Here is a 63139-nt window from a genome sequence, read left to right as displayed (position 1 = left end):
TCAGGCCTCTGCCTCTGCCTCGTGGTACAGCACGGCCACCCACAACAAGCCTGTCATACAGCTCCCCCACACCACACCCAACACCATCCTCGCCTCCATCCGCCGCCTCAGACTCGGGTTTGCCTGCTACGAGGAGGTGGCAAACAAGGATACCCGACCCTGCCCCCACTGCTGGCAAGCCACCCGGAAACCTCTGCTGCACAACATCCTGGAGTGCCCCCTCACCACCCCGCTGCACCCACCCGACCCACAGCTCCACCCTGACGACGACACGGCTCCCCAGACAGCAGCAGAGCGAATGAGCCTCACCCAAGACTCCACCAAGGAGACTCTTTGGACTCCACCCTGGCAGAGGTGGTGGCAAAATTCCCACCTCCTCGATAAGCTGTAAACTGAAGACATCCTCTGACGGGCCCGCCGGCCCGTGCCTTCCCCTGGGAGGACAAATCAACAACAACAACATCTCTCTCTCTCTTCAATGTAGCCAAGATCAATAATGTTTGATTATAATAATAATAATAATAATAATAATAATAATAATAATAATAATAATAATGATAAATTATCATTATTATTATTATTATTATTATTATTATTATTATTATTATTATTATTATTATTATTATTATTATTATTATTATTATTATTATTATTATTATTATTATTATTATTATTATTATTATTATTATTATTATTATTATAATTATCTCCTTGTTGAAATTTCCACGTGGTTTCTTTGCTGTGTTTACAGCTTTCCCACGGTCGAGGTCTTGCTATTACCAGTACGTTGCAGTTGATGTGTTTTGTCTTAATATGTTGGACAGTTTGAATAATGTTTCACTGTTCCCGTCATGATTTTCCTATATTAGTAATCTTTCATTTTCGCTTAAACGCCGGAGAATTCCTCCTCTTACTCCCCTCCTCCCCTTCCCCTTCACTCTCCCATATCCTCCCTACCATTCCTCCCTGGCTAGTGCTACTGCAGCTGTTGCACCACCCTTCATTCCCTCCTTCCTTCCTTCCTTCCCACACCCCACTTCCTCCTCTCTCACATGACGCTGATCTCCTCCTCCCCATTCCCTGCCCCCTCCCTCCTTCCTTGGAAAGTTGGATTCCCTTCGCTCCCCCTCCTCCCCTTCCCGTCCTCTACTCCCCTGTCCCCCCCTTTCTCCTTCCTTACCTCCCACTGTCCCTCCCCCAGTCCTCCATTATTTTTTTTTTTTTTGTATCTCACAAGTTGTTAGTTAGTCAATGGATAGCCAGGATTGGCACTAAAGTATTTTTTTTATACTGACTATAGTGACTACCGCTACCGCAGTACCGCACACCGCGTACCGCACTGGGAAAGAAAAAAGTGGGACCGCACTACCGCAACCGCACTACTCCAGAAAAAGTACCGCACTACCGCAATCGCACTAATAATGTTTCAGTGCCGCGCTCACCTCTGGTTACTGAGTGCCTATACTGAGACAATGGCTGATCGTAAGGCTAATAATAATCTCCTGTCATCTTACGGCACATCACAATGGCTGGTGAACAAATTATGGTAAAGTATATATGGGCGTAATGGTGGGTTGACGGCACCTGTTGATGTAGACAAACTGTCTCTTATATACTTTCCCACAGCTCGCTGGCTGCTGGCTCCCTGCTGGCTGTTAAGGAAAGGTGTGCAGGTCTGACACAAGCGTGCTCAGTTTCAGTGAACGACCCGTATGGCTGTGAAAAAGAAATACAAAAGAGAGCGTGTGCTAGCGTTTGAAAAGCGCGGCGAAAACAGGGGTCCAAATCTTGGGTTGTCGGGACTCTCTATAAAGGGACTCTACATCAAGGGATCGAAGTTTTCATATAAAGATAGATAGATAGATAAATAGATGGATATAGGTAGATAGATAGAGATAAATGTATATATATGTATATATATATATATATATATATATATATATATATATATATATATATATATATATATATATATATATATATATATATGTAGATATAGATAGATAGGCAAATATATAGATGGATAGATAGATAGATAGACATTGCAGATATGGAGATAGATTGATTTAGATGTCGATATAGACAGATAAATAGATGGATAGATAGATAGAGATAAAGGTGCTCCCGTGGTCCCGTGGTATATAGGTCTCCGCCTTGCGCTTCGGCGGGGTGCTAGAGCGTAGGTTCGAGACCTGTCCGGTACCATGGGGGTGGAAAAGTGGCTCTTTCCGACACCCTCAGCCCCGTTGTTGGGCCGCCTTGAAAAAGAATTGGGCATCTCTACCAGCCGTCTGGGGGGTTGAGCGGCATGCACCGCCTTCCTCCCTTGGGGTATATCCCCAGCGAAATACCCCCCCAAAAAAAGATAGAGATAAATATATAGATAGAGAGATAAACAGGTGGAGATAGACAGATAGGTAGGTAGATACCGATACATTGATAGATAGATCTAGATAGATAAGATACATAGATAGAGAGAGAGAGAGAGAGAGAGAGAGTTCTTTGACAGGGGGCCGTTACAAAAGCTAGTAATCTCAAACTCATGACCACTGTGCCCAAGACCAAGAGCAAAACAAGGCAGCAGCTGTCAGAGTGTCAGACAGTCTGCTCCTGCTGGACGGTGGGCGGCCGGGCTCCCGGGGACGGAAAAACGCTTGAGGGGCAGCAGTATACAGCACCGTGGCGGCCCATCTCTGCGTTGGGACACTCTTCATCCTGGTAAGAATGGCCCCAGGGATTTACGAGTAACTACCGTTTACCGTTGATGAGGTTTCCGCAGGCCCCGCTCCATTGTTAGTGCAGCGCTGTGCGAGGGCCGTCAACACTTATGATGTTAGCCTCGATAATAATCCTTGATACACTTTTTCAAAACGTCGTAGTGAGTGAGTGAGTCTTGATTGCTTTCATGAATAGCCTACTGATGGCCTTTTATTAAACTTGGCATCATCATCATGGTCACTTGGCTGTGCTTGGGTTCGTACTAAACACTATCTTTCCTTGGTGTTATTCTAGTGTTTGCCCATACTCACCCCTCGCAACCAGGGGGGGCAGAGACCCCCCTGGTTAGCAGGGGGGTCGAGGGGGGCAAAGCCCTCTTGTTGGAGGTTAGGTTATGTAAAGTTCGGTTAGAGTAGTTTAAATGGTAAATTTTCAGATTAGGACCCAACTCATACTGGTGGCCAAGACTATTTTTGGTTAAGATTCGTATTAGGTCCGTGCCAGTATCTCATTACCTACCTTATGAAACATCAGTATCTCTTCATATATCTTTTCTACAAACCTTCAACAGTCATGGAAACGCTTTGAAAATCCAATTCAAGGACTTTTTTTTTACTCTTGAAAATATGGGATAATGTTTACGAAAGCGCGTCGCCTCCTCTGCTGGCCGCGGCGACGCTGCAGCGGGTGTTGCGAGAAATACCTCCTCGCTGAAATGAGTCACATAACTATTCATTGCCTTTGCTTCTCTCCAGTACCTTTTGGTATTTTGTGTGGTTCAACTTGTATCTGCACCCTGAAGGGAGACTTTGGTAGCTTATCATAATAATAATGATTCTCTCTCTCTCTCTCTCTCTCTCTCTCTCTCTCTCTCTCTCTCTCTCTCTCTCTCTCTCTCTCTCTCAGGAGTTATTTTCTACTATTTATTCCACTCTTGTAATTTTTTTTTCATCTCTGGTGATCAAGCCATCTCCACCACTCCACAACCATTTCTCTCCCTAAAAACATGTAACCAACCCCTCTCAGTAATTGGTGCCTGACCTGTATGTTGCATTTTCTCCATTTACTGGTTAATATACCTCTAACAATGACATGCATGATTGTGTAACACGGTTGGTTGACGTCGAGTCAAATATAGACTATTATTTGCGTATGGGTAAGTTTTTCTCCTTCCTGCCCCAATACTTCCTTCTGTTTACTCGTAGTGAGTTTTGATCAAATCTGAGACGCTCTACATAGAAGGCTGTACATGCTTCTACATTAAAAGTAAGACCATGGTCAATATATAATGAGCATTATATGGAGGAAGTGTGAGGGATCAAGGCGGGTTCAAAGTATTGCCACAATAGGATCTTGCCAATAACTATTTTCAAAATAAAAATTTTGATAATAACAGTAAGTTGAAATAAATACCACATTTCTGCAATGATATTTAAATTCTCTCAAATAATTGAGCTTTTGCTGAAAAGCATTTGGGTGCATCTTCAAAGCATTTGTTTACCACCATCTTGAAAATATCATCAGACTTGCATCTCAGTCTTGTGTATAAAGGTGATTTTGATGCCACTGTGAGTCTGTGATTGGGTATTTCGAAATGCTTGACTATCTGTAAATTATATTGTGTGTAGTACTATGCAGCAGTGGCCAGCTTGTACATAACTCATTCACTAGTTGATGCACCAAGCCTAGCATGCCGGCACATCTCCCAAGCCCTCCCCACACTCCCACTGTCTGTTCCTAAGTGGTACACAGCATGCTTCTCTCACTTAGTTACACTGGTGATATGATGGAGGAATTCATATTTATTTCATCTATACCTTCATATGTAGAGGAAATTTTCTCCACATCTATTATATATTTTAGCCTTTTTATTTTCTTATTTCCATTGTCAGAACAGAGAATCTTGATTGTGCACTTGAGAACCAAGCCAACCACTGAATCAGCCTGCCTCCCCACCTACCAAGGGACTCAACAGCTCTGCTGCTGTGTTTACAGCTCAAGAGGTTTTTTTTATATTTTTTTTACGTCACGGCCTATTGCACCGGTAGGCTTCTTCCCAGTGGGGCCTGATGGTTGGCCCAAGGTTTCTTCCCGAAGGGGCCTGATGGTCGGCCCAGCCCATTCTGGCGCAGGCGAGTGTTTATAGTGGTGCCATCTTGCATTGGCTCATGCTGCCCTCCCGGAGCTCATCTTTAATCCTAGAATCTAGAGTCCGGGTTGATAGGTGGTCTTCTGGACAGCATGTGGGTAGTTTTAAGCCACTCGGCGGCGGCTGAAAAATCCCAGCTTGGTGGCACCGGGCGGGGATTGAACTCGCGTCCTCCTGAACGCAGCGCCGTCACTCTGTCGACTCAGCCACCGCCTCCCCATCATTGTTGAGTGTAGTACGATATGCTGTCCTCTCAGCACATGCACACTATGCCATCATCAGTTATTCTACTACACCACCACCCCAAGACTTTCTTTCGATTTTTCCCATTTGAACTTTTCCCATGAATACTTTTTTAGATGAAATAATATGAATTGACATGAGTAATATAAAATTCACCTTTAAGGAGTTGGTGATGTCTTTTATGTTATGATTGATCCAAGGTTAGTGCTTGGAGACCACTGTGACAATTCATCATACTGAAGGCAGCATCCCCACTCTGGTCAGTCACACCTGACTCACACACTTCTGTCAACACATCATCAAAATTTTCAGAACCAGCCCTTACAACTGTTGGTTTAGAGGCAAAAATATTGTAAAACAGCACACGCACCACTTTAAACCACAGAGCACAAGAATATTGAGCTGTGTGTGTTGGCCACGACCAAAGATAAAAGACAACAAGGATAGTTCCCTGAGCCTTACTTTACCCACAATGAGTCATGTGTCATCTGTGGCTTCTGATCCGAATGTAGGCATGGTGTTGAGCAGTTTCCTGATAGTTCACTACACTAACCTGCATAATTATGACCCTTCCACAGTTTACACATCGTGCTCTGTACTTTTTTGGTACTACCAAACGCTGAGCTTATATATGGGTTGGGAGTCACAGATGAAAGTTGATGCATTTGTAGTGCAGCGACGGCCTGATGAACGAGCCTCCTATAACCCACTTAGCCAGTGGGGTACCTCTTTGGCCGACTCGGTAAGGAGTGGCTCTCCCGTCACGCTGGTCGCGGGTTCAATCCCAGGCAGTCGGGGAATACCCTCTCCTTGTGATTAATTTCTCGTGTGTTTCAATACACGCAGAGGACATGTGGGACCAAGAGAGTAATAGAAAAAGAGAATAGAAAATCTCTTCATTAAACATTGTGTTATTGTTTATCTTCAGTTGTGTTCAGGTCACTCACTAGTATAAAGCTTTTTAAGCTGTGTTGTTAAATGTGTTGTGTGGGCTGCTGTGTGATAGATTCACCTCTAATAAGTAATTTAAGAGTTGTCTGGAGGTGGGTGAGTCAGGCGAGAAGGGCCAGTGAGGGGATGGGCAAGTGGTACTCCACAGTAGCTGCCATGCCCAAGCCTTGGAACAGCCATCATATCAAACCATTTGAAATTTTATTATTTCAACTAAAAACAGGTATTAACCCCTCCACTGCAATTGGCATGGATTTTGTCTTCACTGGTAGCCTGGTAATATATACTCCCAGGTCTTCCTCCGTGGTGGATAGTGGAGTGTTTCCCATGTGGTATTGGTATGCTGGATTTCCCCTCCCAAGGTGTGTGACTTTACATTTCTCTTCATTGAACTGTAGCAGCCACTTGTTGCTCGACTCCTGTAGCTTGGTGATGTCTTCTTGTAGGAAGTCCACATCCAAGGGTTAATAGGAGGGTTACAAAAGGGAAAAATGGGTGAAAGTCCTGGGATGGTAATACCAATTAGTGCTTTATGCATTCATTTCAGTGCCAAGCAAATATTGGTTTTGTGACTTTTTATAATTGCTGTGAAACTGATGACAATAACCATTTGTCTCGGCAGTAAGGTGGCAGCAGTGAGGAGCCTCATATCCCACGGTTAGTGAGGGAGCAAGCAGCTTCACTTCCCACCTACTGCCAGCAAGTGGAGATGGTGGAAGTGTGTGCACAGGTGCTGGGAGGACCAGTGCATCTTGCTGGGGACACCGTGCAGGTCTGCGTCACTGTCACGGCTCCCTCACTCAACCCAGCCCTCCGTGCCCAGTCCAGGTGATTTTCCATCCTTTTCCCATCTCTCTTTAGGCTGTCATTGCTCTGAGACTACAGTGGGCTGGGCCCAAAGCTGCTGCTAAAGTGGTGTTGCAGTAGTCTCACATCATGCCGGGGGTACATTGGCACTGGCACTGTGTGTAGCTCTGAGCATGTGCCTGGTGCTTGCTGAGGCCGGTACTTTTCTGAAAGTCATTGTCTCTGCACTGTTATCTAAATCTGCAATCTGGGATAAATTTAATAAAATGCAAGCTATTGTAAACTACAATCCTGATTAGAAATTAATGGAAAGCTGTCAGAATGCCACATTTCTCAGAAGTATTAGGCTCTGGTCACTCTTACTTATCAATTGAGTGGATCATTCCACAAAACACTCATTGATTGAATGGACTATTCCACTAAATCTCAATTTAGTTTAGAGTAAAAATTAAAAAAAAAGCTGTCTGCTAATTTCTCCAAACTGAATTCCATCAATCAAGAGTTTGTACTAATGATGTTGTAATCTGTGCATCAAATGTTTCAGTGATGTGTGTGAGGTGGTGGCATGGGGAAGTGCTCAGATCCACTGTCAGTGCTCAGTCAATGAGGCACGTGTGAGGCTACCAGCATCCAGTCCCCGCCAGGCTGAGGAGCGAGCAATGGCCAACGCAGGTCAGATAAATAACGGACATGGTAATCGGGACATCCAGTTTACCACTCCTTATCTTCCCAAGAGGGGTACCCATTTTTTGACATGTCCCAGTGGGAAGAGTAACAGCTTGGTGAGCTGTGCACTAACTGCCTAGTCTGGGATCAAACCCAGGGCTGTGGGTTTGTAATTAAGAGTGCTAGGATAGCCCCAAACATTTTGTTATAGCTTGTTATACTATTTATTATGAAGCACACTGAATAATGATAAAAAAACATATATATTAATTATAGATAGCCTTGAAACTATAAATGGGAATATATTCTACAAATTGACATCTTATACATCAAAGGATAAGGTAATTTTTTTAAGATGTTTTTCTCTGGACCCATGACATTTCTGGCTACACATATTCCTGAATCTTAAATTTCCCTTCACCCACCAGACACTTCTTTTGCCCCGTGCCGGGGTGAGCGAGGCCGCGTTGTGTTATCCACCAAGCCCAAGATTCTATTCTGCGACCTTCAGCTTCTCCCAGGCGAGAGCAGATCATGTAAGTTGACACACTTTACAAGGATAATTAGGTCATAAAGTCAAGAAAATATTTTTTTAGAGAAGGTAGATTGTTTGTTGTGTCTTGGCTTGATGCCTTGGCCCCTTGTGCAAGTGCATTTCCCAAGGAAGACACCCCCTCTAGGGCAGGTTTGAGTTCAGCCTCCAGAATCCACTGTAATACCTCTTGAAGGTGCCGTAAGTGAATGGCCCAGGTCAGCGTATAGACGATCACATTGTCTAAGTAAACATGTCTGGTATGTCAGGCCCTTCAGGACAGCATCCATCAGGTGGAAAAAGGGCACTGGTCTGTTGCACACTCTGACAGGAAGAATCTCGAATTCCCATAGCCGGCCTTCTCCTGTACAGAAGGCAGTCTTCTCCATGTCCTTGTCACACATAGGAACCTGCCAGTATATGCTTTGCAGGTCTAGCATAAAAAAACACCGGAAGCAGCGAAGGGCTTCCAGAGTCTCATCAATGGGTGGAAGTGGCTGGGCACATACTACTTGAATGTGAAGGTGTTCAGGCGTCGGTTATCTCAGTTGTGTGGCAGCCTAGGAGTCATGCTGACCTATAAAACCCCACACAAACTTCAAAATTATGGCAGAAAAAGGCAGACTGAAAAAAAAATCTGTCTAAATTTGTACCTTTGGCATATACTGCGCAGGGGTAACTTTTTGACATTTTTTAAGTGAAAAAGATGTGCGTTATAAGTCACAAAATACAGTAGTTGTGTAGCACTGTTTGGTGATTAATTACTCCTGGACAATAATTAGCAGTCACTACCAAAATTAGAGTTCTGAAAAATGGATGAATTTCTCTATTTATCAATCTGTTCACTCAGAGTTCATGCTGTAAAGGACAGTCAGACATTATACATATCAGACAATTTTTACAGAGGAAAAATTAAGGCAATTATATTCTTTAAGTAAAAACTGTCAATTGGTTTTGAGTGAAGTGTTCATATTAGGAAAGAGGAAAATTCTGCTGTCAGAGCAGGAGAGAGGTAGAAAATATAGTGAAAATGTAAAAAAAATTTCAGGTCTGATAACCAGAATGATGGATGGCCCATCTGTTTTTGTTACTCTTACTGTCCATCGCATTTGGAGAAAAGCCCAGCGTAAAGACCTTAATAATTTAACTTGTTGGTCTAAAATCAGATTAGCCCAGTAGCAGCGACGGGCCAAATTTGTGGCTTTACTGTGTAGCAGCGACGAGCCAAATTTGTGCCATGATAGAAAACCCCCAAAATAGATGATACATAATCTGATCACAAATGATTTGATATATATTATGAAATGCTTTGTGTGAGGTGATTTTTTCTCATTTTTCTCGCTTGGAGGGACCATTAAGAAACATGATCCCCACTGCTACTGGGTTAAAAAGAAACCAGCATGAAAAATGTTAAATGAGTCCAACTTCTTATAGTATACATTTGTTAGTTCCTTTGCTGGTGGGCCATTGTAATGTGATGAATCTGTGATGTAAATCTCCTCTACAGTTGTGTACAAGGAGACACTGCCATGTGATGCCCCACCCACCTACCGGGGACAGCTACTCAAGTATGCCTACAAGATCACTATCGGCACTCAGCGTCTCGGCAGCCCCACCAAGCTGCTGCGGATCCCCATCATGGTCATTGTGCTGCAAGGTAATTTCAAGGCTTAGGCCATTGTAAAATTGTCTCTAATTTCCATTTTAAAAACCACTTCCTGTCACCGCACTCAATCCTTTGCCTACCACTCTCTCTCTTCAACACTTGTCCTCTGTGAAATGCATACTCCATATGAGGGTGGACAAGGCCCTTATATATGGAAAGCATCTGTGTGGGGGAGAAGAACTAGCAGAGACAATACAGGACGCCCAACCTTGAGGAAGCTGATTTAGTAAGAGAAATGTGAAGTTTTCAGTTGAGATTTTGAGCTAAGGATAGACCGAGGATATTTAGTGTTGAAGAAGGTGACAGTTGAGTGTTGTCGAAGAATAGGGGATAGGTGTTTGGAAGATTGTGTCGAGTTGATAGGTGGAGAAATTGGGTTTTTGAGGCATTGAAGGACACAAGGTTCCTTTTACCCCAATTGGAAATGATAGCAAGGTCTGAGGTTAAGTGTTCTGCAGCCTCCAGTCTGGAGTCTTGTAATTCCTGTTGAGAGGGTCTTCTGTTGAAAGAAGTTGAATAATGCAGAGTGGAGTCATCAGCATATGAGTGGATAGGACAGTTTGTTATGGAAAGATCATTGATGAATAACAGGAAGAGAGTGGGTGATAGGACAGAGCCCTGTGGAACACCACTGTTAATAGGTTTAGGGGAAGAACAGTGACGGTCTGCCACAGCAGAGATAGAACGGCCGGAAAGGAAACTGGAGATAAAGGAACAGAGAGAAGGATAGAATCCAAAAGAGGGCAGTTTAGAAAGCAAAGAGTTGTGCCAGACTCTATCAAAGGCTTTCGATATGTCTAGCACAACTGAGAAAGCTTCACCGAAATGGCTAAGAGAGGATGGCCAAGAGTCAGTTAAGAGAGCAAGAAGATCGCCAGTAGAACGCCCCTTGCAGAACTGGTAGCGTACTGGGCCCACATTCACCGTGTGATGGACGACGCGGGTTCAAATCCCCACGCTACCACTCGGATTTTTCAGTCACCGCCGAGCGGCTTAAAACTACCCACATGCTGTCCTGAAGACCACCCATCAACCCGGACTCTAGAGGAAGCCGTCCAAGCTAATCAAGAATGAGTTCCGGGGGGGCAGCATGAGCCAATGCAAGATGGCGCCACTATAAACACTCGCCTGCGCCAGAACGGGCTGGGCCGACCATCAGGCCCCACCTGGAAGAAGCGTTGGGCCGACCATCAGGCCCCACCAGGAAGATGCCTACCGGCGCAACAGGCAACGACGTAAAAAAAAAATAATAATAATAAAATAAAATACTGGCGATCAGATAGAAGGCCAGAAGTGGAAAGGTGCTTTTGAATCTTCCGGTTAAGGATTGATTCAAAAGCTTTAGATAGACAGGAAAGTAAAGCTATAGGGCGGTAGTTTGAGGGATTGGAACGGTCACCCTTCTTAGGCACAGGCTGTATGAAGGCGTACTTCCAGCAGGAAGGAAAGGTAGATGTTGACAGGAAATATTCACGCATGAAGAGTATGTCCTTTACAGTCAGCAATATAATACCCTTAATCTTCCCAGGGCTTAGTGAAGCATGTGTGTACAGTGAAAGTGGAGAACTGGCACCCTCCAACCCCTTCCTACACACTCCACAGCGTGACACCCCAAGACACACTGCACTGCAGATCATACAGGTTTGTGAGCATCCTTGTGTTTCCCTTAGGCTGTTGAAGTGTACTACTATAGTCTGTGTCATTCCATCTGTCCACCAACAAAGTGGGAGTTTTGATGGATGTGGCACCTGTGCATTTCTAGTTCGTAAATTCATGAAACTCAACTGTTGTGACAGACATTCAAGCTTATTTTTCAATAATATATTTGAATGTTTATGTATACAAAAAACAACTCAGTCATTTGCATCGATAATAATCTAACATACAAGCACACGAAAAGACAAGCTTGTATCAAATAACATAGTCACGTCATGCTTGAACGATCTATGGTTTTGCAAATTCACTGATTGATAGCTCATTTCAGGTATATTAAAAGACACCACTGGCTCTGCAAGTGCATATAAAGGATATCTTAATAACTTAATGCATGTAAATAATGATTAATAATCGAAATAACATGAAATAGTAAATGATAACTTTTGGATGCAATGATAGGCTTTTTTTTTTTTTTTTTTTTTTTTTTTTTTTTTTTTCAACAAAGGAGACAGCTCAAGGGCACATTTATTTAGAATATTAGGCTACCCGTGCTATTTACATGCAACACATCAAAATTCCTTATGTATAGACGCTTGCAGAGTTGGGTGTCACTTTAAGTAGCTACCTGAATGAGATGAAATATGGGTATCTGAAAGGCCATGATTCATTTGAGTATGATCAGACTATACTATTTGATATAAAAGTTGTTCTTTCGTGTGCTTATGTGGTAGATTATCAATGCAAATCGGCATGTTTGCGATCCATATAAGAGGGCTTGAGGTTTTTTTGTATACACAAACATTCAAATATATCAATGAAAATGGTGCTCTTTGTGACTGTAGTTGCTGAAGTAAGGGTCGATTGAAGATCTGTAGAGCATATAGGTAATCTTCTGCCACTCATTGTTGATGATTAAAAATTGTCAGTGTCTTTCATAGGGATTCAAACCTGGGTCCTCAGGATCACCACGTCTGCACGCGGACCACTTGGCCACCGCCAACCCCCTCCCCTCCCTTATTGATAAAGAAGGAAAAGTTATTAGGGTAGAGGATCATAAACAGTCCATCCAAAACAGTTCTATCTACTCCTATGTCAATGACCCTACTCTGCATTATTCAAATTTTTTTATATGGAAGCATACGCATACGCGGTGCGCGTCTAGGAGGACACAGGTTCACGTCCCGCATGCCGCCACAAGTTGTGATTTTTTAGGCACTGCTGAGTGGCCTAAGACAGTCCACATGCTGTCCTGAAGACCACTTATCAACCTGGACTCTAGATTCTGTCTCTAAAGAAATGATCAAAGATGAGCTCTGGGGGGCAGCATGAGCCAAGCATGATGGCACTACTATACACACCTGCCTGTGCCATAACAGGCCGGGGCCAGTCATTAGGCCCCACCAAGAAAGCCTACCAGCACCGTAGGCAGAAACCTTAAAAAGAAAAAAAGGGGGATGGACTTCCCAACAGGAAGGGTAATTACACTCAAGGCAGAATGCTACAAAACACTTAACCTCTGACCTTACCATAATTTCTGAAAGGAGCAGAAAGAACTTGTCATTCAGTGTGTCGAAACCTCAGTTTCTTCACCTGTCAACTCGACACAATCTTCCAAATACCTAGCCCCTATTTACGATAACACTCAACTGTCCCCTTCTTCCACAATAAACATTCTTGGCCTATCCATTACTCTAAAAATTAACTGAAAACATTATGTTTTATCTCTTGCTAAAGCAGCTTCCTTTAGGTTAGGTATTTTGCATCATCTCCACCAGTTTTTTTCCTCCTTCCAGATGCTATCCATATACAAGGGCCTTATCTGCCCTCAAATGAAATATGCATCTCATGTTTCAGGGAGCTCCACACACACAGCCCTTTTGGACAGAGTAGTCAAAAGCTCTTTGTCTCATTAACCCCCCTCCTTTTACTGGCAGTCTTTTACCTCTCAAGTTCTGCTGCAGTGTTAGCTCTCTTTCTATCTTCTAGCAATTTTTTCATACTGATTGCTCTTCTGAAATTGCTAACTGCATGCCTCCACCCTTCCTGTGGCCCCACTGCACAGTTTTTAACCCTAGCTCATCCCTGTACTATCCAAATTTCTTATGCAAGAGTTAACTCTGGAACACTCTCCTGCCTATGACTTGAACTCTTTCAACAAGGGAGTATCAAGACACCTCTCTTTTAGCTACTCCAGCTATCTTTTCTTTTAACCCTTTAGATGCGTCTTAAGATTTTGGGCAGGTTTATGAAAATTGTCAATTTTCTACAAAAAAAATACCGACCCACAACATTTCACATCTTTTCATCATGCCATTATCTTTTAATTTGCCCATATGACTTTCATATTTTCATAAATATGTACCTTGTATAGATCTTGCACAATTTATATGGTAAAATGCTGAATTCATTACTTGTAAAAAATTAAGCATAGAGACGTTTCATTCATATTTTTATTGTTTAGCTTGACACTTATGCTCATTATGCATCACTGAACTTGTAGTGTTGTTTGTACTTGGGCAGGATGTGATATTTTTCATAATATCACCCAAGGTGTCCTGTCTACACATTGGTATTGCAGCGCTTGCCTCCACTTACACTTACCTCTGCCTTCCTTTGAACATTTAACATATGCCAAGTTTAATACAAGAAAATGGCCTCATAAGACTGAAACAAATAATCATTGGAAACAAACAAGGATTAATGCAAAAAAAAAAAAAAATTTAAGCCAAATAAATCCATTTAACCTGTCCGCTGCGATTGGCACAGATTTTGCCTTCACTGGTAGCCTGGTAACTCATACTCCCAGGTCTTCCTCTGCCTCTGTGGTGGATAGTGGAGTGTTTCCCATATAGTATTGGTGTGCTGGATATCCCTTCCCAAGGTGCAGGACTTTACATTTTCTTCATTTAATTGTAGCAGCCACTTTTTGTTCCATTCCTGTAGCTTGGTGAGGTCTGCTTATAGGAAATCCGCAGTCAATGGGTTAAATAAAAATCTGATTTGAATCAAATTAAAAAAAAAAATTATAGAAAAAAATCATGATTTTGTTCCAACCCTGCTTTCTAGAATGCCAAGTCAATAACCTAATTAGCACTTGTTCTCTGAATTCCTTTCACCCAGTGTCTGTGGGGTTTTGTGTATTGTAACAAAAACAACCATTCACTAATGCTACTTCAATACAAAAATCCCAGTCTTGGCTGGGACCTCAGATCTGATCTGGTTTATTACTGTACAGCACAACAGTAGTTAGCAATGTCTCTCTTCTGAGGCTTACTTGTAAATTCCTGACCTGTAAATGACCAGAGTATAACAGTTTAAAAACAGTTGTAAAATCACCATACATGTACAGAACAAGTTCATCACAGACCTTTCTCAGTAAAATTTCACGTAAGCTTAATGACAGCTTATTACTTCTTTTCCTGCCTGTACATATTACCTTGTGACATAATACTGAAGATGTAAGAATGGCATAAGATGCAATGATGATTAAAGAAAAGACTAAATATTTAACAAAATTAGGACAACTTCCTTGTTCTTGCTTGCTGTAGTTTGCCTTGCTTCCCATAGTTGGCAGTGAGCACTCAGTGGTACAGACTCCAAGATCAAACAAGTATCCCTGAATTATGCAGCTAAGGGAAATTTGTTTTTATGGCTGTCAAATATACCTGCATGTCACACCAGAGGACAATGTTTTTCAGTGCAGGCATACCCACATGTTGCAGCTAAAGGGTTAATGAGTGCAGCACTTGGCAGGTTTTTTTGTATTTTTCCCCTTAAGCTACTTGTGTGGAAATTACTCCAATTATTATAAATTTGTGCATATTTATTGATGTAAGTCTGGTGATGGGTAAATTAGTTATGGGAGTTAACGGTAAATACTTATCATATAAATTCATGAGCTCAGTCTCTTGCCTGTGGCGTGGCAGTCTTCTGAGCCACCGATAGGAGGAGCTGCCACATTTTTGTTTAGACCATCAGCAGACAGCATGGAGACCAGACCACTTCAGTCAGTCTCCTCCAACTTGAATTTTACTTCAGTTTCTCATTTGTGAGAATTATATCTTAAATTAAGGCAGAATCACAAAGTCACCCAGCTGTTCACACTACCTATTACCCTCTTTTAAAAAAGATTACCTCAACAAATACTCCTTCAGATCTGTAAGTTACAGCTAAGTACCTATAATTTTGACCAGATTTTAGGCTTAGTGGTGATGTAGGATCTAGGGAGATCAGAATGTAAATTCATGCCTATGATTTATTTAATTTGAATTATGTGGTTCAGGTATGCATCCTTTTATTCATTTCCCCACTTTTTAAGATCCAAACACACAACTTTAACAACATCCTTTACTGCACAGAAAACAAGATGTTCCCAAGTCAAACCATATGAATGATGACTTGAAAAGTTGCCTAAACATTTTTATTTATTTATCAATGTCTGCAAAACTGTTAAATGGAAGAATACATTCTGCTTTTTTTAGATTAAACTGGCTCAACCTAACTTGTTCTTGAGTTATTAAATATAAATACATCTCATGAGAGGTGCTCAAGTCTTACAATTCCTGAAAATCATGCATCTCTTATCTGTTTGAAACTAAGCCAAACATGTTCTGCCTAACCAAATTCTTACAGTAGGAAGTACGTATCAAACTTTTAAAATTAATTATTACCATGATTTCTGCCACAAGGCCAAATATTTCTCCAGAACTTCATTTTTGTTGATCTAGTATGAAAAACAAAGCAGTTGATGTCAGTTAAAAGAATCCAATACACAGCATATTTTACTCATGTTGGTTGATAAAACCACTGAGAATGCATTCCAGTAAGTGATAACTGCTCCTTTTGCTCAGCTATTAACTTGTAGGCAGATATCTGTGTTGCTTTATTCTTTCATGCAATTTGTTACTGCCCTCAGAATGCATCAACTCGTAAAAGCCTCAGCCAGTACAACATTACCAACACAAGGGGAAAAGTGGTGAGGTTCTGCATTTACAAATCAAGCTTCAGACTAGGCGAGGACATTGTAGCCACCTTTGACTTCAGTGAAGCAGAGATTCCTTGTGTCCAGGTATGTTGAGGCACCAGCAATAGTCCACATTAAAGTTTACATATTATTATTATTATTATTTTTTTTTTCAGCACAGCAACTCGAGGGCAACAATAAAAAAAAAAAAAAAAAAAAAAAAAAAAGCCCACTATAGTCTGGCTCGGCTAAACGTGCGGTTGTGGGTGGGTTCAGCGTAGGGGGTCCCCTTGTACAGCCTTACCGCGTGTCTCCCAGCCCGCGATGTAGAAATGTTCTAATATAAGTAAAACCCTGGCAAATATGATCAACAAATATGCATATACATTTAATCTTAGTATTATAACGTATGAAAGAACAGTTAACCTATTATGGACAAGATATTTATAAGCATATAAAGAAACAAGAAACATGACATACATATTTTACAGTGTTGCTAAAAAAATGCTATACTTATTATTGAGTTTCCCTTTCGTTATGGGATGTGTAAGTAGTTTCACAATTATATTTAGATTGTATCATGAAGGAATGTACGTTAAAATAAGCTGACGTAAGTAAGAAAAAAATACATTCAAATCCTCGTGGCTGTAGCGCCACAGAGAGAGAGAGAGAGAGAGAGAGAGAGAATGTGGGGTTAAAAATGTGGGAATGCTGTACTCCCGCTTGTTCCTCACAGGCCACAGACACAACCGCACATTTAGGTGAGCCAGACTATAACTGTTGCTCCCATATAGCGAAAAGTATAGAGTGGCCAAAAGAGAAGTCAATTTCGGATGGAGAGGTGTCTTGATACACTCTTCATAGACAGGAGGAAATATAGACGAAGGAAGGCTGTTCCGGAGCTTACCAGTGAAGGGATGAAAGAATGGAGATGATGGTTAACTCTTGCATAAAGGTTTTTGACAGTATAGGGATGAGCTTGAGTAGAAAGTCGTGTGCAGCGGGGCAGCGGGAGGGGGGGAGGCATGCAGTTAGCAAGTTCAAAAGAGCAGTCAGCATGAAAATATCGATAGAAGATAGAAAGAGATGCAATATGGCAGTGGAATGTAAGAGGTAGAAGGCTGTCAGTAAGAGGAGGGGAGCTGATGAGATAAAAAGCCTTAGACTCCACTCTGTCCAAGAGAGCTGTGAGAGTGGAGCCCCCCCACCCATGAGATGCATACTCCATACAAGGGCGGACAAGGCCCTTTTATATGGAAAGCATCTGTGCAGGGGAGAAGAACTGGCGGAGACGATACAGAACGCCCAACCTCGAGGAAGCTGATTTAGTGAGAAAGGAGATGTGAAGTTTCCAGTTAAGATTTCGAGCTAAGGATAGACCGAGGTTATTTAGTGTTGAAGAAGGTGACAGCTGAGTGTTGTCGAAGAATAGGGCAGTGGTGGGCACCGCTAATCGAAAAGTTAGCTTCGCTAAGTGGTAATCCACTAACTAAAAAGTTAGCTTTGCTTACACTAAACCGATAAAGAAATTAGTGGAAGCTAATGCTAACTGCTAACTTTTTTTATATGGATTTAGCTTATTTTTAGTATTTTGGCTCTAAAACATTTAAAAACAGACCTAGTGACCTGAAATTTCAATATGTTGTAGCTTAGGCATAGAGCTTTCCAGAAAAGTATAGCATGCCAAAATCAGATGATGATAAAGGTGAACACAAAAAAATTAAATTAAAAACGTCATCACTCAGGTCACCTTCCATGACGTCGATAGTGATAAACAAGGCGACAATAATGAACGCGACTACATGGTGACAATGTCACAGCTGAACTGAACAAAGTTCAGCCTCCAATTTATCCTAAATCCATATATTTTCCCCAAAATTTCCCACAAATTTACGCCTTTGATTGAAGTGTCTACCTTAAAAACCAATGAAGTTATGATAATTTAAACATTGCAAAACTTTAAACGCGATTTCCCGCTTTTTAAAAAATGGTGCTTTGTATGTTTTTGCTCGCAGGGCCTCAATTCCAGAGTGTGCCTATATGTCCCTTTATCTTTCCAGTATTCAGTTACCCTGCAGAGTGAAGAGGTCATTGCAGAGTCTTGTCGACAGCGTACATCACAGAAGCCTATGTTGGTGCCTTACAGCAAGGCCCATGAAGTGTGCCTAAATCTTTCCCACACACACCTCCTCCTTCCTATCCCTTTGCACATCACTCCAACCTTTACAACTGATATGGGTGAGTTATAAATTGTAGAAGGTTGAGTTGATATTAAAATTCCATTTCACATAATTTTCAAATGTGAAAAGTTTATACAACACTTAAGATTGGACCCTGTATCTTCTTAGAAGTTATGATTATATACAGAGTGACAGGGGTTGATAAGTATGTGCTGTATTGCATAGGGTAATTCCTCTAAGTAACATTTTACTGAAAGATATTAAATTTAAACTAACCATGCTATGGCAGATAATTACCAAGTGGTTATTCCATGCATTAAGTTTAAGTCCAATAGACAGCTGATTGTTTTCGATTTGTCTAATGGATTAGGATCATCAGCCTACTGTCCCTTCTGTCATTTCATTCCTTTAGTTCTGATTATGTAGTAAGGTAAAATTGTAGGCATACCCTAAGTTGCACTTGGCCTCCATTTCCATCTCATTGGCCCTTGAACTTGTGGAGAGTTAGAACCCCCAACGACAGGGCAAGCATGACAGCTGGGTTACTGCTGTTTACCTTCTCCAGGTTTCCCCAGATATCCATTTATGGACCACCCAAAAAGGGAGGTTGAGCAGCTGGACATTGACTGCCTGGGCTGGGATCGAACCTAGGGCCGTGGATTCGTAGTTAGGCTTCATAACCACTAGCCCATGAAATAATATAAACCTAAAAAAAGTGTGCCACTAATAATCTCCCTGTACTAACTTTGATTCAGGTACCATTTTATAAGGAACACATTTAAGATATCAGTAGATTAAGGCCTATAGGGCCCTCATTTTCTTGAAGGGTGCTGGTGGCCAGCTTAGGCAGATTTTTATAGTGACACATTTTTCCAGCTCATGCTCCATTTATCTTAGTTGTAAAGTTAGGGTAACAGTTTTCTGCGTGGTAAATTTCATAAGTATTGTTAAAATAATAGATGGGTAATTTGATTCAGATTTAATGTTCAGAAAAAGTGACACCTAAACTCCATTTGTCACATCAAGGAAAATGTGAAATACAACTGAGATCACTCCTTAACCCACAGTGAGTCTTCAGTGGCATCTGCACTTTGAGTTTGTGACCAGTGTGACAGAAGTTCACGGACCTTCACCTTGTGCTAGCAAGGAGGATCAGGTGGAATGGCGTGCACCAAGCACTTTAGATATTGAGACCATGGTGTGGGACTTGCCTATCACCATCCTGCCTACCACACCAAGCCAGGTGGCTCAGGCCATCTGTATGCCAGACCAGCACACCCTGCCACTGTGAACCCATGGGGCCATAAGCCAAGGATATGGTGAGTAGCCAGGGTTCAGGTTGGAAGTAGAAAGTTGGAAGAGAAATACAAGATGATAGGCATTCATTTTATTGATCATTTTACTTAACATTAAATCATTAACAATAAGTTTTATGTACATCATCCTGGGTAGAGACAACACCTTTAGGCTGGACCTCCTCTCTGAAATTCAAAGACATTTTATTTAATGGATGACACATGGCAAATGAAATACCTATAAAGGTATTTTATTAACCCCTTCAACACGAGGACGTGTATACAGCGTCCTTGCGCACTCCGTAGCATATACAGGGATGCGTATACAGCGTCCTGGCTCACTTTAACCAGCACGAGTTATTTCACCCAAGATATTGTACAATTGTTTTTAGGATATAGGTCGGATATGATACGGTGTCTTATTTGGCTTTCAATGTAATTATTGTGTAATAACGTAAGTGTGTCTTGCGCGCATTTGTACTCGACAGTAACAATCAATTCTAACTGAAAATAACAAATAATGAGAAAGAAATGATACATTTGTATGTATGTGGAGTTCCTCTTCCCTCGAGTTGCCAAGTGCTTGGCTATATAGTGCATTGTCTCACCGCCCCCTCAGCTCAAGGACGTGGGAGCTCCGGTCTCCCCCTCCCTGCCTCCACCTTATATTCATTTCGCTATCTCTGTTCCCATTTTTTCTTCCTTATACCTTTTCCCTTCAAAGTGTGTGTGAGAGAGAGAGCGAGCTCTGGGACTCTGCGTGAGGCTCAGGCGGACGGACATCCACGCCGCTGTCTGTTCTTTCTTCCTTCCTTATACCTCCTCCCTGTGTGTGAGAGAGAGGGGGAGGCGCCTCTTTAAGTTTCAGCTTGCTGTTCCTCGACCCTTCCCTCCATTTCTCACCATCTAATCTGTGTGTGTGTGTGTGTGTGTGTGTGTGTGTGTGTGATCTGTACTGACTTTCCTCACTTCCTCTCCTGCTTCTTACCACTGAAGATGGTGGTAGTGTCCACCCAAACTGTTTGGTAAATATGCATTTTTTGTCTGCAAATGTGGGTTTTATTCACATCAAGAAGAGCACTAGCAAATTGCCATAGCTGGGCACGATAACAGAAAACCTTATTCCTGATAGCCGATAACTGATAATGGAAAACCTTATCGGCGATAACCGATATTCGTTAACTGGAGACACAGATATAGGCGATAACTGATACTCGATATAAATCCACAATTCTGATACTAGCTAGCGATAAGTCCAATAGGCGAAAGCGATACTATATTGATATTTCAAATAAAAAAGATTCAAACTTTCATTATCTGTATTTTAGAAAACCTACAAAACCTGAAAACCACACGTTGACACATACATATGGATGGTAATATTAGAAACACCTGAACTGGTGTTGTGTTATTAGGCGTCCCCACCGTCAAATGTTTACAAACACTGGTTTCTCATGAACTGCGCATGTTCAGACCAGTAAGCGTAGCCCTGTACAGTCTCACAAAGCTTTTTAACACATTAAGAGTTGCTGGAAGGCTGAATCAGACATACAGTACCACCATCCTCGCTGTTTCAAGAACGACACTCTGTACATATAAATACAACTCGTACGGAGTGTCGTTCTAGAAACAGCGGGGCAGGTGGTAGTGGTACTGCATGTCTGATTCAGCCTTCCAGCAACACTTAATTACGGTTAAAAAGCTTTGTGAGACTGTACAGGTCTACGCTTGCTGGTCTGAGCATGCGCAGTTCACGAGAGACCAGTGTTTGTAAACAAAAGCGCCAGCTTCTAACAGTGGGGACGCCAAATAACACAACACCGGTTCAGGCATTTTTAGTATTATCATCCATAGGTACGTGTCAATGTGTGATTTTCAGGTTTTATAAGTTTTCTAAAATACAGATAATGAAAGTTTGAATTCAACTATGTTTTTTTTTTTTTTTAATATATACAATATAGTACCGCTTTCGCCTATCGGACTTATCGCTAGCTAGTATCTGAATTGTGGATTTATATCGGTTATCGCCTATATTTGTGTCTCCAGGTAACGAATATCGGTTAACACCGATAAGGTTTTCCATTATCAGTTATCAGTTATCGGGAATAAGGTTTTCTGTTATCGTGCCCAGCTATGGCAATTTCCCACTTGCTAGTGCTCTTCTTGATGTGAATAAAACCCACATTTGCAGACAAAAAATGCATATTTACCAAACAGTTTGGGTGGACACTACCACCATCTTCAGTGGTAAGAAGCAGGAGAGGAAGTGAGGAAAGTCAGTACAGATCACACACACACACACAAATTAGATGGTGAGAAATGGAGGGAAGGGTCAAGGAACAGCAAGCTGAAACTTGAAGAGGCGCCTTCCTCCCTCCCTCTCTCTCTCTCTCACACACACACACACACACACAGCCACTGCATACTCTAACCTTGGTCTAATCGATGTTATTATTTTCTTCATCGTGTCCCCATCTAAGTAGTGAAATGTCACACTAATATTTTGCAGCAAACTGTATGTTTCTCCAAATATCTTATTTATGTGCTTCTCAGTCGTCAGTATACTGTATTTCCCACCATATAAGATGCACCTATAATTTGGCAAGATATATTTAGAAAAAATATAAAAACTCCACATTTTCACCGAACTTGATGTGTATGTAGTATTACATTCAGCCACCTTATTTACAATATTATGAATATGATACTGTATGTTGCTCTGTGTTCAAAGTGTTCCACTGTTGGTTGAAGAATTACAGTGCTCTTGCCCCGAGAAACTGTGACTTTGAAATGGCAAACAAAAGGGTTGGTGGGTAGATTCACTCACTGCGCAGTATGCAGGCGGTAACTTTCACCGAGCTACTGAGGGAACTAATCACACGGGGATGCTACATTCGATGGGCAAGCAATTGGTCTTAATCTTGACTCTCAGGGACCGTTTACCTACTTTCAAGCAGAAATAGATGTTGATTAATTTTTTCAATCATATGTTTTAATATAGTTATTTTTACAATGAGAAACAAATGCATTTACAATACACACTTTAGTCATTCACGGATAAACGTTCTTTCAAACATGTATCACAGAAAACGTCACCTGACCGGGCCGCTGCACAGCAGAAATACCTCCAGACTAATCTGCCCAAGTCCACCCAACGATTGCCGAACAGTCATGTCAAGCAGCACCCTGCTCCATCGATTTTGTTCCCGTGTAATAGCCGTTTTAACCATCACCACCAAGGTACCCTGGTGACTGGTGCGCCGCGGGGGTGTTGTGTTTCATGTTGACGCCGCGCCTCGGCTCCCGTGTGTGGCACCTCTTCTTGTGACCTGAATGGTCATGTTGTCCTCCTCTCTTCTGACTATTCACACTTTCCTTTTCTATTGCATCACACTATTCATTATTTAAACCAATCAAAATTTGTACCTTCGGCGTATACCGTGCAGGGGTAACTTTTTGGCACTTTGAGTGAAAAAAAGTGCGCGTTACACACCGCAAAATACAGTATATTTCATTCTGGGGACATCTGGGATCTACCAGTAACAATAACCTCTAGGCCTACCAAAACCTAACTATCGGCATATAAGACGCAGGGTGATTTTTAATTTTTTTTTTATGTGCGTCTTATATGGCGGGAAATACGGTATCTTGTATTATAATTCCTAAGTCTTTTTCTTCATTCACTGTGTTATATATATTTATAGTGTGTATAGTAATAAGTACGTTTGTAGTACCTCCGTGGAGCAATGGTCAACATATGACTCCTCGGGCCCAGGTTCGAATCCAGGCCCAGGCAGCCAGCATGCAGCTCACCCAGCTGTCCATCCTCCCTTTCAGACTGATAAATAAATGGGTACCTGGGGAAGGTGAACTGTGGCAATCACAGATTTCACACTGGCTTGTGTCCTGAGGTAATTGGTTCATACCTACCACAGGCTCAAGGACCAAAGGTACGGAAATGAGCACAGCAGCCAAACAAAGTTATAGTGTATGCACCCACCTTTACCTTGCCTTTACAGTATAATTGATCAATGATGCTAATTATGATATTTCATGTTGCTTTCTGGTAATGGAAATTTTTTATTAGGAATAGTTTGTGTAAAATCGCTCTCTGTTTTTTGGCACATCTAGAGGCTTTTTGGGGAAGTGCACCAAACATTCGCAGAGATTCACTATTCGTCGGGATCCATAACCCCTAACCACCCCAAAATAACAGAGGACAGAGCATGTTCGTTCTATAGTCCTTTTTTTTTTTTTTTTTTTTTTTTTTTTTTTTTTTTTTATCGAGGCAAAAATACACTTGCCTGCAGAGGTACTCTTCCACAGAAAATTTCCTGGTACTATACTATACTGGAAAAAGGGCATCTCTTCTGGCGAGTGCATTTTCACCTCAATAAAAAAATATAATAAAAAAAAAAAAAGGGATTAAAGCACAAACATACATCTGTTCCCCATTATTCGCGGGAGCTAGGGGCCACAGCACCCGTGAACATTGAATTTCCATGAATGATTGGCGTTCTCTCCACAAGCCTGGGGAAAAAAAAAGTCCGTTTGCTTAGAGGCCTAGAGGCTTTTTTGGGGGGCATGCCAAACATTCATGGAAATTTTCTATTTGCAGGGGTCTGTGTCCCTTAACCCTGCAAATAAAATACGGGGAACAGATGTATATTTGTTCTATTGTCCACTTTTTTTATCGAAGTGGTAATGCACTTTCCAGAGGAAGTGCCCTTTTTCCAGGATCTATACTATAGTAGCAGGAAACTTTCCATGGAGAAATGGTACCTCTGCAGGTGTGAATTTTTGCTTTGACTAAAAAATGAACGTACATCTGTACCCAGTTATTTGGGAGGAGTGTAGGGGACATAGGTCCCTGCGAATAGTGAATTTCCACAAATGTTTTTAGTCCACTCCCCAAAAAAAGCCTCTAGACACGCCAAAAAACACCAAGAGCGATTTTACACAAACTATTCCTAATAAAAAAATTCCATTACCTGAAAGCAGCATAAAATATCATAATCTGAGAACAATTTTACAAAAACTATACCTAATAAAAACATTTGCCTGTCCCATTATGGGCTGGGGTTGACCAGCATCAAGAAGCATCAATAAGTAGTGCAACATTTGGTGTTCAAGATGTTTGCTAAAATTTTTAGTCTTATATTGATGGAAAAAGTGGACCAGTTAATTTCACATTTTGTATGTTATATCGAGGCTCGTGTGCATTTAATAGAACAGTACAATAGATGTTTATTAATTGAAGCTCCATTGATTCAAAGATCTCTCATCTGAAATCTTTAAGGCAAGGAAGTAAAAAAAAAAAAAAATTAAAATTAAATAATCAAAATTCTTGAAGGGAATACCCTTCAAGAATTCAGACATGTGTTTTTCACATTATAATTTCCTTCTCTCAAGAATTAAACAATTGAAAATACCAATCCAGTAGACATTGAATTAACAAAGTTTTACTTGAGCACAGAAAGTTTGGGACACTTCTGCCATGGCCATCTCCTTGATGGAAGTTACCATGAGGGAACAGGGCATCAGCGATTAGACAGACAGAATCTTATAGTAGACTTTTACAAGAAATAAGAGTTGTAGACCTTACATTTATATATTCAATTTCCTCCTCAGTGATTGTAGCCCTGCGGTACTTCAGAGGGACCTCCCACTCTTCCAGGACTCGGGGGGCTTGGGTGACGGCTGCTGCTCCTGATGGTGAGGGTCCAGCCATACCACCTGGTGCACCGCCACCTCGGACTGGAACAAATATACACCTTACACAAGAGCCTCAGTATTACCCAAGTAGACAAGAAGTTTTATTGTCACATTCTTCAAGATATTTCTCAAGTTCAATTAAGTGAAATTTCAGCAATGATGTCCATTGTAGAATTTGAAAAAGAGTACTTCAGCAGTAAGATGGAATGCTTGGATACTTAAACTTGCCAGTTATGTGCAGAAATAAAAAAAATTAATGACTTTACAGAGAAAAAAGTAATCAATCTCACCCAGCTCCATGGGGCTGCCTTTCCGAAATTTAATCATTGGGATGTGTGGCTTCACCATCTGTTGGAAGCAATAATTAATTACTGTTGTGCTTGTTTGGAATAGCTGATCAGTAATCACAGCAAAATAGTCCTGTAAAATAAGATGAAAAGGCAGCAAACCGCAGAATTTTTTTTATATAATTTTGCAGAGAGTAACAAAAAATGTAAATAGGTCCCTTCCATCCAACCTGAGGAACTCCCCTTTTGGGGGTAAAATAATTCCTTCACTGGGACTTTTTTTATTTACTATATTTTCCATTTGTTCTTTAAAAAGGTGCATGAAACAAGAAAGATATAAAAAGGTGAAAACATAAGAAATAAAATTTTACACAAAATTGATATGCTTTATTGCCCTAAATATTATGAGTCAAACATTAAAGACAAATTTGACCATAACTCAAAAATTTCCATCTTATGAAATAACAAATACCAGATTTTCTGGCATATAAGACATTCCCCCATGAAAAAAAAAAAAATCAGAACATCACTGCAAAGTAAGGGTCAAGGGTTGCTTGGAAATGGTTACAAAGACCAAACACTCAGAAGCAGAGGAGTAATGCTGGGATCACACATCTGCGATTTTGCCTCCGCGACTAACTGCGATACTGAAAATGTTATAGTCTCAGCTCGGTCGCCACCTGAGAAGCGCGATTTGTTGCGACAAGAAAGATCTCGTGATCTATTACGTGTGCTCAATCTCCATTCGGTTAGTCATAGACCTCTGCAATCATTGCAGGCGAAGTGACGAAAGATCGGGTGCATATCGCAGCTTACTGCAATTATCGCAAACTCATGCAGGGATTCGTCGTGAGCACATCGTGAGCACTTGCAACGTATGCACGATTATTGCAATGGATAAAGAATGCTGTTCGACTGGCTCTCGTTTCTAATTCGACTTTGCACCGTAGTAGATTGCGATTTCACCATTTTTTTCACATTTTCAGTATCACAGTAAGTTGCAGAGGCAAAACCGCAGATGTGTGATCCCAGCATAAAGAATAGGAAATGGAGTTCAATGAAAAGAAGTGTCACACAATGAAAATGAGCAAGAGTAAAAACAGACCATGTGGAGTGCATAAGATGGGCGACAATCATCGACACAGTGAAGGAAGAAAAAGACTTAGGAATCATAATACAAGATACACTGACACCTGAGAAGCACATAAATAATATATTCATTTCACTACTTGGATGGGGACATGATGAAGAAAATAATAACAACATTGATTAGACCAAGGTTAGAGTATGCAGCAGTTGTCTGGTCACCTCACAAGAAAAAGGGCATAAGGAAACTTGAAAGGATTCAAAAGATTACAACTACCAGGACTATCAAGTCTGTCATACGAGACTAGATTGGGGGAACTGGGCCTACCAACACTTGAGGAAAGAAGAGAAAGAGGAGACCTGAAAGCATTGTACAGGAATAAAAGTGGAATGGATGTGTTGGATAGAAATTATTTAATTGAGATGGAAGGTAGGAGGCAACTAAGAGGACATACTAAGAAACTGAGAAAAAGGATTTGTTTAAGAGACAAGGAAGTACAGTTTTCCATACAGGAGTGGACTAAACAAAGACACTGATGAAGCAGGCAGTGTCCATAAAATGAAGGAAAAGCTGGACAAATATAGATTGGGAGACGGAACTGACCGAGCTTGAGCTCAGGCCCTGTATACTACAAATAGGTAAAAAGTATGAGGTGCGTCATGCGCATTACAGTGCTCTTCCGCACGTTATTGTGCTTAATCCGCATTTTCAGCACTTGTTTCTGTCTATTTCTCTTTTGTTTTGTTTGACTGACCATCTCTCCCTGTTCTGGCACTCCCTCTCAGCACACTCAATCCTGCTACTTCCAACTCTCTCACCCTACTAATCCACAAGACAGGTGGTCTTCCCCTGACACCCCCTCCCTCAATCCTTCTCTCATACACTCTCTTCACGAATTTATTCTCCCCCATTCTCATCACGTCCCCAAATCATAACACACCACGCTTCACCCACTCCACCACTCTACATTCCACTCTTTTCGCTGTCGCACCCATACCAAACCGCTCATACACGCTTTCATTACTTTCTCCATCACAACCTTATTCTTATATAACTCATTTCCACTGCACATATTCTCAATTGCTATGCTGCATTTCATGTCCACGTCTCTGATGCATATGACAGAGTTGACAGGATAATACTGTTCCTTATTCCTCTCTTTACCTCCATGCTCACACTTCTTCCTTTCATAACTCTCTCCAATGCACCCACCACCTGTCTGCCCTTCACTGCTCTTTCCCTCACCTCACCTTCCATACTTCCATGCTTACATAAAATTGTCCCTAAATATTTAAACTCAGTCACCTCCTCCATTCTCTCCTCCCCTAATCTTATCCTACACTTCGTTGTACCCTCTGCTCTAACTCTGTACGGCTTTGAAAAATGACATTTTCAGACATAAAATGTATTTTTTCACCTACCTGCTTCTTATATTAGCATTTACAATGTTCCCCTACTATCCAGCCATCTAATCCCACATCCAAAAGAATTTCCCTTGGCAACTTCTGGCAACTCATGGCAACCCTGCCTTCCTCCGCTGTGACTCGTCACTCTTTCTTGAAACAATGGTAAGTGGCAGAGAGGATGGGTGGGTTATGTATAAAAGAAGTAGGTAAGTGAAAAAATACATTTTATGTCTGGAAAATGTAATTTGTTTCACATAAAACCTGCTTCTTATATTAGCAGATTCCCACATTATAGGAGGCAGGTCATGCCGTACGTGTGGAATACTACAAAGGGTGAATGGTGCACATTATAAACTCTGCTTAGTCCCACCTATATTTAAGATCCAGAGACATGCGATTTTCAAAGAAACTGTGTCCCAGCTTCAGGTAGGGATTTCTGATCTCCGGGATGTAGCCGATGAACCTTGAGTACAGGTACCCACTGAACTTCCATTGGGAGTTTCCCTGTTACCGAAGATCTGGTGTCCAGGGGCATGGGTTGAGGAATGCAGAGCTACGAAAACCCCTTATGACACCAACTAATGAAATCCCGAAATATGAGGCACGTGCTGCCTTGAGGGATGGTCATACTGATGGGGGGATCAGCCTACAAAGTCACACAACCACCACGCTACGACACGGTTTAACCGAGCCAAACCATACTCGGATACTCCACATTACACCCAGCCATATCACAGTCACACCACAAATCACACTTAGATTAAGGCCATCTTACATCGTGACAATACATCGCCACTATAGTAAATTGTTTCACACAACAACACTTCCTACACATGAAAAACAAGTGTTTTCTATTTCATCAACGTTTTCCATTAAGAAAGTCAGGGCTCAATCTTATACTTGCCAATGCCACACAGTTTGCAATAATAATTACTGAAATCGACACAGCATTCTGAAATTAATATATCAGTAAAGACAGTAGCCACAAAGGGACCAACCTGCCAAAAAGCAAAAACACCAATCTCCAGTTCACCGTGTGGTACGTGCCCGACCACACCTGGCACCTCTCTCCCTGTCCAGTACGCGTACAGTACACGTCAGTGGGCAGCCAAGCCCCTAACCCTAAAGACCCATGGGGAGCGTGTACCCCCTGACAGACCCTTGGCGTACCTCCTGGGGAATGTGTACTCCAGGTCGAAAACCCCTGGTCTAAGTGATAACACAAACACACAGGAAACAACACTACTTTTCTTCTCTCTAACTTATAAGTATAATTTATACTAATATATATTAGGGTAATTACTAACCACACCAGGGTGCCCCGCTAAGCACAAGGTGAGACTGAGGAACTGAGGAGTGCTGAGTGACCGGTAGTCAAGCCTCACCCGTTCATTTCCTGTACAGTACAAGTTAAAAACCTGTATCAACAGGACCTAAACAAGTGTGTATCCTTTAGATAACACTTCAAACTTTTTATTTTACACTTGGGTACTTTTCAATTGCAGATTTAAGTTGATTTACATATAAATATGAAGAATAAACAAAAAATAACAAAACCCAAAAAAGACCCCCCCAAAACTTTTTTTAACGGGTTTTTTCCAACCCTGCATAGACGCAACTTAAAGCCACGTCAGATTGTTCTCTTAAGCCCTTACACAACCATAAGGAAGGCAGACTCTGCCGCTGCCGGAGTTGAGCCATCACTTTGGCTACAATTTTGAAAATGGCACTTTGTAAAGTATACCATAAAAAGGTACTTATTATGAAAAAATAAACTTAACAACTAACCAAACTTAAGATCAATCTAACTAGATCTAACATCACATTCTAATAGGGAGGGAGCCTTGCACCCTTTCGACACCCCATTAAGACATTTAAATGGGAGTAGTTATAAAGAAAGATGAAAAGTATGACAGGATATGTCAGATAAAAATTAGTAGTGTCAAACTCCACACTACAACAAGTATAAAACTAGATAAATACCAAAACGAAGGAGGAGAAACAACTTTGTGTAATGGGCGGAGATGTGTGCCATATGCATCAGATTAAATGTGTAGTTTAGTTTCGTCACCTCAAGCTACCATATACGCCTTCATTTTAAGGTTAAAGGCAAACACTGTTAGAAACTTACCTAACCTGTGTCCAGCAAAACAGACCATGCCAGCATCACCAATGCATAGGAGACAGTCAGGGCTGCAGCTATGCTTCAGGATGCAACGGTTGTAAGGTTAGTTTTTTTTTTTATGTTCTGCCTATGGCGCTGGTAAACTTTCTTAGTGGAGCCTGATGGTTTGCCCCAGCCTGTTATGGCACAGGCAATTGTCTATAGAGGCACCATCTTGCTTGCCTAATGTTGTCCTCCACAGCTTATCTTTGATCCTCATTTTAGAGAAAAAATCTATGGCCCAGGTGGTCTTCAGGACAGTATGTGGGTCATCTTAGACCACTCACCAGTAGCTGAAAAATCCCAGCTTGTGGTGGCAGGTGGGACACAAACTTTCGTCCTCCTGGACGACACACCCGCACACTAACCACTCAGCCACTGCCTCCCATGCTTAGGTTAGGTTATTTTAGGTTAGTTTCTAACCATGTGCAAGTTTTTATTGTGGTTAAAGGGCATATATTTTTTATCTTTAGCCAAAATATGAAGGTGTAATAGGTATTTAACCCTTTCATTGCTAAACACTCGCAGCGAGCGTAAAGGTGCTATCACACGGACATTTTCTGGTGTCTTTTATTAGCATCTAGCCACCGGTACCGGTGGCAAGGAGCGCTCTTCCTATCACACGCGCAACAGATGTTTTCGGCCTCAGCACAGTTCAAAACAAGCAGGATGGGCCGTGACCGCAGGAGACGCCTTGCCCGAATTGGACTTAATTTGTGCATCGTGGCTCATATTCAAAGAAAAGAGCTCTCTTCATATCTCTTCTCTTCATATTCTCTTCTTATTCAAATTCATATTATTATTCATATTCATTCTTATTCATATTCACATTCATATTCATATTCCACATTCTTATTCATATTCTTATATCTTATTCATATTCATATTCTCTTCATTTTTCTCTCCATATTTCTCTTGGAATAGTTTTCATTCCTGGTGTCCCACAGACACTTAATTGTTTTCCCTATAGAGCTATCAGAGGGTGGCAAGAACATCTTTGGACCAAATAATTTGCTCCATGGCAAGACAATGCCCACACAACAGCTAAGAGAATGTAAACAAAGACACCAGTACTGGCTTCAAGATGACAATCATTGGCGTCTCGTGATTGGCAGCGTCTAGCCACCAGTACTGGTGGCAAGATGCTTGTACTGGCGGCAAGATACCAGTAAAGTTGCCCGTGTCATACCACCTTTAGGCGTATTTGCTGGTGGTGCTAAACGCTCACTGCCAGCCCCAGCCGCACTCAAATCTCCCGCATATGAGTGTTTCAACAATATTTCTCACAACACAGGATTGCCAATTGAGTGGTTTCTCCACTAAATTTGGTGGAAAAACATATCAGCCCAGCGCGGAAAATCTACGGACGAGTGACTGGTGGATGTTCTTGCCCAATATAGTGGCATTTTTGCATAGCTTCACCTATCACCTGACTGATTCTTTGACCAAATAGTTGTAAATATTGCAGTTGGCAATACTCCCTTGCCAGAACCTCAAGGAGAGATGTCCGCAGTTCCCTCAAAATGGCTGATCATCACGCACGCACTGACATAAGTGTTCATATTCAACACTCCCTGAATATGCATGTACGTTCGCAAGAGAGGCATACAAAACTGACTCCTATAGATCTGGGCCTCCTCTTTCCAATGGTGTTTTTAGTTTTAGGCTGTGATGAATAGTTTTTGAGATACAGAGGTTAAAAGAGACCCCCCATTGGGCTGCCCGACTGCGCCTGAGGGAATAGTCACGTCTCGCACCACGCGTAAAGAAAGGGTTAAAGGTGGTGGAGCTAAACTATACATTTACCACATTACTGGTAGACAAAATATATATAACACTGCAGCAAAACTAGAAAAGTAAGGCAATATATGAGACCTTGGTATGGAACAGATTGGAATATGGAAACAAACAAAGTCTCCTCTGCTGCCATTGACAACAACAGTGCAATGCAAAACATATCACACATATTAACTGTAAACAATTGAACTTAAAAAATATAACGGCTAATATGGAAATACACAGCCATCTTGGACGAGGTTAATACAGATACTGTATCTTATTTCAATTCTCTGAATGCAGTGCAATAATTACTAGCTTCTGGAAAACTAAAGAAACTTCAACGTATTGATGTATAAAGTTTATGAACACAATCTAGCAAATCATATGGAGAATAAGATGAAGGTAGCCTTCTCTGCAACCATTGAGAACAATGGCACAGCATGAAGCATATCACACATATTCATCATGAACCATTAAAATTAAGGTAAAGATTCGTTTTAGTACCGTGCCAGCATCTCATTATCTACTTGATGAAACATCAGTATCTCTTCATATATCTTTTCTACAAACCTTCAACAGTCATGGAAATGCTTTGAAAATCCAATTCAAGGACTTTTTTTTTTTTACTCTTGAAAATCGGGAATAATGTTTACGAAAGCGCGTCGCCTCCTCTGGCGGTGGCCACGCTGACACTGCAGCCGCCACAGCTGCAAAATAGCTCGCAGAGGGTTTAGGGTCGGGGAGCATATTCAAACAGAAATTGTGGAGATTCACTACGCACCTCCAAAATACGATATTACGCCTCCATATTATACTTAAGGGACGAAATACATGTCCCTTAACCATAATATGAAGGCGGAAAAACTTAAAAGTAAAGAAAAATTGGTAAAGGTAGTGAAAAGGCATATTATACATACGCACGCTGTTTTGGTGTCGGTTAACGGTTAGCGATGGTACGCTAGGTTGGCGATAGTATGTTTAGTTAGCCATTAGCCCATGCATGTGAGACCAGGTCCACCACACGTGGTTATTATTTTTTATTCTTTTAGAACACGCACCTTTACCCAATACTATAACCGGCCCAAACCTTCACAAAACCCTTTGGGTAAAGGTGAGTGTTCTAAAAAAAAAATAAATAAATAAATAACCACGCGTGGTGGACCTGGTCTCACATGCATGGGTTAATCGCTAACTAAACGTACCATCGCTAACCTAGCGTACCATCGTTAACCGGATCATTGGCAACACTGCCACTGCCGCCGACGCCAGCAAAAACAGCGTACGTATGTATATATAATATGCCTTTTCACTACCTTTACCACTTTATCTTTACTTTTAAGTTTTTCCGCCTTCATATTATGGTTAAGGGACATGTATTTCGTCCCTTAAGAATAATATGGTGGCGTGATATCGTATTTTGGAGGCGCAGAGTGAATCTTAACAATTACCATTCAAACTACTCCAACCGAACTTTACGACCTACTAACGGAGGGGCTGCGCCCCCCTCAACCCCCCCCCCTTCTAACCAGGGGGGCTATGCCCCCCCCGGTACCCCTCCAATGTATATGTGATTTATTTCTTGCAACATTGGCTGCACCGTCGCCACGGCCGCTGCCAGAGGAAGCAATGCGCTTTCATAAACATTATTCCCTATTTTCAAGAGTAAAAAAAAGTCCTTGAATTGGAATTTCAAAGTGTTTCCATGACTGTTGAAGGTTTGTAGAAAAGATATATGAAGGGCTACTGATGTTTCATAAGGTAGGTAATGAGATGCTGGCACGGTACTAAAACGAATCTTAACCAAAATCAACAAATCTGACATAACTAAATCTAACCTATATTAATGTCTTAGTCTAATCTACCCCAACCTGACCTGACCTCCCCACTGCCAAAATATAATGTGCTAGGCTATGCTCACAAACTGTATACATAATTATTTTGATGTTTCTTTAAGGTTTCCAGCAGCTATTACTGATCTGCACTCAGAAAAGTAACATATAATACAACAACAGTATTACCCTCTTGCAAGGTGGCTCCCCTTACTTCCATATTAACCTTCCCGTGGTCTGTGCACCTGACATTAAAACAGCTACATGAACACTGTGTTGGTGAGGGAGGCAAGGCTATAGCTGCCCTGCTGGTGATGACACTGGGGTCAACGCAACTCTCAACATGAAGGAGCAGAAAACAGTCACCTCTTTAAAAATAGACCAATCAGGTTTGCCAAATAACACCCCAAGACTGCCTATGTAATACTTATGTGAGTGTTGTTATTCCCACTCACCCGCAACGCAGCCCTCGCCGCCTCCATCCTTGCTACCTAGCCGACCAGCTGATCAGCGTTGCCAGATTATCGTATTCACCACATTATATTTATCATTTTTAAGCCTCAAACTCTCGTACCAGCACAAATAATGAAAGAATATTAAAGTTAGCATTAAAACTGTTATTTATTGATGTTTGTTTGTTTGTTTTTGCTATGGATATCAGTCAGAAACTACGAAAATGCAATACGGTGTGTACGACAATTTGGAAACGCTGCAGCTGATTGAGCCTGATTCCCAGACCCAGGGACCCCACGCAAGAGCAAGAGCAACGTTGCCAGACTGTCGTACTCAGCTTCATATATTTACCGATTTCCGACCCCAAAACTGTCTCCTGGGCCCCAATAATAAGATCTATTCATAGTTGTCGTTAAAATAGTTAATTCCTGATGTTTCCTGGCAATAGTTATGCGTCAGAAACCGGTAAATACTATGCTCTGGGTACGATAATCTGGCAATGGTGAGCAAGAGCAGGACAGTCAACGTTGCCAGATTGTCGTACTCAGTCTCCAATGTTTCCCGATTTCCGACCCAAAAACTGCCTCCTCGACCCCAATAACTGCCTTCATATATAGTTATCGTTAAAATGGTTAATTATTGGTGTTTTTCAGCAATAGCTATGGCTCAGAAACCGGTAAATACCAGCTCTGAGTACGATAATCTGGCAACGGTGCCCCACGTCCAACACCGAGGCACATAATAAATGGCAAACCCAGATGACAAAAAAATGTGATGATAATGAGGTGAAAAATTTAATGGGGTTTCACAGAACGAATTATTAATTAGTTGGATACGTAATGATAGGATTAATAAGCACTCCCTATCACCAACGACCACTATTCTATGGTAGGCCTACTATTAACTTTCCCCCTAGTCAGTCTCCTTTCTCATCTTTTTCCTCTTCTTCTTCCTTCTCTTGATCCTCTGATTTTTCTCCCCATTTCGCCCTCTTGTTTGATCTCCTTTTTACTCTTGTTGTTTTTGCTGTTCCTTTTGTTGTTTTACTTGCAACAATAAACTATCAATCAATCAATCTCTTTGTAGTCCCTCCCTTGTTGTGCTTTCCTTCCTACCATTGTATCTTTTTAATTTCATGGTGCTACCTACACATGTATTAATAGTTGTATAATCACACTCTGTCCTGCCTGGGGGTTGGGATGGCATGTTCCTCCCTTCTCCCTTGTTGTTTACCTGCAACAATAAACTATCAATCAATCAATCTCTTTGTAGTCTCGTTATTTTCTTTTTCTTTTTTTTTCACTTCACTTTTTCGTCTTTTCATTCACGTATTATTTTCCTTCACCTTTTTTTTATCAACACTTTCACTGGAATTTTCCCAAAGACTTACATACTTACAGTCAAACTTCACCATTTGCGCACATATGGGCGGTCTGAAGGTGTGTAAATGGCGAATGCGCAAATGGCGAATTTAATAACCTATAGGGAATAATACATATGGGCGGTCACGGCCCCCAAAAAAACCTACCAGCTAAAAAATAAAAAAATAAAATTGTCTACTGGCAGGAAACACGTCATACTCATGGCCAATCTCTTGCTTCTTTCTTTCACTGTCCACCTTCTTAACCACTTCCACCTGTGCCATGGTCATCATCAGGTTTATCCGGGGTTTGGGCTTCGATGACGCTACGCAGCATGATGGTGGTGCAAAGGTGAGGCAGAAAACATCGAATAATCGCAGTCACCACGAGACGAGGAGAGGCGATCGGATTATGGCGGGAAACGACATGTTGTGTACGTTGGCAGTGTTCTTCACTGGCGGCAGAGGGCGCGCGGGTAGTAGACAGCTGTAGCTCGCAAGCGGACGCTTTTTATAGTAAACGTCCTTAAAAGATCAGCGGACGCCATTTTGCTGCCAGAACAGCTAGTAAACGTCCTCAGAAGATCAACGGAAGCCATTTTGCTGCCAGAACAGCTAGTAAACGTCTTCAAGATCAGCGGACGCCATTTTTCTGCCAGAACAGCTAGTAAACGTCCTCGAGATCAGCGGACGCCATTTTGCTGCCAGACAGCTAGTGAACGTCCTTAGAAGATCAGCGGACGCCATTTTTCTGCCAGAACAGCTAGTAAACGTCCTCGAGATCAGCGGACGCCATTTTGCTGCCAGACAGCTAGTGAACGTCCTTAGAAGATCAGCGGACGCCATTTTTCTGCCAGAACAGCTAGTAAACGTCCTCGAGATCAGCGGACGCCATTTTGCTGCCAGACAGCTAGTGAACGTCCTTAGAAGATCAGCGGACGCCATTTTACTCCCAGAACAGATAGTAAACGTCCTCAGAAGATCAACGGACGCCATTTTGCTGCCAAAACAGCATATACACGTCCTCAGAAGATCAGCGGACGCCATTTTGCTGCCAGTGAGACACCGTTACCATAGCGGCGAGGTGCGCAAATAGCAAGACCACCTGCGCAAATGGTGGGATGATGGCCACAAATTAAGGCCGCGCAAATGGTGAGGTTTTACTGTAGTCAAACCATTTGAAAGATTCCAGTCGGGCGTCGGCCACTGCGGGTCAGCCCAGCTCCACCGAGCTGTGCCACTTCTATATCAAAATCTAATTATAACAAGTCGGTCACTTCCCGCGAAAATCTCGTCGGGCTCGCGCATGACGTCGGCGGGGGCCGTTGCGTGGAAGTTGGAACCAAGGATGGCGCCACTATAAACACTCGCCTGCGCCAGAACGGGCTGGGCCGACCATCAGGCCCCACCTGGAAGAAGCCTTGGGCCGACCATCAGGCCCCACCAGGAAGATGCCTACCGGCGCAACAGGCAACGACGTAAAAAAAATAAATAAATAAATAAAAAAAAAAAAAAAATAGAACCGAGTCAGTCTGCAGCAAGACGGGGTCGGGTGCACAGCGTTGACGTGGACCAGGATGCATAATAAATGTGCTGTAGGTGGCTGTTCATCCAATTATAAACACAAATTGTGGAATTGTTTTTCACAGTTAAATAGCAATGGTATACTTGGAGTTTATAAAGAAATAATAGAATGACTGAAAAGGTAGTAAACAGTGGACAAAAAAGTAAAAAATAAAAAACACATATCAATTACTCCGTTTTCTGTCCTCGGACCATGGAAGTGGAATTTGTGGAGTCGACATCAGCCCTAAAAAGTGAATCCGCCGAACTCTCATTCTTTGGGCCGCAAGGTTGTGGACACCAGCCAGGTGTCAGGTGATGTCAGGTCAGGCTGCCCCTTAATGGGCTCGGCCAGGCTGCCGGGTGTTGTCAGGTCAGGTATTTATGAAATAGATCTACCGCAACAATAAATGTACAGTATTCAAAAACACCAGCATCATAATGAATGAGACGGGGTCTGAAGTTAACAACTAAGGTAGTGGACGTGAGCTCTCACCCGGGTATCCCTCATCTTGCGGCCCTAATTAATAATGACACTTCGGCGGCTTCACCTCAATGAATGGGATTAGCGGGCCGTGTCGACTCCACCATGCCTCGGGCCCACCAAGGCAGCATGACGTCACCTCTTTGCCACGTCTCTTCTGCGCGTGAACAGACTTGGTATGATTAGTCTTTGATCTATATGTCTCCAATTATCGGAATCGGATTAGAACCTAGGTGTGAAGTACACGTCTCTCTCCCTCTCCCTCTCTCTCTCTCTCTCTGAATCGTCCCTTCGGATTGGAAAAAGGCTAACGTGACACCGATTTTTAAGAAAGGAGACAAAAAATTACCAGGTAATTACAGGCCCATTAGTCTAACTTCGGTTGTAGGTAAGCTACTTGAGAGCATAATTAGAGACAAAATTGTGAGTTACCTTGAAAGCCACTCATTAACTGGGGACTCACAACATGGCTTCCGTAACAAAAGATCCTGCCTATCAAACCTATTGACATTTTATAACGACCTCTTCACAGTTTATGACGTAACCAAGTCACTGGACGTAGTCTATCTTGATTTCCAGAAAGCGTTTGATAAAATCCCACATCATAAATTACTTTATAAATTGAAGCAAATAGGTATTGACAGTCAAGTACATCAATGGATCGCGAATTGGTTAAGCAATAGACAACAAAGAGTGGTGATTGATGGATTTAACTCAGAGTGGGCGCCGGTCACTAGTGGCGTCCCTCAGGGCTTGGTTCTTGGCCCAGTGCTCTTCATTATTTACATCAACGATGTGTATGTTGGACTCAATAATCGCATTAGTAAATTTGTAGACGACACAAAGATTGGTAACTCGGTTCACACTGATGAAGACAGGCAAAGCCTCCAATTAAGAGAATTTGCACAAAATTTCAGCTTGGTCTGATAGATGGGAGATGCCCTTTAACGTAGACAAGTGCCAGGTCCTTCACGTTGGAACAAGGAATAAGAAGTTCGATTACGAAATACGCGGCGTTAAACTCAAAAGCGTTCAATGCATTAAGGATTTGGGGGTCAAAATCGCGTCAGACCTCAAATTCTCACAGCAATGCATCGGTGCAGCAAATAAAGCGAACAGAATGTTGGGCTTCATTAATTAAAAGAAACTTTTTATTCAGGATTAAAGATGTAATACTTCCACTCTACAATAGTTTAGTCAGACCCCACTTGGAATATGCGGTACAGTTTTGGTCTCCCCACCATGCAAAGGACATTGCTAAATTAGAAGGTGTTCAGCGTCGGGCAACAAAAATGATCCCTTCCTTGCGCAACAAATCTTACGAAGAAAGGCTTTCCACCCTTAACATGTTCTATCTTGAGAAACGTCGCCTCCGAGGAAAACTGATCGAATGTTTTAAAATAATTAATGGTTTCGCGAATGTAGACAGATCAACATTGTTTATGATCGATGACACTTTGCGCACGAGGAACAATGGCGTAAAACTCAAATGTAGACAAGTAAATTCAGACTGCACCAAATTTTTCTTCACCAACGTTGTAGTGCGAGAATGGAATAAGCTCCCACCATCAGTGGTCCAGTGTAACACGATTGCCTCCTTCAAAAACAAGCTCGACCGTCACTTCCTTCAACTTAATATTAACTAGAGTAGAAATGCAACGTTTTGGAGCCTTCTGATTAATGTAAAATCACTTAGGCTTAAGAACAGACCACCAAGTCTGGACCATGGAGTCTGTGTGGTCTTATTTTCCATGTAAATCTATGTAAATCTCTCTGCTTATAAGAAAACTTTATACATTCTGTGTATATTTATTTTCGATAAGAGTCAAATTCATAGATTTCATATAATTCACCAAATGAGAAAAGGAGGAATAAGTGGATCAACTGCTACTGCTAGAGCGCGGGGCGAGGGGAAGTGACAGCCAGGGCGCAGCTTCCCATTGTAATGCCGCGGGATCGTACTGGGGCGTTCACAGCTCTTATTTATGACTGCATGTACGATAACTTGCTGAAGATAATGAAATTAAAGACTTGAATAAACTCCCGCGTAATTGAGTGTGAACGACTAATTAGGTAGGCTGCCACCACCCCACGATGAGGGTCGGAACCCCCTGCTTTATGGGGAGAAAATAAGACTGAATGACTATATACTCAACCACGCCGGGTGAGACGGGAGAAAACTCTTGAAGGTATCGTGAACACTTATTATGCGGAGGGCGTGAGGCACTTTCCCGTGTGTTGTCCAGCCGATCTACTCGTAACCTTAAGACTAGTGAGTGGGTCAGTGATAAACAGAATCATATAGTTATGAGAAAATTTTACTGTGACATTGATTACACTGATAATGATGCACAATTTGAGTTTCATAACCTAGGATGGCCTGATGAAATTTAAAATATAAATAGGTTTAATCTGAGAACCATACACTCTAACAAACTTCCCTTGCCGAGCCTATGGCTGCACACAAGGGTGATAAGAAAGCGATTACATATGTTAATAGTAATTGGGGTGGGATGTTTGGGGAGCAGATGTGTTTGTGTGTGGGTGGGTGATGTGTGGGTGGGTGATGTGTGGGTGAACGGGCAGACGCGTCGCCGACGAGTCACAAAACGGGCCTATGTTGGTGGTAGCGAGTGTTCTAAGTGCTAATCGGTTCACGGATAGAGAAAATCATATCCGCCAGGGTTACTTTATTGGACAGAACTTACACACCTCATCATCACAAGGACAACACATATGATAGGTGTTTGTTTGTGTATGCGTTTGTGTGAATGTCGTTTGTATAGGTTAACATTTAAGTGTTGGTGTATGTGTGGAACAATGTGTAACGGTGGACAACAAGAGAACGTGGACGGACAGTCAAAGGTAAACAAGTAACAAGAGATAAACAATTAGACGCACAAGAAACAGCGAGACGGGAGCACGAACGAAAACATTGACACAAAATAAGAATGAACAATGAGTCTATACTGCAACGCCCCATTTTCTGTTTTCACTGGAAGAGAGCACGCGACTGCTTGAGCGGTGGCTGCTACAAGTACTCCCCCCCAGTGACGAGGAAGGAGGAACGAAATCTTCCCAGGTGCGGGGGCGCTGTGGCAGACTTTGATGCGTTGCGGTGTGTAGTGTTGCGCGGTGAGTTGCGCTGAGTAGAGTTGCGTTGAGTAGTGTTCAGCTACGGTGAGTCGAGCTGAGGTGAGTAGTGCAGTGACAACAGCTACAGTAAGTCGAGCTGGAGCTGGAGTGAGTAGTGCGGTGACAACAGCTACGGTGAGTCGAGCTGGAGTGAGTAGTGCAGTGACAACAGCTACGGTGAGTCGAGCTGGAGTGAGTAATGCAGTGACAACAGCTACGGTGAGTCGAGCTGGAGTGAGTAATGCAGTGACAACAGCTACGGTGAGTCGAGCTGGAGTGAGTAATGCAGTGACAACAGCTACGGTGAGTCGAGCTGGAGTGAGTAGTGCAGTGACAACAGCTACGGTGAGTCGAGCTGGAGTGAGTAATGCAGTGACAACAGCTACGGTGAGTCGAGCTGGAGTGAGTAGTGCAGTGACAACAGCTACAGTAAGTCGAGCTGGAGTGAGTAATGCAGTGACAACAGCTACGGTGAGTCGAGCTGGAGTGAGTAATGCGGTGACAACAGCTACGGTGAGTCGAGCTGGAGTGAGTAGCGCGTAGGAGACAGCTACGGTGAGTCGAGCTGAGATGAGTAGCGCAGTGAGGACAGCTACGGTAAGTCGAGCTGAAGTGTTGAGCAGCGATGAGTTGAGCAGCGAGGGGTTGAGCAGCGAGGAGTTGAGCAGCGAGGAGTTGAGCAGCGTGAGGTGGGCTGCATGAGGTGGGCTGCGTAAGGTGGGCTGCGGTGAGTTGAGTGGTTGGCTGTTTAATAGATCCTGGAAGGCTTGAATCCGCACTCCCGAATCGCGAACCACGTAGACGGGTCCTGAGCAGAAGAGTGGTGCTCTGAAGGACACCGCCGTAGTAGAGGAAGAGTTGCATGTCGTCGTCAGGTATGGTGAAGTCGAGCGGCGTGGAGATGGGCAATAGGCACTGGCGTAAACGCGCCGGGGGCCACGGCAGTCATAGAGTGCGTCGAGGGAACTGCGTGTGAAGGCGCTAGCTGACAGCGTGTCAGGGGCCTCGGCAGTCGGTGAGAGTAGAATGACTGCGTGTATTAAAGGCGCCAGCTGCCAGCGTGTCAGGGGCCTCGGCAGTCCGTGAGGGCGTCGAATGACTGCGTGGTAAGGCGCTAGATGCCAGCGTGCCAGGGACCACAGCCGGTTGAGAATTGAGGGACGCAAGCATATGCCAGGAGCCGCGGCAGTCGTGAGTGCGTCGAACGACTGCGTGGGAAGGCGCTAGATGCCAGCGAGCCGGGGGCCACAGCGAGTTGAAAAGTTAGGGGCGCTAGCATGTGCCAGGAGCCACGGCAGTCCGTGAGAGTAAAACGAGCTGCGTGTACTGTAGGCGCTGGCACGTGCCAGGGGCCTCTGTGGCTCGGGGAGTGAACCAGTGTTCAAAAAGGCACTGTAACAACACTGTACGCTTAGTGGGTAACACTGTGACACTAACTGTTGCTGGGGACTTGCTGCACTGAACTGTTGCTGGACACACTGCACTGTACACAAGGATCCACAAGTGTAGGATAATCCAAGACGGCGGTGGTAGATCCAGGAGGCGGTGGTTAATCCAGGGGGCAGCTAGTAATCCCAGTGGGGTGTCACACTGTGTTTGCGTGTCTCTCTGAGTCTGTGTGGTGTGTGGCGGCGTATACACTGAGTCTGTATGGCGTGTACACCGAGTCTGTGTGTGGCGTGTACACTGAGTGTGTGGCACTGTGTCTCAGTAATGTGTCGCACTGTGTTTGAGTGTTCACTGAGTCTGTGTAGTGTCACACGGTGTGCGTGTCTCAGTCGCCGGACCAGCAGAAAAGCAGGGAGGAGGAGGGGTGGGGGTGGGTGGGTGAGCGCCGGGAGAAGCACCATGGGGCACAAAAGATGCCTGAAGGGCGCTGAAGATGCCTGGAGGAGGCGCACACAGGGAGCCTAGAAGAGGCGCACAGAGGGAGCCTGGAAGAGGCGCACAGAGGGAGCCTGGAAGAGGCGCACAGAGGGAGCCTGGAAGAGGCGCACAGAGGGAGCCTGGAAGAGGCGCACAGAGGGAGCCTGGAAGAGGCGCACAGAGGGTGCCTGGAAGAGGCGCACAGAGGGTGCCTGGAAGAGGCGCACAGAGGGTGCCTGGGCAAGGCACAGAGGGTGCCTGGGGAAGGCACAGAGGGTGCCTGGGTAAGGCACAGAGGGTGCCTGGGGAAGGCACAGAGGGTGCCTGGGGAAGGCACAGAGGGTGCCTGGGGAAGGCGCAGAAGGCGCCTAGGGGAGGGCGGGGGAAAACCCTGAAGGTGGCAACTACGCCTATGGCGTAATGTTTCTCCCGACCTGAGTGCTCAGCCCCACGAACCCCGAATGGAGGTGAGGATTTTTGCCCCAGGAGAGGGCGGACGAATGGACAAGTTACCCTGCCCAGGTCCTCCACTCTAGGAGAGAGTGCCCTTAAAACGGCACCGGCTATAAGCCACCTTGAACCATAGCAACACTCCGGGGTCACCAATTGTTGGTGGTAGCGAGTGTTCTAAGTGCTAATCGGTTCACGGATAGAGAAAATCATATCCGCCAGGGTTACTTTATTGGACAGAACTTACACACCTCATCATCACAAGGACAACACATATGATAGGTGTTTGTTTGTGTATGCGTTTGTGTGAATGTTGTTTGTATAGGTTAACATTTAAGTGTTGGTGTATGTGTGGAACAATGTGTAACGGTGGACAACAAGAGAACGTGGACGGACAGTCAAAGGTAAACAAGTAACAAGAGATAAACAATTAGACGCACAAGAAACAGCGAGACGGGAGCACGAACGAAAACATTGACACAAAATAAGAATGAACAATGAGTCTATACTGCAACGCCCCATTTTCTGTTTTCACTGGAAGAGAGCACGCGACTGCTTGAGCGATGGCTGCTACACCTATAAGACGGGCGAGGGATGACTGGTTAACTAATTTACACACTGGATAGGGGAGGCGGTGGCTGAGTCGTCAAAGTAACGGCCTCGTGTTCAGGAGGACGCGAGTTCAATCCCCGCCCGGTGCCACCAAGCTGGGATTTTTCAGTCGCCGCCGAGTGGCTTAAAACTACCCACATGCTGTCCAGAAGACCACCTATCAACCCGGACTCTAGATTCAAGGATCAAAAATGAGCTCTGGGAGGGCAGCATGAGCCAATGCAAGATGGCGCCACTATAAACACTCGCCTGCGCCAGAACGGGCTGGGCCGACCATCAGGACCCACCGGAATGAAGCCTTGGACCGACCATCAGGATCCACCGGGAAGAAGCCTACCGGCGCAATAGGCAGCAATGTAAAAAAAAAAAAAAAAAAAAAAAAAAAAAAGTATACATTATAGTCCATGAGCCAGGGTCGAAGTCGGTACCAAATTGCGGGGCAAATTCCCATGCTATATTTTGGATAGAGAGATGCCCAAAGTTGATGAAATGGCATGATAGCAATCTGTAACAGGTAGCTTTTTGGTTGGTATCATCCTTTAAACACAGCGGAGTGATGAAAGTTTGGGGTCCGATTTTTCCTAGTAGTACGTACAAGACGGAAAATCTATTGTAACTTTGTAACCAATCATGTTATCACACCACATTACCTCTTAAAATGTTGCTGCTGAGTTCCTTTACACGTTGGAATATTTCAGGTTTGCTTTAGTTGTGCAAGTATTTCACAGGAAGGATAAGTGTTACGAAATTCACGATTTTCTTCATTTCAGAGAACATTTGATTGTCTTTTTTTATTATTAAAGAGTGACAAAACTCATCTTTAACACTATAAATATAAAGAAAAGATGCAGGCAAAGAATTCTCATGGCTTATTAATGAATATTCTCTAATTGTGTTCTTTACAACAAACGGAAAAAAGTCTTATTTTTCAATATACCCATAATTGTTCCCAGGGTATATTTTCTACGTTTATTTTCTGAAATCATTAATAAACTGGCATAAAACTTAATTGAACTAGTTTACATAACACTTTATGATATATACATTCTCTCATTGTATTTTCTACAACAAACAAAAAAAATCATTATTGTTATTATACCTATCCATAATTATTATCAAATGTCTGTTTTTTTTCCGCCAACTGTGTTCTTTCTCTTTGCTCTCAGCAATTGTGCTGGTTAACTAAGCAATGGAAAAGGAAACTTCATATGCGGGAGATATGTGCCAAGTGATGGTGCTACTGCTCGATTTTTTTTTTTTTTTTTTTTTTTTTTTTACGTCGTGGCCTATTGCGCCGGTAGGCTTCTTCCCGGTGGATCCTGAATTCCTGATGGTCGGTCCAATGCTTCTTCCCGGTGGGGCCTGATGGTCGGCCCAGCCCGTTATGGCGCAGGCGAGTGTTTATAGTGGCGCCATCTTGCATTGGATCATGCTGCCCTCCCGGAGCTCATCTTTAATCCTAGAATCTAGAGTCCGGGTTGATAGGTGGTCTTCTGGACAGCATGTGGGTAGTTTTAAGCCACTCGGCGGCGGCTGAAAAATTCCAGATTGGTGGCACCGGTCGGGGATTGAACTCGCGTCCTCCTGAACGCGGGGCAGTCACGCTGTCCGTTCAGCCACCGCCTACCCTCCTCCCCGCCTCCAGGTCCTTCAAAACGTTAAAAAAAACTTTACCAGAATGCATATTACACAGAAGTTCTTGCAGTGAAAAACTGACTGAAAATCTGTCTTGTTTAAGGGACATGAACTCATGGAGCACACTTATTAATGTAGCAAAAATAAGAAAACATTTACCTATCTTGAACATTGCCCATAACACTCCAGATGGTATAATTCCAAATATCCACTATCACAGGAAATGTAGAAGTTTGTTTACAATGAAGAGGAACCTTCAGGAAATACAAAGTTCAGAACAGGAATCAAAATTAAGTCACCTAGAGGAACTTGAAAGAATAAAGCCCCGTTCACGCTGTGCCGACTCTGGGCCAAGACAACCCACGACTCTAGGGTACACGAAGCCTTGGGTGTTGATGTGAAAAGGTCGGGCATGTCTTGAAAGAGGTCTTGAGACTGCTGCGCCGACGTCGTGACGAGAGTCTGAAGTCGTGAGGGCTAACGCAAAAAACTATTCCATGCTAAACTTTCACAAGAGTCGGCAAAAGTCTGGACCAACCGTCACTTCCGGTTGAGGTCTGAGGGAGGTCTGGGGCAGTCGTGACGACTGTCGTCAGCAGTCTTGGCTTGTCTTGAGACAGTCGTGACGACTGTCGGGGTCATTTTTCAAATTTTTACCGTTTCCTGTCGGCACAGTCGTCTGTGTCGACTACTTAAGAATGATGAGGGACTGTCATGAGACAGTCTTCGCCTATTGAAGGACGTTCGTAACGACTGTCGGCTCAGAAATATTGGCTAACACTGCCGCCATCAAGAAATTTATATTTTTATTTTGCAATCACAAGCACAATAACAACTTCTGGGCATGGTTACGTTTCGCTGGCACAAACTTGGGAGCCGCACAGTACGCACGCACTCCTTTTGCCTCGATCTCTCTTATGTTGAATGACACAACTAGGTTTTCCACCCTGAGGTCAGTAAAATGTGGAATGCAACATCTCACTCTCCAATACGGAATGGATCCATATTTAAAGGAACGGTTGGCAACCCTAAAAGTTCTCGAGCATGCAATGAGTGTCAGCCGCAGCACGCTGCTGGTGGAGGCAAGAGGGAGGGGGGAGGGACGTTACGTCACGTATTTTACACGTATTTGAGGACGAACCTTTGACAATTTTTACGGGCTGGTTTTGTGATTAACCGAAAAATGCACTCACTACAATTTTAGGATACTGAATTTTATCAGCCTGACCATTCAGATAATAAAATACCGCACGGAACAAATACCGTTCCTTTTGGTTCAAAACGAAACGATACATTTCATTCTAGCTCGAATACACAGCGATTACGTATTTTAAAGAACGGCAAGGCTGCCGCCAAGACAGTCTGTGGGGTTCTTGAAAGGTCTGGACTTCCGAAAATCCCGTAAATTCTCAGCAATAAAAAATATAAAATAAAATATCTGAAAATTAAGTTTCAGACTCACATTCCCTCTAGTCCTTTATTATTTAAATATCTGACCAGTCACATCTCTCATAGGACAAGCAAAGACCAGATGAACCAGCTCTTAAGTTTATTAATTTAAGCAACAAAGAAACTCGCTGGAAATTAAGAATAATTAATTAATACCAAGCACACAGCAACCTAGCTATCTATCTTAAAACATCCTGGCAAATAGATTACTTAGCTGTAGATGGGAGAAAGCCAAGCCACACCTTGTCTTCCTCGTGGTCTGGATCCCTGGAGTCCTTCTTCAATCCTCTCTGCAACACGCCGTGCCCTCCTTACCTTCCAGCAGCTTCCCTGGCCTGAGTACACAGTCACTCTGGACTTGTGGATACTACAAAGGCAGGAAAACCACCACGATGGACAGTGTGGCGCGGGAGGCGGTAAGGGACGCCTTGCCAGCTCTCGCCATACTGACATCTCGTTTTCTGTGTAACACTTACACTAAACGCCCTACGGCTATGGATTTATTAATAACCTAACACATGCACTAGGTAAATAGTGGTTCATGCATCCCACACATAGCTCAGCTTTGGCAGTATTAACGAAATGATTTGAAAAGCGCGCTGTTTCCCGCCTGCCTGGTTTTCCCGCCTTGGTGAGGGACTGAGTTCCCGCTCTCTCAATCAAAATGGCGGTCACTTCCGCGGTATTTTTCCACGGGCCACTCCCTGAATAATGAAATCATGACACAGTCGCGAAGACGGTCAGGAAGACCGTCGGCCAACTCCTTGGCAACTGTTGGCCAGCTAGTCGGCCAACCAGTTGACATACAATCTGGAAGACTGTCGTCAAGACCGTCAAGACTGTCGGCCAATCGGTCGGCAGATTCGTGGTTGTCAATTTAAAAACCACGAACCATTTCAAAAATTGACCGTTGAGACTCGTCTTGAGACTAGTTGGCAGCATACCGCAGACATTCTGCCAACTAGTTGGCCGAATGACCCACAGTCGGCAATCATGGTAGCCGACACCAAGACGCCAAAAATTTCTTGGAGCGTGGGAGCCGACTTGTCAAATGCAGAAGTCGCTGGGTTGTCTTGGCCCAGAGTCGGCACAGTGTGAACGGGGCTTTACTCTTTTTAGGAGCAATGAGTAGCGGGTTTTTTTTAACATTTGTTTCCTTTTTTTAATGCCCTTGAACTGACTCCTCTGCTGTAAAAAAAAAAAATATATATATATATATATATATATATATATATATATATATATATATATATATATATATATATATATATATATATATATAGGGGAGGAGGTGGTAATATGGATCACTTTTATTTCAGGCGACAACACAGATTTTAAAGGAAAAAATTGCATTAACAACCATAACAAGTATTGTCAAATCTTATCCTCTCAACACAATCAGAGTTACATTGAGAAAAACTAAATGATTCAAATGCTACAGCTTTTTATTCAAGAAGATCCAAATAGGTGGGTTGTGGAAGGGGGTGGTAAAATGGAACAAGTGAGCTGCTAATATGAAACAGTTTAGAAAATAACAAAATAGTATATTACTTTTTGTGAATACATAAATAAAAGTTTTACAGTGAAAAGGAAAGTTTAAGAACAGAAGTCGCAAATGGAAAAATCAGTTTCACAGCCCTTATATAGGCTACACAATACAATTATGAGCCCGTCCCCGGCACGCCACATACTGAACCCGAAGTTGAACGGTAGTTCTCCTCATTTGGACTTTGATTTTTTTTTCATATGAGGTTTTTAAAGCCTCCTTGTATGGAGAGGAAGTCAAGAGAGACGTTTTCAAAGCTTTGCGACTTCTATTTGACTGATATGATGTGTGGGGAGGTAAAGTCTGGAGATATGGAATGGTGCTAAAACATGCTGTTCCATATTACCACCCCACGACATTTTCATAATAAGTTAGCAGAAATTCTAAACTAATTTGCTTTTCCAAAAAACTAATGTACGTCATTTTAACAAATGATCTTATATCTTATCAGTACACTATATATCAGAGTCCATATTTATTAATTCATATAGGAAAACAGGTTTTGAATCTTGACTAAAAAAATTTTTTTCACTGAGCAAGAATTAAATAATTGCCCCTCAGAGCGCCTCACCTCGAACGAGTGACTCAAGAAGCACTTTGGAGGCCTATGGGGAACTAATGTCATGTTTAAAGTCAGTTACCAATTGATAACAGCACGTAGTTTCTGAGATATGGACTGCTCCATATTACCACCCTGTGGTCCATATTACGCCCACACACACACCACTCTCGTCGCGCAACTTTTTAGAGCGCTGAGCTGCCAGGCTTCACGGTCTGACAGGGCAGCGGTTCGAGCCCGCTCAGGCCCGATTCTTTTCGTTGACTAGGAGTGATTACTGTCCCCCCTTGAGCAAGGGGGATGGGGTGTGTGGTGTGTGAGGTCCTGGCAGTACCCATAAATCGACGATAAAGAGCACTTGCTCATGTCGGGAGGGTACCTGCTGGCGATTACGAGTCCAACACGTGATCAGGCCGTGGTGGTGAATTACATACGTGTGTGTGTGTGTGTGTGTGTGTGTGTGTGTGTGTGTATATATATATATATATATATATATATATATATATATATATATATATATATATATATATATATATATATATATATATATATACATAGTGTATGTGTGTGTGTGTGTGTGTGTGTGTGTGTGTGTGTGTGTGTAAATGGCTGAACAACTTGCATTTGTATCGTAGCATACGAAAGAGGACAGTTGTGATTACGATTAAGCTATTGACATGAATTATACGTAACGTTAATTAAAGATTAGTCACCGATTAATTTCGCCTACGAGTTATCAGATCAATATTTTGTACACATCTCCATGATATGATATGAGTGTCTTCTTATCTTGGCTGCGATGCTATCATATCTTGCCATGCCGTTCTCGTGAAGCTGGGAGCACCTTGTGGCAGGTGAGAATTCAGGGACAGATAGGCTGTTCTGTGTCTAGTGTGGCTTCTCATCTCACGCTGTATACCTCCGACGTTGTCACGTTAAGGGGCTGCAAATTTTCCGTGGATCTTCAGTCATAAAATCGTGGATTTTTGCCTACGTGGACATATTATATATACCGTCGTCTTCCTATCCCACTTGCCTCGCACTCTTTCAGTACCGTGGTCTTGACCGACACATTTTCACAAGTATGGCTGACGTCCCAGTTTGCACCCCCGTTTTCACTCAAAATGCCGTTGCTTTGGCTCTATTGATACTCAGTTTACACAAGTAACGGAAAAAGAAAAGAATGCATGTGGAGGCGGCAATGGCTTACAAGCAGAGAGGAACGCAGTGAAGTGATGCAGCTGTTGCAAGAACTACGTCTAGAAGACGAGGAAGGCTACAGGCAGTGGATGAGTCAGCAGGGACCAATTTTATGAAATATTGAGCCTTGTGCAACCATTTATAGCCAAGAAAGACACAAGGCTTAGGAAACCAGTGTCTGCTCTTCCTTCTATACAGTTTTTTTTCTGCATACAATTCATGCCTGGGATCCCACAAAGCTGGCATGTCCCGTAATTTCTCAATTAAAGTGGCCTCGGAGGCCCTGGTCCAGGCAACAACACTCATAGCTATGCGGATGTAGGGACAGTAGGGTGTAGCTTCTTCCTCTTCTTGTTTCTTGTTGTTGCTGCTGCTGATGATGATTGGTAGATTGGATAAGATTGGTAAATCGGTTCACACTGACGAAGACAGGCAAGGCCTCCAAGAGGATTTGCACAAAATTTCAGCTTGGTCGGATTGATGGGAGATGCCCTTTAACGTAGACAAGTGCCAGGTCCTTCAAGTTGGAACAAGAAATAAGAAGTTCGATTACGAAATGCGCGGCGTTAAACTCTTAAGCGTTCAATGCGTTAAGAACTTGGGGGGTCAAGATTGCGTCAAACCTCAAATTCTCACAGCAATGCATCGATGCAGCAAATAAAGCGAACAGAATGTTGGGCTTCATTAAAAGAAACTTTTTTTATTCAAGAATTTCACTGTTAGTCAAACTCTTCAGCCAAGCGGAGCGGTCGAGCAGGACATCAGTAGACTTATTTTCTTCCTCTTAACCAACATCAACGTAAGTAGGGAGGTTGTGATTAGACAGATAGATAGACTCAAAGTTACTAAAGCGCCAGATGAAATTTTTCCCAGGGTATTAAAAGAATGTAAATCTGAGATCAGTGGGCAGCTAACAGAAGTTTTTAGGAAGTCGCTAGACACAGGGGTGGTGCCTGTTTCATGGAGGCAGGCACAGTGTCACGTTATTCCAATATTTAAGAAAGGAGATAAATCTTCTATGCAAAACTATTGGCCGATTAGTTTGACGTCAGTTATAGGTAAAATGCTTGAGTCAGTAATAGCAGATAGTATTAGGGACCATATTGACAGACATAATTTAATTCACGACTCACCGCATGGGTTTATTAAAGGAACGTCGTGCCTCACTAATCTTTTATCCTTTTACAATAGAGTATACGAGGCAGCTGACAATGATGAGAGTTACGATATAGTTTATCTTGATTTTAGTAAGGTCTTCAATAATTACCTCAGTAACCTCACCAGAGACTATTAAATAAAGTCAGGGCTCATGGCATAGGAGGGAAGGTTTATGATTGGATTAGGGCGTGGATTAGCGACAGGAAACAGAGGGTTACCATTAACGGTAAAAAAAAAGTCGAATGGGGTAATGTTATCAGTGGGGTTCCTCAGGGTTCGGTTTTAGGCCCGCTTTTATTCATTATCTGCATCAATGACATAGACAATGGGATAACCAGTGATATAGGTAAATTTGCGGATGACACCAAAATAAGACGCACTGTTAGGACAGGGGAGGATGTTAGAGCACTGCAGGAGGATCTGGACAAACTGTCAGCTTGGTCAGAGAAATGGCAGATTAATTTTAACATCACCAAGTTTAGCATACTAAGTGTAGGAACACGCAACCCATTACACGGGTATAGTATAGACTCCACAGCGAAAGGCAGAGCAGAGTGTGAAAGGGATCTGGGAATGTTATTGACCTCTGACCTAAAACTAAGGAAGAAATGTATTAGTGCGAGGAATAGGGCTAACAGGGTATTAGGCTTTATTAACAGGTCGGTAACCAACAAAGGTGCAGAGGTCATCCTCAGACCCTATTTAGTGTTAGTTAGGCCACAATTAGATTATGCTGTCCAGTTTTGGTGCCCACACTACAGAATGGACATCAGCTTGCTAGAATCTGTTCAGAGGAGGATGACCAAGATGATTCAGGGGCTTAGGAACCTCTCATATCAAGATAGGCTGAAACATCTCAACTTACATTCTCTAGAAAGACGAAGAATGCGTTGTGATCTGATAGAAGTATTCAAATGGGTCAAGGGTTACAACAAAGGCAATATATAAGTAAAGTACTAAGAATTAGCCAGCAGGATAGAACACGCAGTAATGGATTTAAATTAGAAAAGTAAAGATTTAGGAGGGAAATAGGCAGGCATAAGTTTAGTAATAGGATGGTGGGGGAATGGAATAGACTCAGCAATCACATAGTGAGTGCAGGGACGATAGCTTGTTTTAAGAGTAGACTGGATAGCTACATGTACGAGGATGACAGATGGTTGTGAGGGGGGATCTGGAGCTGCCTTGTGTAGGCCAGTTGGCCTCTTGCAGTCTCCCTATGTTCTTATGTAACCGGCAATATAATCCTTGCACGTTCCCACGTGATTCAAAGCTCCCGATCCACATTGCCGAGGCAGGACGACCAACAGGACATCTAGGGAAGGTAATAGTGATTATTATAATATAATATTATGACTAATTTCTGTTTGTAGATGTGAGTGATTATGTGAAAGGGGATATTAACATGTTCGCGAGCCTATTGTTTTTTTTTTTTTTTTTTCACGCGACGTGAACAACTGTATGTGGTACAGGCCCAATACGTGTCTGACACAAGATGCTGCAATTTTCACGGAAAGACAATATATATATATATATATATATATATATATATATATATATATATATATATATATATATATATATATATATATATATATATATATATATATATATATATATATATATATTTTCGTAGTTCTGTCTTTTTGGGGGCAAGGGCCATATTTTAAAGCAGGTCTGTCCTTTTTCCAACTGTAGTGCCTGGCTACCCTGTTTGATAGGGCAAACAAGGATGTCATTATGGAAGACCTCATTCTGAAGGGTGTCCGTGGAAGACTCTTAAAAGCTGGATTAGGGACTATTTGTATGGTAGGAGGGCGCAAGTCGTCTTCCAGGGTGCTACCTCCACGGAGGAAGTGTTTGAGCTGGGCACACCGCAAGGGGGTGTCCTCAGCCCCATGCTTTTCAACATTTTAATGGACAAAATAGCTCGCTGGCCTTTTCCGGGCAATAGTCAGGTAATTATTTATGCGGACGACATCCTTGTGCAATGCAGTAGTCCTGAACTTCTCAGTTTAGCTTTACAGCAACTGTCAGCCGTCTGTGAACGGATGGGCCTTGTCATCAATAAAACCAAATTTCAAGCCAGTGGGAGGAGAGTTTCTCACATGCCCAGCATTAATTAATGGCACTCCTATAGGTAGGGTCCCTACCTACAAGTACTTAGGTGCCCTTGTCAGCTTCAAGACAGCTGTGCAGAGCATCAGTTATGTTCAGGGCATCTGCCTGCCTAGGTTAGCTCCTCATAGGGTTTTGGCTAACAAGGGCCTTGGAGTCGGCATCCCTGTCCTCAGGATGTTTTACCTTTCTGTCATTAGGTCACTCATTGATTATGCTGCCCCCGTTTTAGTCCAGTTTAGTGCGGCACAACTTCGCCCCTTGGAACTTATTCAAAATGAGGCCATGCGCATCATTCTGGGCTGCTCCAGAACTGCCAAACTTGAGGTCATAAGGGCAGAACTAATCTGCCTAGTATTGTGAACAGAATCTGGGAAATAACTTGTCGCACCGTCAGCCACTTGCTTCGAACGGATGCAGTGCCCCTTAAACCGGCACTAGTAACCTTGCACCGCGACTCCAGGCTCCTGTTACTCCCTATATTAGAAAAATTGGCTTTGTTAGCAGAGACGAGTGTGTTAGAGGCATGCTAAGGACTAGTTTGCTCCCCAGCCCAACCTGCCTGGCCTACCGTCCTACCGTCGAACCATACATCTGTCTTCTCTTCAGAACTCTTCGCTATTGATAAAACCATAGATTTTGCTATAAACTCTCAACATAATTCATTCATTATATTTTCAGACTCATTGTCAGCCCTTCAGGCCATTGAGTCCTTGAGAACAGACACAAATGAAATACAGGGTCGCATCATTAATAAACTCCACTCATGCCTCAAATCCATCTCGCTGATCTGGGTGCCTGGACACTGCAACATACACGGCAATGAGCAGGCAGACGCCTTGGCTAAATCGGCTGTCGAACTCGAGGGAACCTGGAAAGTCCCTCGTGATCTTCAATCGTGTATCTCTCTTGGGAAAACATCAATACATCTTCTGTGGCAAAGTCAGTGGACCGACCTGGCCTTAAATACAATAAAACCTTGTCTCGGAGAGTGGAGCACCGCCAACCGCTCCTCTCGCCGCGAGGAAGTAGTCTTGAGCCGGCTGCGCCTAAACTGCACCCGGCTCACACACCTGACCCCCTACATTAACAGAACCTTTCCACCAATATGTTAAACGTGTGATAATACACTATCCATCGGTCACCTCATCTTGCACTGCAGTAGATTTACCCGTGAACGAGGTCCACTGGTAAACTATTGCAGCGCGAGGGACATTCCGCTCACCTTGGACACAGTTTTTGGTGACGGGAATCCCGAGTTGACCGACCTGTTGATGCTTTTCTGATCGACGAGATGTGACCGAAATACATGTATATTTTTTTTTTCTGGGTTGATAATTTTCCTTACCATTATATAAAATAATATATATTCATCCTACGAAGGTAATCTTACATATAAAATATATAAAACAATGTATTGTTACTGTTGTGGTTGTAGCGTCGTCGCTTCAGCACGCCTGGTGCTCCGCCCCTACACAGCTGCTGCTCCGCCCTACAAAACTAACCCGCTAATCTCCAGGAAAAGACTCAAGGACCCCGCCTCCAGCACACCTGCGGCAGTGATAATCCTATCCAGCTGCTGCCCCGAGACCTGCGAGGTCAAGTCAGCAACCACCAGTCTCCCCGCAACCCTCACACGCATCACAACTCACTCCCTCTCGTCTCGTTCATCTACGCGCCGTCGCCGCCTCCGACCGCGTACATTAGTGTATATAACGAAACCTAAGACTGCTTGACTGTGCTTTCCCATCAGTGTCCTGGCTAAGAAGAACACTACATGGTCCACGTGATAATCAGCAGGTGATACATATAAAATTGACATATATGTTATCTCATTTTTATATGCGATGTTGGTCTATTGCTGGGCCACACAGCCCTGTGTGTGTGAATGCTGTGTGCTTGTGTGTCCCCGCCCACCCCTGCTTAGCTAGCTTTGGTTAGGTACCCCGGATGTGATGAGAGGAGTGTATGTGCTGAATGAATGACTGTGTGAATGATGATAATAAGAATAAGCAACAACAAAGTAAACTAAACCTACAAAAAAGCAAATAAATATGGCCTAATAGCCCAGCCAAAAAAAAAAAAAAAAAAGCAGCTCGCACCACCCTTCCTTTCTTCCTTCCCTACGTACATGACATGTATCTCCTCCTCCCCCTTCCCTGTCCCTTCCCTCCTTCCTCGTAAAGTTGCATTCCCTTCCCTCCCCCTCCTCCCCTTAATTCCCGTCCTCTACTCCCCGGCCTGTTCCCCCCGTAATTCCTCCTCCCTTACCTCCCTCTCTCCCTCTCCCAGTCCTCCATTATTTTTATTTTTTGTATCTCACTAGTTATTAGTTAGTCAATGGATAGGCACTGAAGTATTTTTTTTTATATTGACTAGTGACTACCGCACACCGCGTATCGCACTGGGAAAGATAAAAAAATTGGAACGCACTACCGCAACCGCACTACTCCGGAAAAAGTACCGCACTACCGCAACCGCACTACTGATTTTTTCAGTACCGCGCCTACCTCTGGTTTTACGTATACCTTCCTCCCACGAAGCCTACCTCTGGTTTTACGTATACCTTCCTCCCACGAAGCCTACCTCTGGTTTTACGTATATCTTCCTCCCACGAAGCCTACCGAGGACTAAAACACTAGTGCAAAATCAGTGAAAAAACTAGATGTCAAGTGGAAACTGAAGAAGAAAATAAGAGCTGAAGCATGAGAACACTGAGTGAACAGAAAATCCGGGAGCCGTTGCAAAGGCATATCCCGGAACCAGATCTGTGAATTGATCTGCTGATCCATCGAGATGTTCATCGTTTACGGGATGGTCGATAAATATTTGAATATTCTGCATATGAGGAAACCTTGGGAAAGGAATATACTGTAGTAATGAACCCAAATGTCACACCGGCCCTGTCTTATTGCCACAGGCTCAAGGAGCCAATGTAACGGAGATGAGCACCGAGGCAAAGCGCAGTAAAAGGGTATGCCCCCAACATTACTTTTCCCAGTTGACATTTCTATAGTTCTTCCAGTTTATCTTGCACTCTGTGTTCGGCACCTAATAGGCTACATTGCTTTTATCTTTCCCACATGTGACTATCATCATTATGGTCCAATCTATCTATCTATCTTTTTTTCATAAAATTATCAACACTTCTCATGTTCGTGAGGTAACTGGGAAGGTCGTCTGCTGCGCATGCGTGGAGGAAGTACGGAACGCGTGGTCCAAGGAGTATTCTATTATATTCTAGTACGAAAAGATAGTGAAATCCAGTTGAAACGCTAGGTGTGTAATAAACGAAAGAGACAGCCCGGAGGAGGAGGACTTGTTTAATTGATAGTTTATTGTTGCAAGTAAACAACAAAGGATAAGGGAGGAGCATGCCATCCCAACCCCCGGGCAGGACTGTGATTATACAACTTCAGGATACATGTGGAAGTAGCACCAGGAAACTAAAAAGATACAATGGTAGGGGACAAGAGCTAAAAAAAAATAAAGGCCTTAATTTAGTCAAAGGAGGACTGACGAAGCGATACGGGATACAGGTCAGAAGAAGAAGAAGACTAGAATCCTTGGAAACGCCGAGAAACGGGAGGTCGCCATATTGTCTTGTGAGGCCGGGACGAGCGGGGAGGGCAAGGTGAGCAGCTGGAATATTGTTTAGGTGGCCATTGATCACCGTAGGTCTGATATTTCTTACTGATCTGGATGGAGAGGATAATCAGCTGCATAAGCCTAGAAATCCCTCATCCCTCGTTGCATTGACTCCCCGCCCCGGTATTTTTTCCACCACGGGTTTCTGAAAAGGTTACTTGTCTCTAGATTTGGGGCTTACTATAATTATTTACTTGCCTGTATCCTGTGATGACTGAGGTGTACAATAGCCAAATCAAATAGCTAGAATAACGTAATGCCGCCTCGTACGTGGTGGTCCCAACTCATGGTTATCCGATGTTGTGAGAAGTACCTCCTCGTTAAAATAAGTCGCTATGATGTCCACTACGCATGCGCACTGGGGAATACAAATCAGGAAAGCATTAATTTGCCTGGTTTTGTTCTAATTTGTCCACTTGTGATCTTTGTGATGGTTGGTATATTGCCCGTAAGACACCAATACACAAAGCAAACTAGGAAGATTCTGATCGAGTCAACCTGGGGTAATTTTTATACCTAATTTTTTTGTGTGTAAAATCTGCCCTATTCGTTTGTTGTAAAGCCTTCTCTTGATTAGAAGTGTTGATCTGATATCTGTGCCATGTATTGGAGCCGAAACAGGACAATTTAACGATAGCAGTGAGTGAAATATAAAAAGTGAACAAGTTGGACGTTTGCGAGCTATTATGCGGCTTTGAGCTAATTCCTTCAACACCGCCATGATAGTGCTTTGTTGACCCCCACGTTGACTCGATCAGATCTTCCTAGTTTGGATAGACGAGGAGGGGCTCATAGATATAGTAAGTGACCACAATATGATGATTTTAAATTGTGTTAGCCAGGGCCAGAGGGAGGAGGGGGGGAACAGGAATAAAGACTGCCGCTGGAACATGAGAGAGGGTGACTGGGAGGCCTTCAGAAGAGACCAAACAGGTGTGGATGAAACGAATGACAGGATGTGGAGGATAGTAAATGACACAGCCAAGAGGAGGTTAGGTATACGAAAGATATGAAGGGGTAGGAAACAGGGGAAGAGGTGGTGGAACGAAGAAGTCGAAAAGGCGAGGAAAGAGAGAAAGGAGCTGAATAAGAGAACCAAGAGATTGAGGAAGGAAATAAACGGTGATGCAGGTAGAGTAGAATATGAACGTGGCAGCAGTATAGGAACAAGTAAAGGGAGGTGAAGCGACTCATTAGGAAGGCGAGGGTAGAGACTGAGAGGGAGATAGTAGAGGAACTCAGGGAGAAGGGAGAGGAGGGGGGAGGAAAATAGGGAACAGCCCAACTTATAAGAAATAGTAGTGGGAAACAAAGTAGTGAAAGGGGCAGAAGAAATAAAAAGGGAAATCAAATACTTCTGGGAGGAGATAGGGGGGATGTCTGTGCCTGTTGAGTTAGGGGAGGTGCACTTGGAATCTTGCAGGAAAATATTTGAGGATATGGGGGATTGCTTGAATAGGGAAGAGATCAGGGAATATGTAAAGAAACTCAAGGCTAGGAAAGCAACAGGGAGGGATGGGATTCCTAATGAATTCTATAAAGAAGGAGGGCCAGGTGTAATAGAGGGGCTGTATCGGTTGGTTTGAGGGAAAAGTACTGGGAAAATGGAATGAAGGTAGGGTGACTGCTACACAAAGGGGGGCACAAGAGTAGGAAAGAGTTAAAAAAACTATAGGCCCATAGCTGTCACGGACACAATAGGAAAGATTTTCAGTGGTCTACTTAGTGATAGGATGAGTAAATGCTGCAAAAGAAACAGGGTAATGGGGGAGGAGCAGATGGTTTTCGTAAGGACAGGAGGGGGGAGGACAACATGTTTGTAGTTAACACGGTGATTGAAAGAATGAAAGGAACGGGGGGGAAGGTATACCTTGCTTTCCTTGACATAGAAAAAGCGTATGATAGGGTAAATAGGGGTTTGTTAAGTCGATTGTTGACTAGGATAGGAGTGAGTGAGAGGGTAGTAGGGATAATAGATAGTATGTATGAGAACACACGGGCAGTATACAGCCTTGGGGATATAGAGACATAGTGGGTCAACAGCCGTAGAGGGGTTAGGCAAGGGTGTGTACTGTTTGGGCTGTACACAGGAGCTGGCAGAGAGGTTGAGGACATCGGGTTATGGGATAAGGGTGGGGAGTGAACGGTTAGGATGTCTCCTGTATGCAGATGACATTGTGCTCATGAGTGAGGGTAGTGAGGAATTACATCAAATGTTGGCCTTACAAACAACTACACTCGAGCGCCTGGCATCACAACACAGATCAAACAACAAATAAACATGGAACCTCTTCACATACACAGACTTACACTTATGTTCAAGATCACAAACACTCACATTGACATTGATCCACATACATACTTACACAACGCAAACAGTCAACATACTCGTAACACACACATCCATAAATACCAAACATATCGCACTAACACCGATTCATACAAGCACTCATACTTTCCACGCACCATACGTGACTGGAACAGCCTCCCTCAATGGATTTTAGACTGCGGTACAATAGACTCATTCAGAAAACAAATACACACTCACTTGTCACCACAACACACCAACACTAACAATTACACCTGATTCACTTCCCTCCGCTGCACACCCGGCTCCCCCGTCCCCCCAACAGCCAACACAAATATGCGTGTTATGCACCTGAATGGGTGCCCAGCGCATTATAAATCAAGATCAAGAAGAAGAATATAATATTTCTAAACCTCGTAAACCAAAACTAAATTTTAATGATGCATCCATGCATTGTGTATTAATGAATTGATCCTCTATTAACCCGTAAGCTGCGGGACTGAGATTCTGAGTGCGTCGCCTAGTGCGGCTATATCAGCGAGAGATTGACCTTCAATAAATGATATCTAAGTTACATAAACGTGTCATAAATATTACAATACACATATCTGTAGCTCGAAATGTGTTGTATCCTGCATATTTCTTAGATTTTTCTATCACAAAAATGTTTTTCTGGCAGTATCTGAAGCCGCGGCGGAAACTTTTTGGCGCCTGTTTGAAAAGCCCGCTTCCAGAAGGCTTACAGCAGCTTACCGCTCAGCCGCCCAGAAGGCGTACAGCAGTTTGCGGGTTAAGTAAAGATCTGTGATGACCATCTGACTGCTGAAATAGTCAGATCAGCAGCAAATAATGTATATAGAAAAAGGATTTATTTTCCATATTGGGTGACTTGGTCTATCAAATAAAACTGCATATCAAATAAAAGAATGGTAACCAGACAAACTGCTCTTATGCTTAATACATGACCTGCCACTCTGATTTGAAAGTGAGTGTAAACACTTGTTTAATGCCTCCCTCCCCCATGAAAGAAGTTTGAGTAATATGGAGACAACAGTGGCACAGCGCAAAGAATATTACATGTATTTATCATAAACAATTAGACTTAATAAATCTGACAAAAAAGTCTAATTAACCCGGTTGCTGCAGGAATCATGTTTCTTAAAGGTTCCTCTAAGCAAATTAACCCCTTCACTGCGGCGACACCCACGTCGGCGTCCGACAGCGTCACCGTATGGAAAGGGTTAGTCCTCTTCTAAACCTCTTAATCCTCTTCTAAACCTCTTAAGAGGAAATGGAAGAGAATTAAGAGGAATTTAGAGGAGGATGGAGAGGCTTAGAAAAGGATTAATCCTCATCCATTTCCTATCGACCCTTTCCATACTGTGGTGCAGACGTCTGCTTCATGGATGGAAAGGGTTAATGAGAAAAAATCATCACTCATGCAAATCATTATGTAATAGATGTCAACGCATTCGTAATCAGTTGGTGCATCCTCTGTTTTGGGGGATTTATATCAAGCCAAAAATTTGGCCCGTCGCTGGTACGCGGTAAAGCCACAAATTTGGCCCATCACAGGCATCACTGCTACCAGGTCAAATACAACCTAACCTGTCCCCCCACCCCCGCCCCGCCAAATTATGGTGTGCTAGATTGCGCTCATGAACTTTTTACAGCAGTATTTTGAGGCTTCTTTAGATTTCCAGCAGCTTTCAGTTACTACTGCATTGCATTTAGAGAAAAATACAAGACATAGTATTAACCTCATGCAAGATGACTACCCTTATTTTCATATTAGTTAGAGCTTGGCCCCACCTTGCCCGCCCCCCTTCTGCCCAATGATCTTTTCTTCTGGAGGTGCTGTTGGGGAGCCATATGATCTGGTGATGAGGTGCTGGAGTGATTCGTATGTCAAGAAGTGGTGACAAATGGAAAAATTGCTCCATATATATAGTCCTATTTATGTCTACCATATATTGTAGTGTGATTATGGCGTAATCATATTGAAGTGCATCCAGCTTTTCCCTGTCATGATTGTACCAAGTCCAATTTGAATTTGAGCAGTGTTTGCATAGCATGTGTTCATATCCACAACGTCACTGAATGTGGTTCCATTCTACAATATATACATTCCATGCTATAATATGAGGTACAATAACGTGAACTGTCATGAATGAGAGGTGCTACACGTCATCTCCAATCTTCATATGACTAAACATAGCTTTAGAGAGGTGTCTTCAAGGTGTTCCATTCAAAGGAAGGAGGAACAAACAAAGGAAACCTGTGAATAAGGCGGGCTTACTGTATATATCAAATTTAGTAATAACAAAGTGTCTCATCATAAACTTAAAAGGAAACTGAAAACCCATGGGATGGAAGGTAAAGTTTTGAGGTGAAACAAGGTGTGGCTAAGTGATTAGATGCTGAGTTCAGATACAAGGACAAGTGACCAGTGGCATCACACAAGAATGAGTTTTAGGTCCCTTATTATTTATCATTGACATTGATCCATTTAGTGTTAACTTGGGTAAAGAAAAGGAGCTATGTCATGTCATATCTAGAAAATTCAGATTTATTAGTGCATATTTTAATTCCATAGGCTTACTTTAACCCGGTAGCAGCGGGGATCATGTTTCTTAATGGTCCCTCCAAGCGAGAAAAATGAGAAAAAATCATCCCTCACACAAACCATTTCATAATATATATCAAGGCATTTGTGATCAGATTATGTATCACCTATTTTGGGGGGTTTATATCATGACACAAATTTGGCCCGTCGCTGCTACACGGTAAAGCCACAAATTTGGCCCGTCGCTGCTACCGGGTTAAGTATGGCTTCCTTGTGGTTCTTATCTGCATATTTTCCATCATCTCAGACCTCACGATGTCAACAGTGTTCAGAAATATATCTTTAATTCTGTATGCTTTTATTTTATTTTTATTTTTTTATTACTTAGTGTTTATAGAAAAGATGATATATACAAATCTCTTAACATTTACATAACCATTTCAGCACGATGGAGTACCGCATGATGGAAAATCTTTTGACGTGCCCCTATAATAGCAGCCACCAGATTATACCTCATCGGATGGCAATGCACCTTATCAAGTGCAAAAAGGTAATAAATCAGCAGTTACATCATTGTAATGTGAAGGATCTTTAGTAAAGTGATGCATCATTAGAGTAGCTCACTATCATTGAACTTCTATGTACTTGAATATGTTATCCTTGGTTATTTGTAAGTGTAGTGTACATCAATCAAAATCCTTATACACCTCTCCCTCATATATCACACCTTATTGGGACTGTGAAACCCCCCGTGATAAAGAAAATAGCCAAATAATAAAAGTAGTGGTATTTAATATAATTGGTTCCTAGACCTTCCCAGCTTTCCCTAATGTTCTGCTTCCTCCATTCTCTCACTTTTAGAGGCAATAATAACATACACATAGGTAAACATTTGAATTATAAAGCAGCATATTACTGCACAATACGATTCAAATG

The 63139-nt window shown here is 42.8% G+C and overlaps 3 protein-coding genes across 6 annotated transcripts in view; 2 read left to right on the top strand and 1 right to left on the bottom strand.

Moving 5' to 3' along the window:
• The first annotated feature begins 2554 nt into the window (after positions 1-2554).
• LOC126986745 (RAB6A-GEF complex partner protein 2-like) lies at positions 2555-25606 on the top strand. 2 transcript variants are annotated; one of them, XM_050843122.1, is made up of 10 exons: positions 2555-2718; positions 6684-6889; positions 7413-7540; positions 7963-8070; positions 9574-9723; positions 11261-11373; positions 16304-16456; positions 18412-18589; positions 19599-19850; positions 25458-25606. In XM_050843122.1, the coding sequence occupies exons 2-9, from the start codon at positions 6771-6773 to the stop codon at positions 19820-19822; spliced, it is 1173 nt and encodes a 390-aa protein (XP_050699079.1). In that variant the 5' UTR covers positions 2555-2718; positions 6684-6770; the 3' UTR covers positions 19823-19850; positions 25458-25606. The 2 variants fall into 2 exon arrangements, with proteins under 2 accessions (XP_050699079.1, XP_050699078.1); XM_050843121.1 differs by having other exon boundaries at positions 7413-7561.
• LOC126986746 (alpha-ketoglutarate dehydrogenase component 4-like) lies at positions 19904-34647 on the bottom strand. The gene is made up of 4 exons (XM_050843123.1): positions 34549-34647; positions 25832-25889; positions 25432-25583; positions 19904-20012 (listed from the first exon to the last, which is right to left on the bottom strand). The coding sequence occupies exons 1-4, from the start codon at positions 34573-34575 to the stop codon at positions 19995-19997; spliced, it is 255 nt and encodes an 84-aa protein (XP_050699080.1). The 5' UTR covers positions 34576-34647; the 3' UTR covers positions 19904-19994.
• A 15355-nt stretch (positions 34648-50002) lies between these two features.
• The window catches only part of LOC126986743 (protein D7-like), a 46112-nt gene continuing 32975 nt past the window's right edge, over positions 50003-63139 (top strand). Inside the window, exons 1-2 of one of the 3 annotated variants that reach the window (XM_050843119.1) lie at positions 50003-50059; positions 62648-62753. In XM_050843119.1, the coding sequence (XP_050699076.1) occupies positions 62652-62753 (102 nt within the window). In that variant the 5' untranslated portion in view covers positions 50003-50059; positions 62648-62651. Of the gene's footprint in view, positions 50060-56952; positions 57316-58033; positions 58130-62647; positions 62754-63139 lie in introns of those variants that run through there. The other 2 variants (XM_050843118.1, XM_050843120.1) reach the window with 2 other exon arrangements.

This window comes from Eriocheir sinensis, chromosome 62, assembly GCF_024679095.1.
Source record: "Eriocheir sinensis breed Jianghai 21 chromosome 62, ASM2467909v1, whole genome shotgun sequence".
NCBI lineage: Eukaryota > Metazoa > Arthropoda > Malacostraca > Decapoda > Varunidae > Eriocheir > Eriocheir sinensis.
The sequence above is the reverse complement of the archived record's forward strand: the minus strand, read 5'-3'. Positions and strand labels throughout refer to the sequence as shown.

Excerpts from the sequence above, each read along its gene's own strand:
- LOC126986746 (XM_050843123.1), bottom strand. The coding sequence starts at position 34,575 with ATGGAGGCGGCGAGGGCTGCGTTGCGG. Across the intron at positions 25,890-34,548 it reads CGGCGAGGGCTGCGTTGCGG|ATGGTGAAGCCACACATCCC; the intron begins GTGAGTGGGAAT and ends TGCTTCCAACAG. Across the intron at positions 25,584-25,831 it reads AGGCAGCCCCATGGAGCTGG|TCCGAGGTGGCGGTGCACCA; the intron begins GTGAGATTGATT and ends TATTTGTTCCAG.
- LOC126986745 (XM_050843121.1), top strand. The coding sequence starts at position 6,771 with ATGGTGGAAGTGTGTGCACAGGTGCTGGGAGGACCAGTGCATCTTGCT. Across the intron at positions 11,374-16,303 it reads CTGCACTGCAGATCATACAG|AATGCATCAACTCGTAAAAG; the intron begins GTTTGTGAGCAT and ends TACTGCCCTCAG. Across the intron at positions 18,590-19,598 it reads AACCTTTACAACTGATATGG|TGAGTCTTCAGTGGCATCTG; the intron begins GTGAGTTATAAA and ends CTTAACCCACAG.